Genomic DNA, 72,089 nt, shown 5'->3' on the forward strand with positions numbered 1-72,089 from the left:
GAAGTGCTGAACGGCAATATACGTGCTCTGTGCCTCTCGACACGGGATCCTGAAAATTTGGATTTAGAAAATGGAATTCAGAATTCAATCAGTAAGCTCACTGTCACTTGTCACTGGGCCACGTAAAAAGCTATAGCATGTACAAGGGCAGGTGGTGACCCCACAGAACGATAGCTCGTTGGTCCTGCCGGACGACTCGTGGCTCCGCTCTGGAGCTGTGACCAGACCTTCGGCTCCACCAGGATGCCCAAGCAGCAGTGTGGCCCGGAAGGTGGGGGGACACCCTCCAGGGCAACAAAGATGCCTCGTGCGCCGGTGGGCGGCACTGGCCAGGTCAGGGCAGAGCAGAATCCCAACACGACAACGGGCGCGCCTGGGGCCTGAGAATTCCCGGCATCTCTAGGGAACCAGAAGGGGAGGTCGTGCCCATCAGCCAAAGCCACGGGGAGCAAGTCCCGGATCTGCACACGCGTGAAGCTGGCCCGAGCTCGCGAGCAGCTGAGAGAGCCGGGCCTTCCGCCTCAGCTGCTGCAGCGCAGGGAGGCGGTCCCGGCAAGGCGGGAGGCTGCGCTTCCGTTTGTACACAGCAGGTATCGTACGTGAGCGGCCCACCCGGCAGATGTCTGAGTGCCTTCCACATTCCGGGCAGTCGCTCCCGGGCACGGAGGTGGGAGGCGGCCACAGGCCTGGCTTTGATCACCGCCCTTCCTGGCCTTGAGTTTAGACAGAACAGGGTGTCTCCCCAACAGCTGGCTCCCCCGGACCTGTGCGGCAGCCTGGCCCGGGCCTCTGTTCTTAAAAGCCAAAAAGCGAACCGTGACATCGGGTGGTGGCCGGTTCCTCCAGGTGGGCCCCACAAGACACTGCACTTCAGTCTTCGTCGTCTTGTACTTTCCCACACACCCCTCCAGATTTGGGGGCAAAAGTAATCCCTTCCTTCTTTAAGCCCCGTAGCTTTTATCACCTTCTCGACTAAACCCTAAAATCTTGGAGTAGGGACCAGGTTTACTTCTTGTGGCCACCACAGTGCCTGCCACAGAACATCCACTAGATGTGTGTCACAGGGTCCATACAGAAGTCACGCCCGTTGACCTCTCATGGGGTGGAGAGGGCAGCTGTCTCTCCCCTTCTGTAACACAGAAGGGAGCGGATGGTTATCTCATCACCACGGGGCTTCGGGCTCATCGAATCACCGAAGACATTTAGCAGTTAGGTGAGGCTCTCAACTCTAGAGTCTGGTAGCCACCAGCACCAGGGCTCATGAACGTGCGAGTGAAAGAGGTAAAACACACCAGACTTTGAAGACTTCTGGGGAAAAGGACATAAAACGTCTCACTAACAATGTTCTCGCCAGTGACACGTTGCCCTCAAGTGGCCAACTTCTGTGTGAATCGTTGGCGCTTTCCCAGCTGAGCTCCTACTATGTGCCGCACTTTGCATCTAGACATGGGAAGTTGTCCTCGGAGGCCTCTGCTGTCACACCGCACGGAGCGCCGCTGCAGAGCAAGTTCCCATCACGTCTGATCTTCCCCGTGCGGCACGGGCCGAGGAACGTCCTTGGGCCGCACCTGTCTGAGTATCAGACGAGGCACCTGTCTGAGTATCAGACGAGGCACCTGTCTGGAGGCCTGAGAGCACCTACAGTAGCACTCACACAAAAGGTATCAGTGTCCCCTGGCTAGTGGCCCACGGATGGGGCAGCTTACCCAGTAGAATTTATTCTCCCACAGTTCTGGAGGCCGGAAGTCCAATATCGGGGGGGGCTGGTTCTTCCTGGGGCTGCCTCTCCCCCAGCAACTGGTGGCCTCGGGCATTCCCACTCTCTCCTCTGTCATGTCTGTCCCTCTGCCCAAATTTCCTCATTTTATAAGGACACCAGTCTCACTGGACTAGGCCTATCCTGATGCCCTCATCCTGCCTCGATCAGCTACAGAGAGCCTATTTCCAAGTCAGGTCACCGTCTTCTGGGGGACGCCATTCGACAGGAAACATCACCTGAGCAGCAAGCTGGCTCTCTTCCACCTCGCTCAGCCGTGTCCACAGCGTCACGCTTTGAATCCCTTCTGCAGCACACCGAGCATGGAGGCCACGCTCCTGGCCACCAAGCACACACCTGCCACCCTCTGGGCCGAGCACCACAGCCCGGTGTGCAAGGAGCTGCATGCTCACACTCGTCTCCGCGAGGCCCACACGTCCTCCCCCTTCTTGGACTCCACAGAGGGTAGATGGGCACGGGTCACCCCACCACTGCACCGGCACCACGTGGGCGCGGATAAGTCCGCAGGTTGGATCACGGCAAAGCTGACGGATGTCCCCTAAATCATCATGCCAGAGCTCTTAACGCCGTTGAGAGAAAGGCCGACCACGGGAGCTTCGGCTTCCGTCCCACAGCCTGGCTGACACCGGGGCCACCGAGACCCATCCCACCTGCTGCCGAGACCAGGGAAGACACGCGACCACTTACACCACAATCGCCTGAAAGAGATCATGAAAACGCAAACGGTGTCCCTAAAGCACCTCAGGTCTTTGTCAGCAGGAGGGTGAACGAAACAAAGAGCCAGAGGGGAACCTGGCATCCCCAGGGACGGCAGGTGGAGCTCTCACAGGCTGGATGCTGGCCAGGAACAAGAGAAACAGCTGACTGCATGGTTTTCTTCTCCAAGCACAACTGGAAGGCAAGAAAACGAAAGGAAAAAATAAGATTTGCTTGAGTTCCTCATGGCGAGCAGGACAAACGGAGGCTTTCAACGCGGCCAAGGAGCAGAGATCACGCAGGGATCGCCCGGGGAGCGCAAGGACGGTGACAGTGACAACTCACCATCATCAGCCCCTGACGCCCTGCACATGCACCTTCTTTGGCACCTCTGTTAATCTCCTTGGCTCAGCAACAATGTTCACCCCGGCAGAGGGAGAGAGAGGCTGGTTCTTGGGAGACCCCTTGGCAAATCAGACATACTGGACCCCAATCTGTCTTGTGTTTTAGAACCCAAGACCAGCAACCGCTGGGACCAAGAAGGCTTCATCCCTGCCCCACGCCTGCACCATCAAAGCCCACGACTGCTGCTTACTTGACTCCTCAAACGGGAGCCTCCTGGTGGAGATCCTTAGCGGAGTACAGGGACTTGTAGTGACAGGGCCAGAGAACGCCCCACACAACTGGCCTGTGGTCTGGAAGGTAAGCGTGGGAAGACCACCACGGAGACATGTTTCATGGTAAGAACACACAGGCAGGGGCCCAGCAAGATGTGCACACGTTCCCTGAAACCTGGAAAAGTGTGACCTCTTAACCACAGCTGGTCTAAACCACCGTCCGTTCCTCTCAGGAAACCGGGTCTGGGCATGTTAGGAGACTTGCCCAAGGTCTCCCTGAGCAGTGGGGTGGCTCCCGTCCCTCCCGGCACCTGTGGGAACGGCGCCCGCACGGCCACTGCCATGAGTTAGGCTCCCATTGTGACCAGCGGGCTCCCGGCAAGCTCTCCCAGGCAACGCAAGCGATGTTAAAGATTTCTGACAATTAAGATATTTAGAGTGTCCTATGATAACATTTGCTTGACCCCAACAAAATGATGGAGGTGCACTGCAGGACGTTTCGGAAAGATATTCCAAATGTTTAGAAAGGAAGCCTGGGTTTATAATCTTTTATGGCACCTAAGTTCCCCCACATCTAAAAAAAAAAAAAAGCAAAAACATACAACAGCCCTGCACATGGCACTGAAGCCATGCCGATACGCACGTGGCAAGCAGAGGTGGACACACACGCTCCTACTCGACACCAGGAAGGGCCTCTGGTGTATGTGGGGGTGGGGGGCTCACTTGGAAAGTCTCCCTCATCCTCACTACTTGAGGCTCTAACAGCCACACCAACACCACCAACAAAGCGGAATTCATGGCTTCCCATTCCCACCACGGCCACGCTGACCCAGGTACACGTCTGCCCACAGGTCTACCCACACCAGCTGAAAGTGACCTGACGGTGTTTCCAGGTCCCAGCAGGCAGGCAGAAGAGTAATTCTACATGATTGTGTGGCCATATTTACCCCACTTCCTCCCGGGACGTTCAGTGCCAGCAACGTTCCTGGTGTGTGTTTGCTCAGCTGTGCCACAGGGGCCCCGCCTGGCCCTGACCTCCGACAGCAGCGTGTGCAGACCCCATCACCAGGTGCACATCAGAGCCCGAGTGCCCTGTCCCCGGAGCGGCCCCACTTCTGCAACGATCTCCGTTGGTGCCATCTGACCCAAAAGCGTGCAGAGAAGACCACACCCTCACGGTGGAGTCCCCACAGCGATGCTGTAAAAGGCGGGGCAGGGAGCGGGAGCCGGGGACACTGGTGTAAAATAGCAGGAAGTGACCGGGGAGCAGCACTGAGACTCGAGACGGGAGAAAGGTGCCACAGCAAGGAGCGGAGGTGGCCGGTGGATATGGAATGAAACGTGTCCCCAGCATTTTCTCCACGTTTGAGATTAAGCAGTGTCCTCTCACATTACTGCACTGTTTTGCTCAAACTCCATAAACGTGATGGGTCACTTTTCCAAACCCTACAGAGAGCCCTTCACTTGCTAACAGAGGAGCTCCCCCTCCGGTGGGTGGAGGGCATATCCGCCTCATTTCAGGAAGCCGTGATGAGAAGTAACCTGGGGCGTCCCTTGGAGGTTTCTCTGCAGCTTCTCGGTGCATCACTCAAGGAGTCCCTGAGGGGCCACAGCACAGATGTTTGAAGGTGCCGCTACGGGCTTGGGACCCACATCTCGAGCCCCAGGAACACGGAGCAGCACTGGAGGCCATGTCCAGCCTGGGACAAGCGCCTGTTGTACACTCACATCGCTTCCCCCCACTGGCCCAGTTTCCTTCCCATCTAGTACAGGGCCGGGGCAGGGGGTGCTTTCTAGAATACCGTTTTACCAAGAATGGAGCTCTTGGCAAGGGTCCTGGCTTCACATGTATGGGAAAAGTCACATTACATCCAACATTCCACGTCACCCAGGCCAGCCTCCTGTCTCATGGATGCGTTAAGATACAGAACTCAACGAGACCAGTGGTGACAGCCCGCCCGACCCCACTACATCCAGGGCTGCCACTAGTTCAGACCATTCTGATCTCCAGTTCCTTCCTTGTGTCTGTGCCCTCTGGGATTTCTCCCACTTTCTTTTTTGATTTTATGCACGTTATCATATCTCACACATCATTTCTTGTGTTTCGTCAAGGGGAGTGTGCAGGCTGCCAGATCTGCTGTCTGGTCAGAAACAGGGGTTCTCAATAAGAGGGTGTCAAAGACCCCCCAGGCTCTCCAGTCTGTTGTTCCATATTTTTGTAGCAGCTTTATTAAGATATAATTCGCATACTCCATAATGCGCTCAAATTGTACAATTCAAAGGTTTCTAACACGTTCACAGATATGTGCAAACATCACCAGGGCCTATTTTAGACTATTTTATCATCACGAGGAAAACTTCCTACACTTTATTTAGCTTACCACCTTCTATCCCCATCTGCCCCCCCCCACGCCCTAAGCAATCACCAATTTACATTTTATCGCTATACATCTCCCTCTTCTGGAAATTTTATATAAATAGAATTGTATATGTGGTCTTTTGTGACTTGATTCTTCCACTTAGTGTAATGTTCTCTGGGCTCATCCACATTGGAGCCTTGTCAGGGCCTCATTCATTCTCACGGCTGAGTAATATTCCATCGTGTGGAGATATCTATCCATTCATCAGACTGGTGGACCCTGGGATTGTTCTTGCCTTTTGACAACATGAATCATGCTGCTGTGAACACTCACAGGCAGGTATTAGTGTGAACACGTATTTCATCTCTTTTGGGGGTATCCCTAAGAGTGGAATTGCTGAGTCATATGGTAACTCTACGTTTAATCATTTTTTTTTTTAACATTTATTTATTTTTGGGACAGAGAGAGACAGAGCATGAACGGGCGAGGGGCAGAGAGAGAGGGAGACACAGAACCGGAAGCAGGCTCCAGGCTCCGAGCCATCAGCCCAGAGCCCGACGCGGGGCTCGAACTCACGGACCGCGAGATCGTGACCTGGCTGAAGTCGGACGCCCAACCGACTGCGCCACCCAGGCGCCCCACTTGCTTCATTTTTCTTACTGTAAATCTTTATCATTGCAATGTTAAAAGACTGGTAAGTATACCATTAGGAAAAAGCATACTATGAACAAAGAAAAAAGTCTTAAGAGATGGCCCAGGATCTGCTGCAGAAGCAAATTTTAATTTCTGCACTTTTCCTTATATAATAAATCTGAGTTTTCAATAATGAAGACAAATAGCGTTTGTCGTAAACTAAATTAAGAACTGGGAAGAGGGACACCTGGGGGGCTCAGTCAGTTGAGCGTCCAACTTCAGCTCAGGTCATGATCTTGTGGTTTGTGAGTTCGAGCCCTGTGTCGGGCTCTGTGCTGAGAGCTCGGAGCCTGAAGCCTGCTTCGGATTCTGCGTCTCCCCCTCTCTGTCTCTCCTTCCCATGCTCATGCTCTCTGTCTCTCAATGATAAACGTTAAAAAAGAATTTTTTTTTAATTTATATTTAAAAAAAGAATGGGAAAGAAGTTTTTCAGAAAATGACAAGGACTTTTTTTGGTTTTGTTTTTTAAATCAGAATCTAGAAAAAAACCTCTCTTTAAAACAACTGATTGCTGGCACATGGGCATCCCTTTCTGGAAAGTAAGTGGCAAACAGACTTGGCTTGTTACAGGAGCCGCATTTGAGGCTGAAGAGACACACTAGTCCCTGCGGGATCCCAAATGGATCATCCCTGCATTAGAAAGTAGGAGCTGTCAGAGAAAATTCTAGAAGCTACGGGTCATTGAGTCCTTCTTTACTTTTCCAAGGACAAAGAGGTGGCACGGATGGACCCAGAGCTAGCACACCAGAGGAATGTGCTCACCTTTGGTCTCAAATGCTAATGTTTGCCTGCACCCAGGACCGCCTTGACAGACTGACTGCCAGCTGCTTTCTGCTGTCCTTTCTAGGGCCACAGTCCCCCCTCTGCCACATGTGGTCTGGGCCAGCTGCACACTAGTCACCCAGGAGCACCTTCAAACACCAATGCCTGGGCTTTGCCTCCGGACAGAATGTCTGGATGGTGACCTCAGGGCACAGCTGGGGCTGGGAAACCAAAGAACCACCAGCAAGACTCAGAAGCGTCACAGAAAACTGCAAGAGAAGATCTATTCTGGTCTCTAGGAATGTGCCATCATCACCAAAGGAAAGAAACGTGAGTTATTCTCCCCAGGGGAATCCAGGCCTCGGAGTGGACCTCATGTAAGGACATGGGCAGAGGCCCCTAAAACGTGCACACACACCCCCGGCTCCTGCTGTGCCCTCCCCAGAGCCTCTGCTCTGGGATTACCCAAGCCTGATGAATCTGTTCTCTACAATATATGGCCCCCTCTGTCAACGGGTCTTCACCCAGAGAGACTCATCTGCTCACCAAGACCTGGGGCCACGGAGACGCCTGGCCGTCTGCAGGGCTGGTGGCCCGGGCAGGCTCTGGGCCCCTGGCCAGCCGCCTCCTTTCTCGGGCTCTCACTGCAGCTCGGCCCATCCTCCTCCTCCCTCACTGCCACTCTTTTCTGGAATAATTACATTACCCCACTTAGTGCTCAAACCGTATGACAGGGGTATGACTGCCGCCGTGGCAGAGGTGCGGAAGGGTGATTGAGGAAACCTCCCAGGTGGCCAATTAGGAGCACTAGACCATGGCTCTGACCAGCGTGCTGCTCCCACTCCAGGACCGACACAGGCAAGCTGACCTGTAGCCAATTTGGACACAAGCCTTGAATATGGTCGTATCAAAATGGCGATGAATCAACACCACTAACATGCTTCTGGTGGAGCAGAGGGAGCTAGGTGTGTGGAGGTGCCTGGTAAGCAGTAAAGAACCGTCCAGCGTTGGTCAGTGCCTTACTCCAAGGCCCAGCGACAGAACACCGCACTGTGTCTGTGGGTCCCATCTGCCTCCTCCGCCAACATCAATCCCCTCCCCCTTCCCGGCGCGTCTCCATCCGACGCAGGGCCACAGTGATGGGGTCCCTCCATGCGGTTTCCTCAGTTGTAATAACAAGTGCCGTGGCCCTCAGGCAGACCCACACCGCCTCTCAATGCGCCAGCACAAGCTCTAGACCTACGGGCTCCAGGCTTCCAGAAACAGATCGAGATGCCGGTGGCAGGTGTCACCAGGGTGGGGCCACACCTCACAGAACTCTCCCTTGCCCGACACTGTGGCTTCCTGAACAAGCAGGTGGGCCAGCCAAGGGGCGGGCCCTCACCCATTAGGCCCCCTAGGGCCGGGCGCAGACACACAGGCCGGGCCTTCTCTGTGCCTCATCCAAGGTGGATGACGATGGACGTCACCACTTCCTTCTCCCCAGTCAGCCTGTTGGCTGCACATTTATTTTCAGAGGGACGTTACTGACATCTGGTGGCAATCTGAGAAAACTCACGTTGGAGAAAAATGGGAGAGCAGATGGGATCCGCCCGCATCACAGGTCATGACTGTGACTCTAGCGGGAAGCCAGGGGTAAGAAGATGTAAGGCTGTCACACCTGCTGCTCTCACCCGGACACGGAGTTCAAGGCTCTGTCTTCCGACAGCCAGCTGAGGACGTGAAATGAAGCCGAACTTCCTCCCTGTTCTCCAGACACCACGTCCTGGGGGCCAGACCAGAACTGAGGAGTCTGGAGTACAGTTCTGAACACACACACACACACACACACGACATATGCACAATCCGGGAGAGAGGTCGTCTCCACCGCTAACAACGAGAGCCCCTGGGAGACTCGCTGCCTGGGCCTGGCTCCCCAGACTCTCCCTGCTTTCCCCATCCACCTCTGGTGAGGTCTCCCGGCTGCTCTGGGGTGGCTGGCGTGCCCACGTAGGGTCACGTCTTCACTGCCTCACCACGAAGTCACGGGGAATGAACAGGTGACCACACAGAGCAAGCCTGAGTGACAGGCACTGGGAAACGCCACAGATGCCATTCTCACGCGTTCCACAGCAAGGGGCTGTGAGATGTACATATTGGAGGAACCAGAGGAATGCTCAAGGCCAGCTGCTTCTCAATCCCTCACTTTAAAAAGACGATCAGGCTTGGGGCGCCTGGGTGGCTCAGTCGGTTAAGCGTCCGGCTTCGGCTCAGGTCGTGATCTCGCGGTTTGTGAGTTCGAGCCCCGTGTCGGGCTCTGTGCTGACAGCTCAGAGCCTGGAGCTTCTTTGGATTCTGTGTCTCCCTCTCTCTCTGCCCCTCCCCCGCTCATGCTCTCTCTGTCTCTCAAAAATAAATAAACATTAAAAAAAAAAAAAAGATGATCAGGCCTCGGGACCTGGTGTAGTTAACCTCCACTCACCAACCGGAATCTCCCCTAATAAATTCAGCCTAGTTCTTTGTCGGACAAAGGGTAAAAGTTTGGATTATCAGCCCCCAAGTGAAAGATCTACTTTCTAACTGACAAGCAAGACAATACAGTGGAGAGTACAGACACAGCCGTTCACAGACATGTCCACAGACAGACACGAACACTGTGAGACCCACTACACACACAGGCGTCAGCAGACATGCTCGTCTCGGGCCCACTGTCCTCCGTCTGCACGCACACCGTCTCCAAATTACCCGCGGCGACGAGCTGGGATTTCGATCAGAACGAAACCAGCAAACAACTGCTCTGTACGTGACAGGCTTCGGCATGCTCCTGTGCCGTGGGGACAGCCTTCCCCGGCCCCGCTCTTCCAACCAGGGCCCCATCCTCCTTGGAACTCACAAAGGGAAATGCACGTTTATCACCTCCCTTCGCTGCCTGACCACAGTGGGGCCAACACTTAGAACTGTGCTTTGGTTCCCCAAACTTACAAAGTGGCCTGGGGGCACCTTGGTGGCTCAGTTAGTTTAGCGTCTGACTCTTGATTTCGGCTCAGGTCATGATCTCACAATTTTTGAGGTCTGAGCTCCCTGTCGGGCTCCATGCTGAGCCTGCTTGTGATTCTCTCTACCTCTCTCTCTCTCAAAAAAAAAAAACAAAAAAAAAAAACAGTTTACTTTTGGGGCACCTGGGTGGCTCAGTCAGTTAAGTGTCCAACTCTTGATTACAGCTCAGGTCATGATCTCACAGTTCGTGAGTTCTAGCCCCATGTCAGGCTCTGCAGTGACATCACAAAGCCTGCTTGGGATTCTCTTGCTCTCTCTCGCTCGCTCTCTCTGCCCCTTCCCTGCTCAGGCTCTCACTCTCTATCAAAATAAACAAACGTTTAAAAAAAAAAGCGGCCTGAAAGCCCGTAGTCACCGTTGCCCCCAGCTCCTGGGCAAGGCACACAGACCCTCATCGGGTCCTGTAGACCCTGGGACAGCACAAGCCAGCTGGTTGGCTTGTACAGCCATGACTGCCAGTGCCTTGTCCACACCAGGGGCAGTACCACAGTCTCACCACCAGAAGGGATTCTGGGCAAGCATTCTGTGCATAGCGGCATAACGGACAGATGGACACATGATGGATGCCAAGCCTCAATGGGTACTGGTGTTCTCGGGGCTGTGAAAGGGGTCCCCAGGCCACACAGTCCCTTGGGGAATGTGTCTCCTCCCCTCCATCACCCTAAGCAGCCCCTGGGGCCTTCCCCATGCCGGTCCTCAGCTGCCAGGCATCCTGATCCTCGCCCTGGGCCTTCCCCAGCCACTGCTCTCTCCACCAGGGGCTCACTCTCTGCCCGCCAAAGTTCCCTGGAGAACAAATCCAAGGCTGGGGACTTCCTGGTATTCCTTCAGACCAAGGGTCTGCACCTGAGGCCCACTGGAAACCACATGTGAGTTTAACAGTAGGAATCCACACACCCAATTGCCCCATGGATAGCCCCTTCCATTTCCGACAGGAGTTAGGCATGGAGTGGGTGATAAAATCATGTGCCCAAACTCCTGGCAAAGGGCAGCAGGCAGAACAAGTATCACAGGCGTGGCTTCCCCGATGTGTGGAAGTGCACAGACTCTATTTCTCCACAACTGAAAATGACAGATCACACTGACCTGCATTGCCATAGACAGAAAAACCTTCATTTTGCCAATTAAAGACCACCTGATCCTTCCCAGACTTCTGTGGTCACTGGAGCTTATCTCCTCCAGGAGGTGACCTGGGCTCTGAGATCTTCACGTCCTTCCATGCCGTCCAAAGCCAGTCCTGTGCTGGCCTGGGTCTTCCGCTGGCCTCTGCTGCCCCCCTAGCCACAGACGTCCCATGCTGACAGCTCTCGCCTTCTGTGCCTGAGGTCAGTGGAAGTCTCACAGGTCCTCCTCAGCCTGACTCTAAATCCTTTGGGTCTGTGGCCTACATGGCACATGCACGACCCCTTACTCTTGGTTCCAGAATCAAGGTTGGCAGGCTGTCCTCTGTCCCTCCCTCTGCCATCCCTTCCCTGCGTCCCCAGAGCTGAGCCAGAGCCACCTCTCCAGGAGGCTGCATTCTACCACCTTCTCCCCAGGACAGCAGCCCACGCTGCTCTGATCACCTGAGCCCTCACCTTCTGGACCCCCTCACCTAAGCTCTGGCCAGACCCCTCCAGTCACCTCTCCCTGCGCCACCCGTTTATTCCAGAGCTCTATGGTTCCTGGCATCCTTCAGCCTCTCCAGCCTCTCCTCTTTAGTGGGCAAAGCCGAGTCAGCAGAATTTCCCCACATCTTTCTCTCTCAATACTCTGGCTCTTGAAAACCAAATGGCTCAGACTGCTTACTTTACAGACCGCCTCTGCAGTGGAATTTAACAATTACAGCTAAAAATTCAGCTGTACACAATCCTCTTTGTTCTGAGCTGGATTCACCATAGATTCACCTAGACAACAGTGAGAGGCTGGTCACCAGGGAGCCAAGTTCAGGGAGGGGCCGCTCTTGGGCTCGCACACTGTGCCTGCAGGACCCTGAGAGTACTCTTTTGACTCTGGACTCCGGGGCACCTCTCTCATCCACCTACAGGCCCAACCCTGCACCAGAGCTGTGATACCACTGGACAATGGGAATGACTGGGAATACCAGGAAGTGCTCGAGAAATACTCCCTGCTCTCAATGTCCTCAGCACCGCTCAGAAGTTGTACACATACAGACAAGAACCTGGTTCACGTTCCAGTACAGGTGCACACGTGGACAAGGATTTGGTCCACATATACATCTAGTGGTCTGTACACGAGTGGGGTCCTGATCCATGTATACACATGGCAATATGTGGGATCCTGTGGGATACACAGATGGGATCCTGGTCCACATTGACATGTTGTGGTAATATACGAATGGGGACCTGGTCCACATATACATGTAGTGAGTAGTACATACATGGACAGGGTCCTGGTCCACATCTAGATGTACAGGTACGTACACGGACAGGGTCCACATACACATGGACAGGTATGTACATAGACAGGGTCTTGAACCATGTATAGGCACAGTGGTAGGTACGCAGGGTCTTGGTCCAAGTATAGACGTGCAAGTACGTATATGGACAGGGTGCTGATCCAAGTATACATGCAGTGGTATGTACACAGAGTCAGGGTCTGTGCACAGATATAGAGGTACAAACATAGGTGAGGATCAAGGACATTTATACACACATTGGTACATGTACACACACACACACCCATCTGAATGCCCAGTTGGTGTTCAGGATAGGAGGAAGGGGGGGATTTACCTAGTGCCATCGACCAGACGCATAACCTCCCCACCACAGTCAGCCAGAACAGGGGGATCCTCACGCCCCCTTCTCAGCAAGCTCTGGGGTTTGTTATCAACCCACACGGCGCCAGGCTTTCTCCAGGGAGTGTGAAGTGTGCACAGTGTGGGAACTGTGGGGCAGGTGATGGCAGGCTTCTGGTTACCTTCTTCATGAGGTGCCTCATCTGAACCGCAGAACCCAGAAAATGATTGAAGTGACTCAATTCTCACTTCCCCGGGGGTGGTAGTCGCTAGTGCCATCCAGAAGGACAAAGAGGCTAACTCGGGGCTCACATGGGTGACCTGGGTGTTAGGGCCTGACTGTTCACAGGTCTCTGCTGGGAACGGTGGTGTGGGTGTTCCCTGGGGATCTAGGAGCAAGCAAGGAATATCACTGCTTCGTCCTATGCCAGCCGGGATTTTCACAGACCCCACAGGGATAAACAGATCTCAATTGCAGATCCAAGCCTTTCTATAAAATTCAGTGGATTTCCTTTGGTAGCAGCTTCATTTTTCCATTCAAACCGTAACAATTAAAAACTTATTTTGAGGTGGGGAGGCACCTGAGTGGCTCAGCCGGTTAAGCATCCAACTTTGGCTCAGGTTATGATCCCATGGTTCGTGGGTTTGAGCCCCACGTCAGGCTCCGTGCTGACAGGTCAGAGCCTGGAGCCTGCTTCGGATTCTGTGTCTCCCTCTCTCTCTCTGCCCCTCCCCCTCTCACGTTCTGTCTCTCTCTCAAAAATTAATAAACATTAAAAAATTTTAAAAAACTTGTTTTTTTTAATATTTCAGATGACATACTTCAAATTCATACATTCCCAAAAGCAGTGTATTTACTATTTTACACATGGCCTCGACGGGAAAATGTACTTTCAAGAGAGTAAAGTGACGGATGCGTGCATGAAGACTGTGTTTTTTCTCCAAAGAACTGAAGTTAAACTTCTCCTAAAATTTAAGAAGGGGCTTGGGGAAAAAATGCCAGAGAGTCAAACCTGATTGTACAGCTGGGGTCAACCAGGTGACCAAAGTCCTGGGCAAGTGAACACAAGGTCAGGGTAACACTGTGGATTCTGAACTCAGTGCACTGGGATGGATCCCATCTTTGATGTCAGGCAAATCACCTGCTCTTTCTGAGCTTATTTCCGTGACCGTGCAGACAAAATGAATCCTACTCCCTGACCTGGCTCCTGGGAGTGCTGCCCGGAGCCAGAGAGGCATGGGCCCTGTAGCACATGCAGCACAGGAGCCGAGTGGATAGGCAAAGCTCTCACGCCCAGTGTTTCTGCTGATGGACCGCAGTGCTCAGGACGGACACCACACCCCAGGCCCCCACCTCTCCCCAGGTGGCGCTGGCCCTGAACCACAGCGGCATGTGCCACAGGCCCAACGCAGCTTCCCTCCTGTGGCTGTCCCCACGCACTTCCAGCCCAAAGCCACTGCCAAGGTCTCTGCTATGACCTTCCCCACCTGATGGAGTGGGAAGCTGAGGCTCACTGGCAAAACTAGGACAAGAGCTAGCCGCCAGTCCCCATCAGGCACTTGAGTCCTGACCAGGCACTTGAGTCCTGTCTCAGGAGGCGCCCTACTTCCCTTCCCAGACTCTTCAGCAAACCCATTCTGCCTCTGATGAGCTGTAGGACTCCAGGAAAGTTGCTTTACCTCTCTGAGCTCATTTCCTCATCTGGGAAATAGTAGCATTGCACCATGTGATGTCGGGGCCCTTTGCAGACCACAACTCTGGGGTTCTCTCCCTGTCTCCTGTCTCTATGGAGATGGGGAAACGCTGTGTTTCCTTAGGATGTTCAAGCAGGAGGGTCATAAGTGGGAGGGACGGGATGTGAACCCAGGCATCTGCGTGGGAGGTCTTCGTGGAGGATGAGGTTTATAACAACATGATAGCAGCTCAAAAAGTTGGGAGTCCCTGGTGGACCATCCCGCCAGGCATTCTGGGCAGACAGAAGGGACGCCCACCCCTATAAACACCAGAAACGGTGATCTGCAAGCTGGCTGCCTGTTTCCTGGGGTCTCAGCCAGGGGGAAGAGGCTGAACAACGGACTAAATTATCGGGGGAGAACAGAGGCCTTCACTCTTCTCCTTTCCCCTCTAGAAGCTCCTCCTCAGAGACATGATCGGCAATTGCATGCAAATGCACTGTTTAATTTCCAAAAGAGGGAGAAAATGTAAAGCGTCTCAAAGTGGAAAACGCGCGCGCGCGCGCACACACACACACACACACACACACACACACACACACACACACAGGACAATAGAAGGCGTTCAGAGAGCCCATTAGGAAGCATTAATGCATTTCTTGGATGATTGAGGTTGCTCAGCCTTTAGCCTCACATCTTGGCAGCCTGCACAGGGCAGACACTGACGGCCAGAGTCCTATTGTTTAATTAAGTGATTAAGTGCTTTACACATGAATACATCCATCGAGCAGAGACACGACCGCTCCTACACAGAAAACACATTAAGCGTGGAGAAGATAAAGGACCCAGGACAGCATAATTGAGTACAATTGGTTTTATCTGAAATGGAACTTGAAAATGCAGAAGTTCTTCTGCAGCAGCAAGCCCAGAAAGTGATCCAGTGCGTCTGGGTTTGGAAGGGCTTCTCAGAACCGCATTGCTGAGCTCTGGGGTCCTGGCACACCCGGCCAAAAGGTGGCGCCAGAGGCTGCTCCTGCGGCCAGAAACCAGCTGGGGCCCAGGAGGGGACCCGGCGGCTCAGCCAGGGACCAGATGGGGATCAGCAAGGCAGAAAAGAGCCAGAGGGCCAGAACCCCAGCTCTCCGGCCCACTCTCCCCTCCTCATCCCCCTCTCAGGTCAGGGTCAGTGCCCACTGGGCACCACCAGAGACCACGCCTCCCCTCCCCCAACCAGGCCGCCTGATTAAACACTCCCATACTTTGTTAAGAGGTGTGCGGGAAAGCTTTCTTCTGTGTCCACGTGCATGTGTGCAGACACACACACGCATGTCCACATGCGTGTACACATTCACACTCACAGCACACATACACATGCCCCACACACACACACATGCACACACCTGTACTCATCAGCTACTCTGGGACCAGACCCTGACCCCTCACGTGGCTGCAGTGTGGCTCCAGCCACGCACCACGTGGCACACAGTGCTGCGCCTTCTCCACCCTTTCACCCCGCCCCCCTGGGGTTCCTCCCATGATGTGACCCTTCTTCCTGACCTAAAGCCTCCACTGAGCTGTGGTCAAACATTCTACCCGGGCCGGGGCCCGGGCCCATACCTGACAACATCTCCCCTCCCTGCACAGACTGCTGAGCACCCTGGAGGCCTCCCCGGACCCACGTGTCTGAGATGCTGCGATCCACGCCTCCCCCGCAGCAGACGGCTCCTGGGCCTGCAGGTCAGCAGCTCGCACGGCCCACAGCATGCCCAGCCATGTCTGGCCCGTGCTTGCTGGATGAGGGAAGGAGGAGGGATAGGGCTGCGGGCGGACGCCCTTCCAGCCGATCGCGCCTGCCCACTGCCCAGCGCAAACCATGCAGGGCAGTGTGGCCCCGGCCACCCAGGGGAAAAGGCGTGTGCGCACACGTGTCATGTACCTGCATCTACACCTGTCTCTGTGCTCATGTCTTCAATGGGAAGTTCTGGAAGTATTTAAAGAAGGCATCAGGCTTCACCGGCTCCGGGGAGACGACAATGTGTCAGGGCTCAAATCATGGGAAAACTTAGTTTGATCACAAGCCACTCTTCTGTGCTTTTAAAAAAAATTTTAGTGTTTTATTCATTTTCTGAGAGAGAGAGAGAGAGAGAGAGCAGGGGAGGGGCAGAGAGAGAGAGGGAGACACAGAATCTGAAGCAGGCTCCACGGCCTGGAGCCCAATGTGGAGCTCAAACTCACGAACCATGAGATCATGACCTGAGCTGCAGTCAGACGTTTAACCGACTGAGCCACCCAGGCGCCCCCACTCTTCAGTGTTTTTAAAACATGATTGCAGAGGAACAAAAGAGATCAGATAAAAATTCTCTAATAAAGCCTATGTATTCATAAAATACACATACATCATTACCAGGCCTTAAATAATAGGAAAAGTCTGGAGATGGCAGAGACAAACTAATTAGAAAGTTCACTAAACATAAAGCAAACCACAGTTTTTCCAAGTCCACTGAGCAGTTAATATTTTGCCTCTACACAAGCACTAATTTTAAATTGCTCCACTATCCCAACCAATCAGAAAAAGATACAGCCACATTCCAAGCCATGAGAACTCTGTGGAGAACTATTTTCCAGTTTCCTTCCTCCCAAACAATTCTATTTAAAAATCTAATCTCCTAGGGGCACCTGGGTGGCTCAGTCGGTTAAGCATCAGACTTTGGCTCAGGTCATGATCTCACAGTTCATGGGTTCGAGCCCCATGTCGGTCTCTGTGCTGACAGCTCAGAGCCTGGAGCCTGCTTCGGATTCTGTGTCTCCCCCTCTCTCTCTGCCCCTCCCCTGCTCAGACTCTGTCTCTGTCTCAAAAAATAAATGTTAAAAAAATAAATTAAAAATCTAATCTTCTATAATGCTCTTACTGGTAAAATCTCCACCAAGTTTTAAGTTGTAATAAGCCAAAAACCATAAGAATAAAAAATAGAGATTGTAACACCTGAAATGCCCATGGCCCTGATTTCAAAGATGGCATAAGCAAGAGAGCTTTATTAAACACTATGTCTGAACATGAACTTTCCTAGGGCCTGTTTCCACCTTTGCGTCTAAAGAGAACCCGTTCCTGATCAGGCTGGAGGAAACACCACAGCATCCTCACAAGCCAACACTGAGTTCCTGGAGGTCCAGCCACCCTTAGAAATGGGCAATTTTGAAATGAGCTGAATAACCTGATCAGCCTTATTCTGACTCTAGAAACATCTGTAGAATAATTTATAAACTTCAGTAAGTATAGTTATAAATACATACATAAATTTCTCATTATAAATAATCATTATAAGTTACTTAAAGTATACAGTACTTTAAGTTAGGAAACGAATAAACAAATGATTTGGGGGCACATCTGGACACATAATGGAAGCAGAGAGAGGAAGTCAAAGATAGGCAAACAGAAATAAAATTCCAGGGGAGAGTATTTCAGAAATCTTGAGTGCTTCAAGGAAGAGAAGCCTCTCCAATACGACAGTCAGAGGCTGGTGACCTTCAGGGAAAACAAAAGAGCAGCCAGCTAAGAAAGAGACCCCATTTGCAAAGCCTCCATGAAGCTCTTCTGCTTGGAAGATAGATGTGCAAAATGCAGTCATTCCAGAAGACTATATTGCCGATATCCATCCACGCTGAACTAGAATACCTATCCAGTTCCATCTAGCTTTGGGAAACCAAAGGCAGAAAGCGCTGTACATCAGGCTATCCACCGATACATCGAGATGCTGTGAAAAGGAAAAAAAATCAGCACTCTATGATGGTTAGCCTCGTTAGCACATTCTAAAAACAAAGACAAACGCAGAACTGCAATAATTCTATCCTGCATCCTTCACCATCACAGCGAGTAAACGGACTGTCTCTCAGAGTCGGGCATGTGGAGTCTGGGTGGCCTGAACTCCTTCCAGGCTCTGAGGCTGCAACAGAGTCGGGAGGGGAGCTCGGCCACAGCTTCCAGAAGTGTTTCTTTGCGATTAGTAACCCCAGGGATTTCCTAGCACTGGTGAGTGATGCATCATGATGTTCGAGGTAAAACCATTCATTCAAACTGCTGCTTAGTTTTTTCCAGAGTGCTGAAGCTCTCCTTGATTTGGGCTTGAACTGGCATCCCCTTTCTCTGGAGTCTGATGCACACATAGGCTCAACTGGAATTTTTTAAATCGGGTTTTGCTAGCCTCCAGCATCTGAAAAGATACCGTGCAATGTTAAACTGCCATCCCTAGTAAGAGAGGAGGTAACCTTGTTAAAAGCCCAGAAGTACACACACTTCCTCACACAGAAGGTCAGAGAGAGTACATGTAGTCACAAAGTCACACACCTGAAATCTGTACGTGGCTCCAAACAGAGAGAACATTCTCTCACATTATTATTCAGTCCACACCAGCGGCCCTGTGTGCGCAGCACAGAGCCTTTTACGCTCATTTTATAGACAAGAAAACTGAGACCAGGCATGTGAACTTCCACAGATATAAGAGGCAGCTTTAGTGTACAAGACAAGTAGGCCTCCAGATCCCAATGTGGGTTTTCTTTTTAATTGTGGGAGAAAAAACTAAAAATAAAAAATACACGTAACATAAAATTTACCATCTTAACCATTTCTAAGTACCCAGTGCCGCAGTGCTAATTATATTCCCATCATAAAACTTTTCCATCTTGCAAAACCACATTCTATGCCGAGTCAAACAACCCCCCAGCCCCTGCCCCACAGCACCCACCATTCTGCTTTCCATCTCTGTGACCACAGACTACTCTCAGGACCTCATGTAAGTGGAATCATTCAGGATCTGTCCTTCTGTGACTGGCTTGTTTCACCCAGCAGAACGCCCTCAAGGTCCGTCCCTGCTGGAACCTACGTCGGAACCGCCTTCCTCTGAAAGGAGGAGTAGCGTCCCCTTACATGCATGACCACGTTTTCTTAATCCCATCAATGGGCACTGCGCTGTTTTCACATCTTGGCGATTGTGAAGCGGCCCATGACATGGGAACACGGGGATCACATGGAGATAGATTCCAATTCTTCGGGATCTACACCCAGACGTGGAATTGCTGGATTATGTGGTAGTTTTACTTTTTCGAGGAAACCATATTGTTTTGGACAGTGGCTGCATCACTTTGTATTTCCACTAACAGTGCACAGGGTTCCAAGTTCTCCACACCCCTGCCAGTGCTTGGGATCCTCGGGATTTTTATGGTGGCCCCCTACTGGGTGTGAGGGGGTCTCTGGGGCAGATACACGTGGAGATAGAAAAACAGTCTCAAGTGAAGGTACTGAAAACTGCAACCCATGTTCTTAGACGGTATTAGAAATTATTAGTAATTTTCTTAAGAGTGATCATGGGACTGCGGTTATGTGGAGAATGACCTCATTAGGAGATGCTAAAGCAGGTACAGATGAATGGTCAGAAGGCCTGAAATTATTATCAGGTGGGTAAACAGACAGACAGATGTTAGGCAGATAGACAAATTAACAGGTAACAGACGGACAGACGAAAGATGACAGGTGATTGAGGAGAGAGATAGAGAGAGACACGCAGAACAGAGAGAAAACAAGGATGGCACAGTCGACCGCTGAACTGAGGCAGAGCGTGTTCAGGTATCACTGTGCTTTCCCAACAGCAGCCGGGAGAGAGCCAGCCTGTGCCGCACAGCCACACACACAGTCCCGGCCGCCCACCAACCTTGCTCAGCCTGAGCCTCCCGGCCCAGAAGCGCTGCCCGCTCACCTGCCCGCCTCCGCCCCCGCTTCCCCACAGCTGGCGGGCCTTGCAGGGCCCAGGGAGGTGACAGGGGCGAGAGGAATCGGGCCCAGAGACACCCGCCACCCCCCACCCCGAGAACTCACGCCCTGCGCTCAGGGACATGCGGGCTCTGTGCCACACACGTTTGTCCTGTTCCCCTGACCTTCTTCCCCTGGGCGCCCTAAACCCCCCAAGGATGACATGGGCTGTGCCTGCATCCCTCTTCCCGCCTCAGTGCCACCCTCCAGGCCCACAGGCAGGGTGAACAGGCAGGCACCAGCCTCTCCAGGAGTCTGCCAGAGTATCACCTTTCCCCGTGACCTTGACACTCACATGCCCACGCATCTTCCGATGTATTCCCAACTTTATTTGTGTTCAAAGGTGTGCGTATATTCCTGTCTAAAAAGGCAAGAAAAGTTATGTGTGGAGGAAACTCGCCAGTGTCCCACAGAAACACATATTCCTAACAGGGTGACAAGTGTCCTAACTCCTCACTTGTGCTGTGAAGCAAAGGGCACAAAATGGAATATGGCAGAGGGCTTTGCGCTTCAGTCTTGTCTGGGGAGGACACAAAAGTCTGAGAACGAACACAAGGGCACACTCACAGTCGGCCACCGGTGACGCCTTCCAGCATCTCGTCACTAGGTGGCAGTGACCCTCACAGATTCCCCATCAGCCAGCCAGCCGCCTCCAAACAGCTTTCAGGAGAAAACACATCCAGGGGTGCATTTTGTCCTGAGTGCTCCGACCCTCCTCGCCAGCTGCCTACGCGGCCACCTGCACACAGACCCTGAATGCCAGCCCTGGAAGTCAGACCCTGCCAGGCCCTGCTCGCAGACCTGGGTGTCACAGTCTCCCTCAGTACTGTGGTGCAGACAGTTGTTCTGTCTGCCTGACAAAGGGAAACGTATTATTTCAAATGATTTTCTCGCTAAGCACAGCTAAGAAAACCAAACTTACTGTGGCAGAAGCCTCCCTCCCTCTGTCCCACCCCAGCTCACGCAGCAGAAGGGCCCCAAGAGGCGGGAAGATCTGGGGGCTAAATTTAAAGCGATCGGCATGGCCAATGTGGTAGGCAGCTCATTTTCATCTGTACTACAGAGCTGCATTTCTTAAATTCACCTCTATCAATCATTAATATGTCTTCCTCTTTCCCTCCCCATCACACACACTCCCCGTTTCCTCTTTTCCCCCTAAAGCATTCCTGAGTTATCTTACCAAGGAATACACAGAGAAAAACAGTGAGCACCAGGTATTTTTTTTTCATTGTTCCCTGTAACTCTTGGTCTATCACCTCATACATAAATGTAAGCATTTTTTTCCAAAGAAATCACAACATTCGAAAATCCTAGTTGCCCATGCCAGGTCTGTGGAATAGTATGACATCACCTATACACGCAGCATCTGTCAGTACTGGGAGTAGTATTTACAGTGGGTAACTTAAACTATTACATAAGTAGCATCCATAGCGGTGACTGTCACTGTGCCCAGCCTGCAGCAGGGAGGCAGGCCGTCCACTCCTCCGAGTGGCAGGCGGGGTTTGCAGGGAGGGTGGTGGGAGAGGCCACTGTGAAGTGTGACCCAGGGGATTTCATTCTTTGCACTGCCCTGATCCTGGTAAGCAAGACTCCAGCGTCCTGGCAGAGTGCTACAGCGGTGGGCTAGGTATATTTAAAACCCTCTTTGTAGGGGCGCCTGGGTGGCGCAGTCGGTTAAGCGTCCGACTTCAGCCAGGTCACGATCTCGCGGTCCGGGAGTTCGAGCCCCACATCAGGCTCTGGGCTGATGGCTCAGAGCCTGGAGCCTGTTTCCGATTCTGTGTCTCCCTCTCTCTCTGCCCCTCGCCCATTCATGCTCTGTCTCTCTCTGTCCCAAAAATAAATAAACGTTGAAAAAAAAAATAAAAAAATAAAACCCTCTTTGTACCCAGATTTGTAGACAATGGGGCAAGAGCAGGCTACGTCCAGACAGAGCCCTCACTGTCTCCATGCTGCTCCCCCAGGAGAACACACAGTCAGGTGGGAGTTCCTGGTGCACCGCTCACCTAACACTCTCAGAACTCGCGAGGCCTCACCAGCACCACCCCACCTCACACACCAGGAACCTGACATGGGGACAGTCAGCATACTTACTCCAGGCTGTTCGGGGACCTGGGATTTGTCTCCATCGGGTGTGACATGCAGACGTGGCAGTGATGATCACAAAGGAAGAAGTTCATCGTGCTCATGCCTACAGGGCCACCCCAGGAGGCACAGGGCTGGTCAGGAAACAGAGGGAGAGGGGGAAACACCGCCAAGAGCCTTTACAGAGGTTTCCGCAGAAGGAATGTGTGAGGCAGGATGAGCAGGCTGAGGACCAGACAGTGTGAATAACCCTAGTGAGTTCTGGGGGAAAGGGGCTCCCAGGTGTTCTGGGGGATTAGGGCAGGAAAACAGGAGCATAAGAGCCCCACAGAAGAGGGGCTGGGGTGTGGGCTTTGGATTTGTCCGTCTGTATTTGAAAGGCATGCTCAGAGGGGAGTTGTTTGCTGTCTCTAGGAGTTCGCTAACCCCAGAAGGGGACATCCCTCCCCACTCAGTGGAGCCTCGGATGCCCAAGCCTTTGAAATACAGCACAGAAAATAAGAAGGCATGGATAACACATCCCAGGTCACATGCTGGTGAATGACACTGCTGGGACTGCCACATGCCTCTACATCAGCGGCCCAGGATGCATTCCCCGCGCTGGACAGAGCCTCTCCTGAACCACAGAGCATCGAGGAACCCCAGCGATTACCAGCGGACCGCAGACACTTTGAGATCCACCCACAGTATAAAATGGAAGAAAATCCAAGATCTTACTGTGCATATGTAGATCCAAGAAATTCCCTACAAAAGAACAGCACCCCACCTAACCGGCACTCACTGCATGGACGTTTTCTGCATCAGATGGTCAGAAAGAGTGGCGACCTAAAGCACTATTTAGGAGCCATTAACCCAACAGATGACAGTGTAATTAGCATGAGATTCCATTAATATTGGAAGGGTTCTTGACTGGACTCTGTTAAACTGCTGTGTTTACTGCATATAAATAGCCCCAAGGATACCAGGCCAGGGTTTCTTTGTAGGTGTTTCTTCAAAGAAAATAAGGACAGCAGATCTAACAAGTATTTTTCTGGAACTCTGTGTTGTCAATAGTCACTGAAGGGTCACGAACTCTCACGACAGAAGTAACCCCATACATCAGCCCCGAATCGACTCTCACGCACCATGCCCCTGGCTGGTAAGGGAAGTGCATCCAGGGGCATAGTTAGCAGTCACGAGCTTCCTGGAAGTTATTCACTGTGTTTTCTGGGAAGACAAATGAGAGTCCTTTCTGCCCCTATGAAACCGGGTCCATTGAGGGTAGACAATCTTGGGACATCAACCAAGCTTTAAACTGCTGACGTTTCATTCATGAGCTTCTCAGATACCCAGCCCCACCATCCGACAACCACACCTCAGCCCTACACTGATGGGATGAAATGATGGCACACACGAGCATAAAAATTCAGGTTAGCATACAACCAGCTAGATCACCTACTCGAACGGTCTCCTGCACAGATTACGGTAGGGCGGGTATCTGCAGAAAGACACTAACGTTTTGATCTGTAAAGATCACATAATACTACAACTTCCAAATGCATGTACCTTATTGGGAGCAAGGCATGGTTATCAGATAGAGGTATAAATGCTGAAATTTCTGGGGTTTTTGCAAATGTACCCAGGTTTTTAGTGACGTAATTACATTTGTGCGACTCCAACACCGCAAGAGGTGCCCTGTGCCTCGGCTTTCGTCACCGTCTCAGGTGAAACTGGCCCCCCAAGGGGGAGGGGGGAGGGCTGCCCCCCGTGAGGCCGAATTGCAGGCGTCGCTCAGCAGGAGCACCAACGGAAGGTACTGTGGAAATCAGAGGGGAAATGGGTGCGTCCTTCAAAGTCGCACTGCCTAGGGACAACCAACAAGGAGACAGCGACCAGAGCACTACATGCAGGTGAGCCCAGGGCCACTGGGAAGGCAGAGGGCAAGCTCCCCTGATAGCAGAAGCAGAGAGGCCGGTCAACAGGCAGGTGGCCATTCCTGCCCCTTTGCTGTGGAGTAGGCCCTGGTAAATACCCCACACATCAATATTACCTCCCTGTCTGCAAACCATTAGTGTTTTTCTGCAAAGATCTGCCTTCTATAATCCAGACAGAGGCAGCCTCCAGTGGGTGCTGTAGCTGGTGGTACAGTAATTCGCATTTCTGTGGCGTGCAGGGCAGGAAAGCGGAGGGAACATTCACTGAGGGCACATGACTGAATCAGGCACTGCTAAATGTGCAAAATGCGCAGCCTCACTGAGGTTCTGCATAAAGGTATTTCGCTCCACAGAGTTGGGTTTTGGAGGGCAAAAGATACGCTTATTGAAGTATAACTGACATACAATGAACTGTGTGTATTTAAAGTGGCAATTTGGGGCGTTTTGACATATACACCCGTAAAGCCATCACCACAATCAGAAGCCCCTTCATAACTCTTCCCCACCTACCCTGGCCCAAGGCAACCACGGCTCGGCTCTGTCATGGTGGAGGGGCTTCCATTTTCCAGAATTTCCCACGAACGATATCATAAAAGATGTCCTTTTCACCCGGTTTTTTCCACTCAGTGTGATGATTTTGTGATCCAGCCAGTTGTGTGTACTGGCATCTCCTCCGGTCACTGCCAATCAGTGCTCCATCACGTAGACAGACAGCAATTTGTTCAGCCAGCCACCTGCGGAGGGACATTTGTGTTGTTTCCAGTCCCGGTTAGCACAACTGCTCTGAACATTCATGCCTCAGTTTTCTGACATACGATTTTTTCTATAAATACCAGTAAGTGGAATGGCTAGTCCACATGGTGCGTGCATGTTTAGCCTTTTGGGAAACTACCAGCCGTTTTCCACATTCACATCTTCTTTAAGAGTTCTTTCCATATTGTCAGGGGTGCCTGCATGGCTCAGTTGGTTGGGTAACTGACTTCGGCTCGGGTCACGATCTCACGGTTCGTGGGTTTGAGCCCCACGTCAGGCTCTGTGCTGACAGCTCAGAGCCTGGAACCTGCTTCGGATTCTGTCTCTCCCTCTCTCTCTGTTCCTCCCCTGCTCATTCTCTGCCTCTGTCTCTCAAAAATAAATAAACATTTTTAAAAAATTTTTTTTAAAAAGAGTTCTTTTCACGTTTTGGATGGGAGCTCTTTACCAGATATGTGTTTTCCTCCCAAGCTGTGGTTTAACTTTTTATTTCCTAAAAGGCATCTTTTGAAAAACAGAAGTTCTTTTTTCTTTAATTTTTTTAACGTTTATTTATTTTTTTGAGACAGAGAGGGACAGAGCATGAACAGAGGAGGGGCAGAGAGAGAGGGAGACACAGAATCCGAAACAGGCTCCAGGCTCTGAGCTGTCGGCACAGAGCCCGATGCGGGACTCGAACTCACAGACCGTGAGATCACGACCTGAGCCAGAGTCAGACGCTCAACCGACTGAGCGACCCAGGTGCCCCGAAAAACTGAAGTTCTTAATATCAATAAAGCCCAGCTTATCAATTCTTTCCCTTATAACTGTGCTTTTGATGACATACCTAAGAAATCTTGGCCTAACTGAAGATCATGAGGCTTTTAATCTTATGTTTGCTTTTCGTAGTTTTATAATTTAGGGTTTTACATTTGGACATATAATCTACTCTGAGTTCATGTTTGGGGAATGAGGTTGGGATTAGAGTTCCTTTCTGCATATGGACATCCAATTTTTCCAGCATCAGTTCTTCAAATCTATCCTTCCTCTACTCCATTGCCTTTGCACCTCTGTCGAAAACCATTTATCCACATATGTGTGGGTCTATTTCCATGTGATGCTGTCGGGTCGTCTCCTGGACACCAAAATCACCGTCTTCATCAATGCAGCTTTAGAATTAGTCTTGAAATCACATAGTCTCAGTCCTCCAACTTTGTTCCTCTTTCTCAAAGTTGTTTTAGATATTCTAGGTCCCTCTCATTTCCATATAATTTTCAGGCTCTCCTTGTCAATTCCTAATAAAATTTACATCCAAAAAAGTATGCTCAAGTTTTGATTGGTATATTGAATCTTCAGATCAATTTGGGGAGAACTGGCATTTTAATCTTCTGAACATATTTTCATATTACTCAGATCTTTGTCTCAGCAATTATAGTTTTCGGTAAACAAGGCTTGCACATCTTTTCTCAGATTTATCCCTAAATAGTTCATATTATTTCAATGCTTTTGGAAATAGTTTTTTTTCAAATTCTGTGTGTTACTTTCTAGAATATGGAAATTCAATATATTTTTCCATATTGGTCCTGTATCCCACAACCTTGCTGAACTCATGGATTAGTTTAGTAGCTGTTTTTATTGACTGGAATCTAAGTGAAAGAAGCCAGGCCACAAAGAACATATACTATATTTTTCCTTCTTACATAAACCTCTAGAAAACATAAGCTACTCTATAGTGACTGAGTATTTGCAGGGCTGGGCAGTGGGAGGAGGTTACAAAGGGCAACAGGAAACTTTTGGGGGTGATGAATATGTTAATTCTTTTCTTCGTGGGTAATGGTCTCCCATTTTTACACATATGTTAATTATATGTTAATTACTAATTATACACTTTGTTTTTTTATGTTTATTTTTGAGAGAGAGAGCCAGAGTGCGAACATAGGAAAGGCAGAGTGAGAGTGAGAGTGAGAGTGAGAGAGAGAGAGAGAGAGAGAGAGAGAATCTGAACCAGATTCCAGCCTCTGAGACATCAGCACAGAGCCCAACACAGGGCTCGAACTCATGAACCACAAGATCATGACCTAAGCTGAAGTCAGATGCTTAACCGACTGAGTCACCCAGGCGCCCCAATTATACACTTTAAATATGTAGTTTATTTTGTCTCAAGCCTCAAAAAAAAGTTATAAAAAAAAAAAACTTTGCTAAGTAGGAACTAAATTTTCCCCTGATCCAAATACATGGAGTTATAGATGAAAATGCAAGAGACAACAGGAGGGAAGCAGAGGCCCACCGGGGCTGTCGCCTCGTTTAGGGCACGAGGAGGAGGGAACAGGAAGACAGTTCACCGCAGAAACCCACGCCCGAGAGAACGATGGGCGGAGTGACAGTGTTCGGTGTGTCCACAACTGTCTGAAAGACTTGATGACACACAGAATATACTGGCTGGGATCAGTCAGGAAGGACACTGTGGCCTGGATCCTCCCACATCCATGAGTGACTTGGCCATGACACAGGAGACCTGCTTCAACGCGTTTTGATTTCCTATCATTACGATGCAGATGAAATTCTGTATCAGGAGTCACGAAAATCCATGATTCAAAATCCTTTTTGTAACACAAGGGTGATGATCCAAAATAAAGAAAGTGAAATTCACCAGGAATAAACGTAAAATACTAACATGTTCAAAAATCTAGTCCGTAAGTTCAGCATAAGTAACACCTTACCTATGACCGTTATCTTCTTATCAAACAGACCTAACAAGTCTCGCTGACCACAAGCCAAACATCAGAGAGTAAAGCATGTGAAAATAATTATGTTGGGGTCTATGCCACATTGGGAATAGGGCTCCCAGCCACGCCCCACAGTTTGGGAGGGACATGAACAAGAGAGAGACGTCGGCAGGGAGGTTACTCTTGAAACAATCTGGATGAATTATACACACAGGAGTGGAAGGAGCCCCACGTGTTGAACATGGAATGAGGCTCAGGATACCCTGGTGGTGGTTTTAGATATGTGTGTCCATATAAATGAGATCAGACTGGTCTGTGATGATCAGAGACCAACATAAAAGCCCACAGGTGGAGATGGAGAAGGAAGAAGCTTCTGGAAACATGACGGGCCTCCTCACAGAACAGTGAGTGTCCTGTCCCCAGCAGTGTCCCAAGTCCTTCCTCGAGGGCGTCAGGGGGAGAGCTGCCTTATGGGATGAGGCACCTCACAGAGCTCCTTCCCAGCTCCAAGTCTGTGGTGTAAGGAGCTTGGAGGGGAAAAGAAAAACATGACTATCTTGCTTTTCTGATGGCCTTGGTCTGGAGTGCTTCCAGCAGGGCTGTGGTCATGGATCTGATCTCAACATAAACCGCACAGCCTCTGCTGCACAGACAGCTTGACCTAACCTATCGTTTTTCCAGAACTGCAAACACGGTTCGCCAAAGGGAGAACAGTTCCCAGGGAACCCTCACCATGCAGGCCCCAAGTGGTCAACACAGGACTTGCACACGATGCCAGCGTGTCATTTACACCCGGAAAAAAATGCCCATCCGCGTTAGTCGCCATGGCATGCCTGGATGGAAGAAACAAAACACAAAACACCTCCGTATCCGGGGTTTTCTTTTCCTTTTAAACCCAAAGTTAAAGACGTTATTTTCGTCACTGCGGGCTTCCTAAAGGAAGTCGGGCTGTGGGTTGATGCTGTGAGAATGACGTCTTGGGCTGGACTTCCCACAGGTGGAGTGCCGGCCACCTGCTGCCAGTGCGACACCTGCTATTGAAGCCAGGTGGGGCTTCGGCCCCATCAGACCTCCATGGTGGATTCATACAGCCATCAGGCAGCAGTGCCCGGATTCAAATCTGTCTGAAACCATCGCCCATGCCCTTGTCCCTGGGCACAGCCCATGCTTTTGCTAAGAAGCTTTCTAAGAGGCCTGGCACGGCACAGTGGAGAAATGAAGGCAGGCTTGACTATGTGCTCCTCGGGGGCAGAAATGTTCTGATTCACCTCCGGATTCCCAGGGCCCCATGCAGTGCGTGGTATGAGGTCGTCCCTTAAAAACCATTTGCCAGTTATGTGTTCAAGAGGCATTTGTTCAATACACACTTGAGAACCAACATTGCCCCGCACACCATGGGGGACGCAAGATAAGGGACAATCCCTTTCCTCTTGGAATTTATCATTCGGAAGCTGGAAATCAGAGAAAGGCCTCCACAACAATAGAAGGGAAGACAGAGGCTTACGTGTCCGTGATGAATGTCCGGGCTATCTCTCGTGAACGAAGTAGGGTAGGAACAGTCCTACCGTACTGGCACTGCCACGGTCTAGGTCCCGGGCCAGGTGCTCTGCCCACGTTGCATTTCTCTCTCCCGACTTCAGCTTGATGAAACAAGCACACGGCACCGGCATTGTGTAAGAAGCCAGCTTGTCCGACCTCCCATCAGAGGAAGACTCTGTCCTCCCCACAGCTCACCTGGCAATTGGCTGCCCAGCCTCTGTTCAAACAGCTCCAGGATTCAGCAATGGACCGGAGGGAGACAAAATGGGAGCACAATCCTCATGCTGAGAAGGAGGCCATGGCTACCGTACAAAGGCCTGATTAGATCACAGGACCCAGAGCAGCGCCCACAATGAGAGGAGAGGAGAGCGGGCAGCTATGAGGCTGGACACGCTGCCTTGAACCGCGGGGCTCCCTGGTGTTCTCCTGCAGACCTCTGTTCCCAAACCCAGCACCTGCCTTGCTCGTGGCAGCTGGAGGAAGATTTGCCCCGGAAAACCCAGGCGGCACCGTCTGGGAGAGGGGAGGGCCCATGGCTGGAGGTGAGAGAGGAGACCTTTCCGATTCTGTGCTAGAACACGTCCCCGGGAAGACCCAGTCCCAAATCCTTCACGGTCAGAATCTTACAGTTCTCGGCCACTGCGCAAGGCAACCAACGTCAAGTACCGGCCCTTGGAGAAGCCAGTGCACGTTTTAAAGATCAAAGAGGGAGGAACAGATTGGCAAACGGCTCCTCAGCTGTCAAATGCACAATTATTGCTGAGACACAAAACATTCTGGAACTGAAGCCCAGAGAGAACAAAGCCTGAGTGTGTGATGCTGGTTTTTATGCCAGAAAATACAGAATCCAAGCGACTTCTGGATCTATCCCTGGGTGGCTGCTGGCAGAAACCTTTGTTGTTTCGGATTCAACAATAGAAGAGTTCTTTCTGTTTGCACACGGGTTAGTTAACGTCTGGGATGGAGGCAGAATGCACAAAAACAGCCTTCTGTCATCTCTAGACAAATGACTGGGGTACTACCCATGCCTGCTAAGTAGACACAGAGAAATTAAACTTGTTCTTCTGGGCCGCAGAGAGCCATCACATCTCTTTCAGATCTTATTCCCAGATTAAAACAGAATAAAAGACCAAGCAGAGGTGTGCGAAGACAGTCTCAGCTTCTCTAACAAAGAGGCTCCTGCATAAAACCGTTAAGGGTGGCAGCTCCTGGGTCTACCTCCCACCAGCTCAGTGCAAACACTCAACCCCAGCTTCAGGGCGGCCACGGAAGCACGAGATGCCTCAGGCACACTAGGTGGTCTGGCTCCATCCCATGATGAATTCAAAGTCTGGTTCTGATTCTCCACAGTTTGGAATGTCCAGGAGTCAACATGCGCTTTGGTTTCTGGAATTCTCAAGACTGCAACATAGCAATCCTGCCTGGGTCTCCAGCCTGCTGGCCTGTCTTACAGACCTGGGCCTTGCCAGACCCACAATCACATGAGCCAATTCCTTAAAATAAACCTCTCTCCTTTGCCCTTCTCCTCTCTGTCTCTCTCCCTGTAGGTGAGTTAACTACAGCCTCAACATGGTGTGTGAAAGTATCAGTAAGAATCTGGGTTGTGTTTTAATGAATTTTCATTGGTGAGATGTCTTCCTTTGACCTCAAGCTTCTATGAAACTGGACCACTTGGCCCACATTTAATAGGGTTATCAATCGGCAACAATAATCTCAGCCTCAAACCACAGGTTGTATAACCAAAGGACATATGATGTGGTAAGTGGGGAAGGGGGCATCTGATACAGGCAGGGAACCAAGATATAATGTTTTATTCTTCTAATCAGAAAAATGTGGATTTATAGGAGGCAGCTTAGAAAAACTGAAAGACCAAAATAATCGCAGATATATACACACAAGATGACAACATAAAAGATTTTTTAAAGTGATAGTTACACTGCATAAAAGAACTGATAAAACAGGAATCAGAGAGCTTTCTACCTTATCCTACGGTCTGGAATATTTTATGCAGCATTGTAATCAAATGTTCCTTAAAATGGGCTATCTCCTCAGCAAACTCCCCAGATTATTCACCCCAGAAATCCACTCTTTTATCCAGTGCAGTGATACTCGGTGCTGAAATAAAATAAAACCATGCTAAAATATTATTTTATGATATTAATATGATTATAGGGTTAGAAATCCAAGAGAATCAACCACAGCAACAAAACTACCTTAACAGTAAGGAATTAACGAAGCATCCAAACTCAAACCTACCAAAATTATGAGATATCCTAAGGCTACTTTGCATCCTATATTTAATTGCTGGGTGTTCTTCTATTCTCTTATGTCACCTCTTTCCAATTTCCTAGTCAGCTGCACAGTACTGTGATCCTAAGAGTAGGAACAACCATTTATTGAGTGCCATGTACTCAGTTCCCAGGACTGAGCCACGTGAGGTATATTATTTATTGCATATAATCTTAGCAATGTCCCATAAAGCACTACTTTCAGTTTGTGGATTACAATCCTAAAGTTTAGCAGGGCTAAATGTTTTACACACTGTTGCATTTACAGTGAATGGAGAACCTGGATTTCAGCCCACATTTTCTGGATACAGAGTCTGCTCCCTTCAAGGAAGGCACCTGTGCTGGGCATATGCCCACGTGAACGTCAGCCAGATGACAAGCCAGGGCTTCAGCCAAGCACCCTCACCTTCACCCTCTATCAGGAATTACTGGCAGAAAGTTGGTTTGCGGGATGGGGGGCCTTACAGGAATGATGTCGCCTACACAGAAAGGCTAAATATACCAGCAACCTACTTCAGACCCTGTGAATCTGAGCGCACGGACCCACAAAGTTCGGCTAACAAAGTAGCGACGTCTTCTCTCCCACAGTAAACTTTGCCAGCACCTGCTCCACGCTTTCAAAGATTAAAATGCACGCTGCTGCTTCAGTTATCTCTAACTCAACGTCTTTCTGGTGATGATCAGCACTATTTACTCAGAATGTTTCCTCCGTCACTTTATTTTTGTCCTCGCCCAGCTGACATTCTATTTTTCACTCATTTTTATTTAGTTCCTTTCACATTTTGTATTGTTTTATCTGGGTTCTTATTTTTAACTTTCATACCCATTTTAGCAGGATAGAGATGTTCTACCCTTTGCTCCCTTAAGAGTCGGGTCTCCGGCCTCACTGGGATTGGGTTGCAGATCAGGCTTCGTATCTACTGGCACGTGACCACGGGGATGCTGGCAGAGGGCTGCCGGGTCCCGGGGCCACATCCTTCATGGGCTCGTGACCTGGCCTCAAGCAAAGAGATGAGGCGTGGGGCAGAGGAGTCTGGCGGGCGGTACTCGGGGACCTTCTTTTTCTCCAGATTTAAGGAAGGGGAGGGATGAGCAGGTGGAAGGGAGAAGTCTCCAGCAGGCCACCTCCACACACAGCTGTGCATTTGCAGTCACTTTTTGCAAGTTTATCTGCTTATTTTGAGACAGAGGGAGACATAAAGCACAGGCAGGAGAGGGGCAGGGGGCAGAGACAGAGGATCCAAAGCGGGTTCTGCGCTGACAGCTCAATCTCACACGGGCCTCAATCTCATGAACCGTGAGATCACGACCTGAGCAAAAGTCAGATGTCTAATCAGTACAGCCACCCAGGTGGCCCCCACAGTTACTTTTAAAACAACTGACTGTATTGGGGCGCCTGTGTGACTCAGTCAGTTAAGGGTCCAACTTCGGCTCAGATCATGATCTCATGGTTTGTGAGTTCAAGCCCTGCATCGGGCTCTGTGCTGACTGCTCGGAGCCTGGAGCCTGCTTCGGATTCTGGGTGTCCCTCTCTCTCTGCCCCTCCCCTGCTCATGCTCTCTTTCTTTCTCTCAGAAATAAATAAACATTAAAAAAAATTTAAACAGTGATTGTATATATGAGAAAGGTTCTACATACCCCCACCCGCCAAAAAAATGCAAATTTATATTCTTAAAAACGGGGTGTGCACATGAAAAGCTATCACTAATCATTAGGTAAACACAAATGAAAACCACATGAGACCCCACTCCACACCCATTAGGAAGGCTACTCTCCTATCAAGCTCACAGAAAATAGCTGACAAGGATGTGGAGACATTGGGATCACCCAATGATCTACTACCAAATGATCTACCCAATGATCCCGCCATTCCAATTCTGAGAATATCCCAAAATGAACCGAAAGCAGGAGCCTGAACGGATATCTGTGTGCCCGTGTTCACAGCACCCTGTGCACAGCGGCCAGAGCTGGAAAGGGAAGGTGTCGATTGACGAACGGATGGACACAACGTGTGTACAGTGCAGTACTACTGAGCGTTTACGAGGAAGGAAATCCTGACCTGTGTTACAACACGGATGAGCCTGGAAGACATTATGCTGAGTGAGAGAAGCCAGACACAGAACAAATACTGTGATTCCGCTTACGCGAGGGTCTTAGTGAAGTTCACAGAGACTGAACGTACTCAAGAGCCAGGGAGGGGGGAAAGGGGATTAGCAATGTTGGAGAAGGTGAAAAAAAATTTCTGGAGACGGATGGTGGTGATGCTTTCACAACACTGGGAATGTACTTAATGCCACCGAACCTGAAAATGGTTAAAATGGCAAACTTTCTGTTATGTGTATTTTACCACAATTAGAAAGTTAAAATTCAAAAGGCACTATTAACTTATCCCCGTGGCCTCCAAACACAAATCCAGGGCAGACTTACCAGGGACCGGAGGGACCAGCAAGTCAAGAGACTGTCAGAGGGAGCATGTACCCTGGATGAGGCCCAGCGAGGCCGGCTGGGGGAGGGACCAGGGCGATGAGGAAAAGGTACCAAAGACCCAGATGTGGAGACAGGTACGCAAAGGGCTGCGGGGGAAACAAACCACCGAGTTTCCCCGACTAGCCTGCTTCCACCTCCAACATCACTAACCTCTTGGACTTTGTGAAACCATCGCAGTGAAGGATCTGGGAAAGACAAGTGTGCACACACACTCATGCACGTGTGTGCACGTACACACTCACACACATATATACAGACTCGTACACACACGCACACATACAGATTCATGCACACGTGCACCTGCACACTCACACACACACATGCGCACGCACACACAGCCTAACATGTCTCTGTGACCGTACGTGTCACAGGCCGGATCAAAACTCAGGCTGAGTTGTGCCAGCGACGAACCCTAAAACGGCGCTTTGCAGACGGAGCTCCGAGAACGGCTTTGCCCTTTGCCCACCTCATTTTCAGCTGCACATCCCCTTGTCCCCGGGCCCCGAGTTTTCATTAATGAAGGGTGACACAGGTACGGGACATCAGGAGAGAGGGGCTCCCGGCATTAGTGCTGACATCACCTCTTCCCACCAGTGTCCAATGCAGACCTAAGTCACCTCACGGTCTAGTGCTCCATGGGGGGCAAAAGTTCACAGGGAGAAACCTGGCAGATCCCACCCTAACCAGTCCATCAAAGCCATCATCCCCAACACTGGAGCAAACGGACGTTCTGTGCCTCCTGAGAATGACGTACCGAGAAGGACCCAGCACTCTGTTGTCCCGCTGCCCAAAATGCAGAACTGGGGTCTAATCATTAGGAAACATCAGACAAACCCAAACTGAGGTAGTCTTCAAAAACATCAAGACAGACAAGAAAAGTTTAAAGCACTATTTCAGATCTATGGAGAGGATTCTGAGAAGGAAAAGAAAGATCCACAGAAGGCATGATGGGACAACTGACAACTTCTGAATATGCACTGTGTACCAGGTCGTATTGTCAAATCAAAGTAAGTGTGTTGATTTCGATGACGATACCGTTACCATAATGTGTGACACAGATACAGAGAAGAGAACCCCATGCGAAGGTGGAGGCAGAGATAGGCGCTGCGTCTACAAGCCAAGGAGTGCCAGAGATGGCCAGAAAACCCCATCTGGGGAGACGGAGAGATTCCCCTGCATGGCCTCAGAGGGAACCCAACTGCCCACACCCGGCCTCTGACCTCCGGCTTCAGAGGAAAAATGTGAAAGGTAAATATCAGGGGTTGTGGGCCTCCCCAGTCTCTGGGTGTTACAGCTGCCTGGGCTGGCTGAGTTTCCGTATCTGCTCTCAGTGAAGCAGGAGGGAGGACCCTGACCTGAGTGGCGTGGCAGGTGGATCCCTCCAGTTTGGGGATTAATAAAGACCCCAGGAGGAAGAGGCAAGGAAGAAGACAGAAGAGTGGCTGAGGGCAGGGTGGCGGCAATGGTGGAGGTGGAGGCAGACAGACTAAAGACTTCTTTAGCGCGAGCCAGCCAGGACTCAGGCGAGCGTGGGTCTGAGCCTGAGTAACCGGAAGGACAGAGACTCAGTCAGGTTTAACTGCAGGGGCAGGTCTGGGGAGGAAATCAGGCATTCTTTTTAGACAAGAGGAATCAGGATGTCCACAAACATCCAAGTGGCATCATCAGCCAGGCAGCGGATCGCACTAGCTGTGGGTCACGAAGGGGCTGGGCCTTCTGAGTCACTGGTAGGGAGGGGCACTATGGCAGACCATGCCCTGCGGCACCCCAGCTTCAAGAACACAAGCAGAAGGAGGGTGTCCAGGTCTAGGGGTGGCTGCCAGGTGTTGGTGTTTGAACACAATGGAAGGGTGTTTGACTTCTACGAGCTGTGAGATTTCCCAGCACCTCCGATCCGGGGCTCCTCGGCAACAAGAACTGATGATTCTCTGTTTCCGTGTCCCCGACGCTCCTCTGCCCACTTTCCTCCATGCTTATCCTGTGGGCCCCAGGGCAGTGGTCTCCTCCATGCTCATTCTGTGTGCCCCAGGGCAGTGGCGGGCTGCAGACGTCAACCTCAGGCACTGGGGATTTGAAGACCAGTCCCTCTTCCCACCTCCTGCTTCCTTAACCCCTTCCATCAACTGTCTGCCTGCCACACTCGAAGAGCCGCCGGACTGCAGAGGAGCCCAGCAGCCTGGAATCCGTGCTACTGCCCATCGGGGGCTCCTGAAGGAGGAGGGGAGGGAGAACCCACCCTGGCTCCACTCTGACCCCTGCTCGAAAAAAGGTGCCACCACCAGGTCTGTCAAGTCTTGGAGATTGAGCTTTGGGTACTCGACTGGTTCCTCCTACAGCAGCTGGAGGGAAAGAAAAGCAAGGCCACGCTGCCCAGCAGACTCAATGCCCACATCTCCGCTGTCCGCCGACACGCTCACTGTGCCCGATGAAGGGGGGCAGCGGACCTCTCGGGTGGAGGTAGGAGAGTAAGCGTCTCAGGAAATCCAGCTCTCACCCCGGTGGAGCCTTGTGCCACGTGCAGGGAGACCCAGAAAACACCCTTTGCTGACGGAACCTAAGCCCGAGCCAAGCATCTCTCCCAGCAACCTCTCGCTAAACGTCAGCGCTTCAGACAGAACTGCATGACTTCCAAGCACATGGAAAGAATCAGAAATCCAACCAACGGCCCTTCCCTAGGTAGGAAGGAGACTGAACACTGGAAGAAAGGGGAAAACAAAATGTGTAGAGGGAACACTTTTCTCAACAACTTGTCACCAACAGGGGATGTATAATTTAGAGAAATATGAATAAATGGGGAATTTGTTCATAATTGGCAATTAATATAGGCTCGTGATGCTAATCCAAAGTTAGGAGGTGACCAGAATTGCCTCTAATGACTTGTAATTGGGTTAAGTTGAGGCTGCTGGTTCACATCCCATAGAGCAGGACGCCATGGGTGGGGGTAGTGCGCGTCGCACACACCAGGTTAGGGCCCTGCCACCTTAGGGACAGAGGACAGGAGAGGGGGATGGGCGCACGCTATCGTGACTTCGGCCAACAGTTCGGCGGCCCTCTCAGAGCTAGGGCTCAGCCCAGGACAGAGCCTCCTCCACTCCGCTTGCAGCAACAGCCCACAGAGCCCACCACGTGTCAGGGGCAAACAGGCTTGGAATCACAAGACCGCGGACAGGTAATTACGTGAGAGGCACCGGGGATTGCAGGTAAGCGTTGTCATTTTCTGCAAACCACCTCTCATGGTGTCGAGTTCACTGAAGTCATTGGTTCAACTGACTAACATCTGCAGGTGTCCCAAACACACCTGCACAGGTGCCTGCACAGACCGTCCACACAGATGTCAACAGCATGTAGCCTTCACTCTGGGCTGACTGCGCCAAGCATTCAGTGACCCCTCACGTACCCACCTTACCATCTGCTCAGCAGCCCTACGGAGGCGGCCTGCAGTTCTCACCTTTGGAACATGAGGGAGACAAGGTCTGCCCAGTCTCGGAGCTGGTCAGTGTCTGAGCCAGGATGGTCCAGCCCTTGACCTTTGAGCCTCCCCTACCTAGAAAGCAACCACCTCCAGCAGGTGGCACCGTGGTCCCCCTCTATTCGTGTTGCAAGAGCAGGCTTCGGAGGAATCAGAGCATCAAAGAATGAAGTTAAGTCACACTCAGCTCAGACTGCAGGTTTCGGAACGTTCTGCTGAACAGCCAGCAGGCAGTAGGAATACAGATCTAAGCATAGCAAAGAAGGAAGTCCAGTAGTAAAGGTTTCAGGGTGAACTAAGGTACAAGTTGTAGTTGAAGACACAAGAATGTAAAGAAAAAATGAAGAAGACTGAAGACAGAACATGAATGCTTGTTTAAATGCTCGCCATAGGGGTGCCTGGGTGGCGCAGTCGGTTAAGCGTCCGACTTCAGCCAGGTCACGATCTCGCGATCTGTGAGTTCGAGCCCCGCGTCGGGCTCTGGGCTGATGGCTCAGAGCCTGGAGCCTGTTTCCGATTCTGTGTCTCCCTCTCTCTCTGCCCCTCGCCCGTTCATGCTCTGTCTCTCTCTGTCCCAAAAATAAATAAATGTTGAAAAAAAAAAAATTTATAAAAAAAAAAATAAATAAATAAATGCTCGCCATAGTCCCACCCCAAGGTCAACTGGTCCCTGAATAACCTAACCTGTGCACTCTTTCTTCTAGTAATACAGATCCTTGTGTTTCAGTCCTAGAGAAGTGGCATTTTTCCTGCTGAAATCCCAGATTTTGAAAAGAAAATTAATGGGAGGAAGGCAAATTGTCATCTTTTTTTCTTTTTTAAATTTATTTATTTAAATTCAAGTTAGCTAACATATTGGTTTCCAGAGTAGAACCCAGTGATTCATCACTTACATATAACACCCAGCGCTCATCCCAACAAGTGACCTCCTTAGTACCCATCACCCATTTAGCCCATCCCCCCATCCACCTCCCTTCCAGCAACCCTGTTTGTTCTCTGTATTCAAGAATCTCTCATGGTTCACCTCCCTCTCTGTTTTTATCTTTTTTTTCCTTCCCTTCCCCTCATTTTGTTTCTTCAATTCCACGAGTGAAATCATATGATATTTATCTTTCTCTGACACACTAGCTCCATCCATGTTGTTGCAAATAGCAAGATTTCATTCTTTTTAATCACCGAGTAATATTCCTGTGTGTGTGTGTGTGTGTGTGTGTGTGTGTGTGTGTGTACACACACCATATCTTCTTTATACATTAGTCAGTCAATGGACATTTGGGCTCGTTCCATAATTTGGCTATTGTGGATAGCGCTGCTCTAAACATTGGGGTGCATGTGCCCCTTCAAATCAGCATTTTTTAATCATTTGGATAAATACCTAGTAGTGTAATTGCTGGGTTGTAGGGTAGTTTTCTATTTTTAATTTTTTGAGGAACCTCCATACTGTTTTCCAGAGTGGCTGCAGCAGTTTGCATTCCCACCAACAGTACAAAAGTGTTCCCCTTTCTCTGCATCCTCGCCAACATCCATTGTTGCCTGAGTTGTTAATTTTCACCATTCTGACAGGTGTGAGGTGGTATCTCATTGTGGTTTTAATTTGTATTTCCCTGATGACGAGTGATGTTGAGCCTCTTTTCATGTGTCAGTTAGCTATCTGGATGTCTTCTTTGGAAAAGTTCTGTTCATGTCTTCTGCCCATTTCTTAACTGGACTTGTTTTTGGGGTGTTCAGTTTGAGACGTTCTTTATAGATTTTGGATACTAACCCCTCATGCAATATGTCATTTCCAAATATCTTCTCCCATTCCATCAGTTGCCTTGTAGTTTTGTTGATTGTTTCCTCTGCTGTGCAGAAACTTTTTATCTTGATGAGGTCCCAACAGTTCGTTTTTGCTTTTGTTTTTGTTTCCCTTGCCTCTGGAGATGAGTCTAGTAAGAAGTTGTTATGGCCAAAGTCAAAAAGGTTGCTGCCTGTTTTCTCCTGTAGGATTTTGATGATTTCCTGTCTCACATCTAGGTCTTTCACCATTTTTTTTTAATTTTTTTTTAACGTTTATTTATTTTTGAGACAGAGAGAGACAGAGCATGAACGGGGGAGGGGCAGAGAGAGAGGGAGACACAGAATCGGAAGCAGGCTCCAGGCTCTGAGCCATCAGCCCAGAGCCCGACGCGGGGCTCAAACCCACGGACCGCGAGATCGTGACCTGAGCTGAAGTCGGACGCCCAACCGACTGAGCCACCCAGGCACCCCAACCATTTTGAATTTATTTTTGTGTCTGGTGTAAGAAAGTGGTCCAGTTTTATTCTGCATGTCGCTGTCCAGTTTTCGCAGCACCATTTACTGAAAGAGACTATCTTTTTTCCATTGGATACTCTTTCCTGCTTTGTCAAAGATTAGTTGGCCATACGTTTGTGGGTCCATTTCTGGGTTGTCTATTCTCTTCCACTGATCTACATGTCTGCTTTTGTGCCAGTACCATACTGTCATCTTTAAAACAAGAACTTTTAGAATCTAGGATTATGTTTAAAAAAAAAAAAAAAAAGCAATGGTATACTTATAACATCTCCTCTGGGATCGCTGGAAAAGATAAAGACTTCCAGGCAAACAGAGAGAAGGCACAAAGGACACCACCACAGCTCACCTGCCACCGGACAGGAAGTGACACCAAGCTCACACCCCTGTCCACATGGTGATCAGCACACATCGTGTACTAGGAGTTAGGGGAGGAGCCCCAGCATGGAAAATGAGGTCACAATGCCTGAGCATTTAAGAAAAAGGGAGAACTCCAAGCTGTTAACTCCCTGCCACAAACATTAGATGTCTCACAAAAGTCATGGCTAGAGTCACCAACAGTCCCCTTGCCATTACAGCCAGCAGCCTCTCTGCAGACGCAGCCCAGCTCCCGACAGCGTTTCACACTTCATATGTCTCTTCAGTTCTGGCTGCTCTCCTGCCACCTCCCACCTCCACACTGGTGTCCACAGGGCTTGTTATACATTGTCTCATATTCTCACTCCTCATGCCCTCCCTGGCTGAGGAAGCTGCTCCTGACTCTGACTCCATCACTCGGTCTCCCCCGCACTCAGCCAATTACCACATCCTGTCAATTTTGGTTCCTAAACATTCCCAAATATCCCTTTTCCCCATCCCAACTGTTTGCCCACATCAGATCACCAACATACCTTATCTGATTCCGCAGAAGACTCCTAATCTTCTCCTCCATCCTGGAGGCACCATACCCCACCTCACTGTCCCTCTATCCAAGTATGCATCCACCCATCCACCCATCCACCCACTTGCCCTTCTACCCACCCACCCCTCCCTCCATCCATCCACCAGCCTATCCACCCACCCACCCATCCCTCCATCCATCTATTCTGTTGGAGAACAAGAAGCCGGAGGCACCAAAAGAATGTCCTGAAAGAAAGGGACAGAGCAGCGAGAAACTGAAAGCAGCTTCATTCCCAGGACAGAAGACCACCAGGACTGCTCGTTCTTTCCAGAAGGACATCATACGGGTGCCAGGCCTGGGGATAAGAATGTTTTGTCTGGGGCCAGATGTACTCATGACCCAGTCAGTATGGAATACGCTGCAGGTGCAAGACCTGTCAAGATGCCAAATACTATGTTGCATGTGCTTGCTGTCATCAATTTGCAAAAATAAAAGAGGCTTAAGCCAGGGGACTGATGCTTTAGCTCCTGGAGAGTCTCGGCCCCCTGCTTTCCAGTGTCTCATCACCACACCTTTAGGACCTGTCTCTCTACACTATTCCCCCATCCGTCTATCATCCGTCACCCACCCATCCATCCACCCACCTATCCACACACCCATCCATCTATCCACGATCCGTCCACCCATCCAACCACCCACCCATACATCCACCCGCCCATACACTTTTCCATCAATCTCCCTATCCCTCAGTCCATTCACCTATCCCCCCACCCACACATCCATCTCCCTATCTACACATCCCCCTACCCATCCACCAATCCTTCCATATGATGGTCATACCACAGTCACTGTGCACCACCTAAAGAGAAGTCTTATCTTTTCTTACAGTGGCTCCTCACTGCTCATGAAGTAAAAACTTCTCAAAGTGATAGACAAGGTCCTTCATTATCACTTCTTGCTTACTGTCCTGATAGCATTTCTTGCTATCTTCCACCCGTGCTCTCCAAGCGCTGCACAAGGAGTTCATCTCATTCTGAAGCAGGTGCTCCAAGTCTCTCATTTCTGTCCAGTGCTCAGCACAACCTGTCACAAGGTGCTGTCTTGACCACTCTAGGCCCTTCCAAGTCAGCTTTCAGGTCTTAGCCAAGCTGTGACTTTCTTGGAGAACACCCACCCCTCCTGACCCTACTCCAAGTCTAGAGCAGTAACAGTGTCAACCTCAGAGCATTTTTGTGGGCATCAAATGAGATTATGCCTGTCAAACACTCAGCACAGGTCAAAACCTGGGAATGTTCAAAACCTGCCAGCTACTGTGACTGTGCTTTGAGTTCCTCCATGAAACCAAATATCCCACCGATGCAACCTCTCCCAACCCCACAAGATGGGCTTCCTTAGAATCTATTCACACCCCTGCCACAGGTCCTCTCACACTACAGATGTTTTATCTCTTTTTAATCTGCATCTCCCTCTCACTAACTTGAGTCCCTCAAGAACAAGGGCTGGCACAACTCCTGCCTGGAACGTAGGCGTCAACGCACATGATGAGAACCCATCTGCATACTGTTACCACCGTCTCCTTCCAGAGGTGGCAGCGGGCTTGGAAAAGTTACGAAACTAACCCAAACTCACCTTGTAATTAAATAAAATTCACCCTCTGACAAACTGCAGTGCACAATGCACTTCCCACGAGTAAGAGTTTGCTAAAATAGAAAGAATAAAGGGGTATTCCAGCCCCCCAAAAAGGCACGTGAAAAGTGCAGAGCCTTGAAAGGGCAGGGTGGGGGGGGACACAGGGTGAAAGTGCACAGCTGGAGTGAAGAGAGCACCTGGGTGAGGCGAGGGAGGCAAGCCCAGGAGTGGCGTGGCGTCTGAGTGAAGGGTCTTCGTCCACTGGCTTCTTCCTGCACACAACTGGGGGCCAACAGAGCCATGAAGAAGAAACTGGAAAGAGGAGGGTCTTGCGGGGAGACCAGCGGCTGACAGGGTTGACTGTGATGAGGAGCTAGCGCGGGGCTGATGCGGCATCTGATTTAGAGACACAAAGATGTGGGCTGTGGGAGGGGAGGGCAAAGCTGGTGGAATCAAGGGCAACGTGACGCCACGGGGCGGGAGAGGCGACAAAAAGACACCATCAGATGGAAACGACCAGGGTGGGAGACAGAGGACGAGGACAGCTCTCCTACGTCAGGTCTGAGTGCCGGGAAAACTCCCAAGCAGAGGTGCCTAGCAGGACGTAGGTTCTGGGCCTCGAGAGGTGTCTGGCTCGGTGTCTGTCTCGGGAGTCACCAGTGCCTGGATGGATGAACATCCTCCAACAACACTGTGAACCAGAGGAGGGAAAGAGCAGAGGAGGTGGGGCTCACGCAGGGCACGTGTGTGCATAAGGAGCTGGTCGGCAAATAGCAAGAAAGGGAGAGAGGGAGAGAAACCTCAAGGTCAGACTGAAGATGTCCTTGAATGTTAAACTCAGGAAGTTGTATCATTTTTAAGTGAGCTACCTAAACCTTATTTTTGTCATTCCAGACATCTATGCTGCTTTTTCTGATAAGGAACAGTTTGTTAGAATGAGGGTACACACGACAACTTTCAACATATACACTGGTGTCAAGTGCGTTTGTGTGGAGCGATGGCACATATACAAGGAGGAAGTTCGGGAAGTTTATGGCCACTCGTTTCTGACCAGCTCTGGAAGCTTCCCGGATCATGACGCAAGGCACCATGGAAGATGCACCTGTTCAGAGGAGTGAGTGAACGAATAAAAGCACTTCCATCTGTGCCAGATGCTCTTTTGCACAAAATTTCACCCAGGAACACAATAAAGAGAACACCAGCTACACACTTTTTCTTTTTTGACATTCCCAAAGCAGAACTCACCTGCACATCCTGACTGTAGTGTGACGTCAAAATGTGTGGTGTTGCCACTGGCAAGAGTGATGACGAATGCGCTCTGTCTGGAGAGATGCGAGACCTAACAGAGGTCAGAATCAAAGTGTAATCAAAGGTTTGGGGAGAGGGCAGAAAGGGCAGAGAGCAGTGGCTCGTTCACAGAAAGGAAAAGCTTGGCCTAGAGGTGGCTGTTGGGCAATGGGAATGCCAGGCAGAAGGGGGCGGGGGAGCCCTGGACGGCAGCCCAAAAGGAAGAAGCAGTAAGCGGGCAGGGTATGCTACATGGGGGACGGTAAGTACTGGAAGGTGACAGATCATGGGGGCATTTGAAAGAGCAAAAGCGATGGGGCTGCCAGGACCAGTGGGGAGTCATGGATGTCAACCCAAACAAGCCAGCATGCACCAGGTGGAAAGACACTAAACAGTTCCCAAGAGAGGCACAGAGTAGGCAGGTTTACGTTGGCTGCAGTCACGCTGGGGTCGGTGAGGGCTACATACCAGGCTCAGCGACACAACCCAGGAGACCAGTGGAACCGCCTCAGCTAGAGGGCAGCTCTTCCCACAGGACGGGGACAGCTGTGAAACACAGTGACAACACAGGGAATCGATGGGGTGCAGCTAACCTTGACTTTGGTTTTTAACAGAACTAGTCTGCAAAAGCCACAAGGTTTGTTGCAAAGAGGTGCTTAAGGATAAGGGGCGACAAGATCATGATACACAAAAAAGAGAGAGAGAGGCTTGGGGGAACCAAAACTATTGCGTTAATTATCCTAATGTAGATCAGTAAAATCTAGCTCTGACAAAGGTAATCTTTAATTAAAATAACTCTATTTCTACAACAAAGATTTTAAGAAAAATAGACTTCTAGGGGCGCCTGGGTGGCGCAGTCGGTTAAGCGTCCGACTTCGGCCAGGTCACGATCTCGCGGTCCGGGAGTTCGAGCCCCGCGTCAGGCTCTGGGCTGATGGCTCAGAGCCTGGAGCCTGTTTCCGATTCTGTGTCTCCCTCTCTCTCTGCCCCTCCCCCGTTCATGCTCTGTCTCTCTCTGTCCCAAAAATAAATAAACGTTGAAAAAAAAAAAAAAAAAAAAAAGAAAAATAGACTTCTAAACGGAACATTTTTCTCCAGGTTACACCTCAGCATTTTATAACTAGTAAAACAGGACTTTCAACAACTGTAGGAAAATACTTGCTCTTCTTCCTTAACACAGTGATAAACTCAGCTTCATGATAAAAGATACACAACGCATACAGTTTTAACTTGGATTTTTAAAGTAGCGGTCATGTAAATATTCACTGGCTTATTCTTTACCTCCCTAACAAGACACAATGGCTATCCCAAGATTTGTTCTCTCAGAGGAATGGTTTTCTGTTGTTTCAAACTTCAATTTCGAATTATAACTTCTATTCGGCACTGCATGAAAGATTCTGGGACTTTTGGTTACTAGACTATAATTCTATGCCTACAATATTAGACAACAGTTGAAGGAAAGAAAAGCACCTGGGGTGACTCTGGCTTGGGTAACAGGCAAATGGCAGCAGCATTATCTGTGAGAGCAGGTCAAAGAGGAACATTAAGTTGGGCAGAGAACAATCAGGTTAGGTGCTCATGGACACTGCCGCAGAGGTAGGTAAGCCGCTCTGACATCCAGCCTGGAGTTTGGGAAATCGTGCTTGTAATTCTTTGGAAGATATGAACCTCGCAGCAGCAACCAAAGTCATGGAAGTTAGTGAGGGAGCCGGGGTGTAGGCACTATGGGAACAGAGAGGGCTCACTTATCCAGGACTTTAAACAGGGGCCAGCCGTTCAAGGGACGTCCCTAAAGAGAGCGGGAAAGCAGCAGTGAGAAGTAGAACCGAGGAAGTGGTACCACGGAGGCCAAGGGGGTAGGGGGAGTTTCAAGGAGGGTGTTGTCAACGGGGTTGAATGCTCTAGAGGGGCACAAGCAAGGGAAATAGAAAGTCTCCGTCGGATACAGCGGTTAGGGGAACGTTTGTGACCACAGCAACACACTTATAGTTTTAGTCACCAAAATATCCTTTCCTGATGTCAAGTTCCAGGATTCTGGGGAGGTGATCAGAACTTTCAGAACCTCAGCCTCTCATGACCACAAGGTCATACAACAATAATGTAAGTTTCATGCTCCCCCCCCCCCCACCCCAGTGACTGGCCAACTCTGGAACGTCATTTTGAACAAGATAAAAAATAATGGTGAGGGGCGCCTGGATGGCGCAGTCGGTTAAGCGTCCGACTTCAGCCAGGTCACGATCTCGCAGTCAGTGAGTTCGAGCCCCACGTCGGGCTCTGGGCTGATGGCTCAGAGCCTGCAGCCTGCTTCCGATTCTGTGTCTCCCTCTCTCTCTGCCCCTCCCCTGTTCATGCTCTGTCTCTCTCTGTCCCAAAAATAAATAAACGTTGAAAAAAAAATTTTTTTAATAAAAAAATAAAAAAAAAATGATGGTGATGGGTTATAACCCACTGAATACACAAGAGTTAAAGAATCTGTACAGATGTAAATAAATAATAAATGGGGTGGGGGAGAGAAAGCTCTTCCTTACAGTGGAATGCCCATGTTTGTCTCTGCAAGACATACGTTTTGTCATGTTGTGTTATATCACATTACATCAATAAAAAATACCTAGGTAATAGACCTACAAGAAATGAGGGGTTAGAAAATCACCAAAAGGTGCTAAAATTGTGGATAAAAGTTGAATGAGGTACAGAGTATGTCCAAATGTATGTGTCAACAAATTACTAATACAGTAAAATGTAACTGCACAGTAAAGAATCCCGAGAGGCACCACCTTAACCAAATGCTCAGAGCCAACATGCCCAGGGTTAGAGCAACCAACCTCAGGCCTCCCGGAGGGAGACAAGGTGCTGGAACAACAGCCATGCCCCATGGCAGAAGCACCTGACAAATCCAAAACATGGGCTATCTTCGAAAACATCAAGGTCAAGAAAGCCCAGGAAAAGCTACGGAACTGTTCTGGATTGAAGAACACGAAAGAAACAAGCCACCTATATGCACTTACTGACCGTGGGTCAGAGCTGGATAGGAGAAACAGCTGTATTCGATGTTCCTGGGCCAAGTGGTGACATCTGAACGTTGCCTGTGCGTTAGACTTATGGTACTAAATCCCTCACCATGTCTGAATCCCAGGAAAGCCTGGCAAAGCTTGCTGACCAGCTCCCTCCCCCCAGAGTTTCTGATTCAGCAGGTCTTGGGGGGGGGGTGCAAATACGCATTTCCAACATGTTCCTAGGAGATGGTGACGCTGCTGACCCGGGGACCTCACCTGGCGAACCACTGATAAACGTTAAGTTTCCCAGTGTTGCTAAGTACAGTCTGTGTGTGTGGAGGAATGTCTCGTTCACAGTAAGTGCACACTGGGGTAGCGGGGCTTGACTTAATCTCAAATGGTTCCAACCGCGCGTGTGTGTGGAGAGAAAATGATGAGTGGTACAAAACGTAATTGATGAACCTAGCTAAAGAGCATATGCAAGGCTACTGGACTGGTGCAGGTTTTAAGTCTGCAACTACGTCCGAATTGGCCAAAATTATTTAAAAGAAAAATTCACCCCTGCTACAGTTCTTCCCAATCGTGACAGCTGAATGCTCTCTCTGATTCCACTAACAGGAATTCCAATGCCTGCAAGGGAGGGATCAGAATGTGCTCTTGCGTTTCTCAGCACCGCAGCTCAAGTGTTCCATGGTACGGAAGAACCCCAGTGAGTCTAAGAACGCCTCAATTTGTAAGCTCTGGGATGTGTACGTACCTTTTTCTGGAAAGAGGATCATTAGTTTTCAATGAAGAATACTGAACTATAGTATATACCAAAAAAAAAAAAAAGGTTTAATGCAGAACATAAGATGCCGGGGACTCAAAGCAAAAAGAAAGCCCCTCTTGCACTCTCAACTCGATTCAGCGAACCCTGGCTGCAAAGCTGACAATGACCCAGGAAACCGCTGTACAGATGCTCACCGTGGCCATCCTTCCTGGCCGGTGGGTTCCCAGGCCCTACTGGTTGTGAAAAACTTAGATTAACAACCCGTCATATAACGTGTAACCATATGCCCGAGGAAAAGAGCAAAGGACTTCCTCTCTGTACAGGAAAGTCTAAGTAACTCAGCAAAGGCTGGTTCATTACAAGTGCACAGACACAAAGCGGGACTCTGCTGACCCAGTGGACTTAGGTGGCTGCAGAGTCTGAACACAAGGATGGTTTTCAAAGTCCTCTCTCTGAGGTTATCTTGGCCATAGCTTGGACAGGAAAGGACAAACCTGTCACTAGTGCCTCTGTGTTCACATGTCCTCAGGCAGATGCGTAGAGCAGACCGTCCTGTAATCGCTGAGACCTGCCCAAAAGACTCCGTTCTCCAACACCTCCCTCAACCCCCAGCGCAGCATGTTATAAAGGCGATCACAAAACACAAAGCCCTTCTGTGTAAAGAATTGCACATCACAGCGACTGCCTTCCTGACTGGGCACCTGCAGGCACAGGTAACACAAGGAGGCGTGGAGCAGTCCCATTTCCACAGTGAGGCCATGGTCAGCCGGGAGTGCCTGGTGGCTTGAAAGCAGGTGGAGTGGACCCTTGGGGAGCAGGGGGGGTAGTTCTCAGTCTAGCACCGATTTCCACATTAACTCCCTGTAATCACGTGACACCGTTAATTACCTGCCCCCTTATTCTGCTGGCAACACATGAGGAGAAATCTTGCTACTGTCCTGGGAACACACTGCCCGGTCCCCATTCCCCGCAGGGCAGTAAATTCTGCCACTTTCTGCTACGAATATCACAGAAGCCCGGAGCAGGCTGAGACAGACCTTTAATTCACCAAGGGGAGATTTATGGCAGGAACGGCGGCATGGCGAACTCTGTATGAACACCAGGTGGAATGAAAGCTGGGGGTGAGCGGCAGCCAAGGGCTGCAGGGTCCGGGCTGGAAGCTTCCAGGTATTGCCATCCTTAGAAAACCTGAGGGGTGTTCTAAGGCCTTCTCCATCTGGAGCTGGGTCACCCTCCAACAATGCAGCCATCCTTGGTCAGGTTCTCTTGAGCCCCGCCTCCAGCACCCACAGGTTACGTGTCACAGGGTCTTCTCGGGGACACTTTTCCACAGCTTGTTAGATTGACGACGGAAGAGAAAATCTGGAGTTGAGAAAACTTTTTTTCCAAAATGTCTCCTTCCTACGATGGTGGGGGGAATACAAGCTTTAAGAAAGTATGACTTTGGAGCCCGAAGGGGAGCCACTGGCTGGAGCACATCACACTCACTTTAATCGGAAGACCCCATGGGACCCGGTGTCACACCTGATGGTGGAACCACAGCCAACTTTGGGGTCTCCCTCGGCCACCATCTCCTCACCCACGAAACAAGGACCACAGCACCTTCTTCCCCAGTCACTGGTACAGATCGAAGGAAACAGTATTTAGCAAAGCACCAGGTGCACACGAAACACTCAGTAAACACCAGCCATCTTCTCTCGTATGCCAGGCAAGACCGCTCACACGGCTCTCCATCCCTTACCGACCGCGGCCACATCTCCTTCCACGGCACGGCCAGGTGACGTGCCCCACAGCAACCAGAAGGCTGTCTACCTGCAACGCCCACCTCTGATGGAGTCTCTACTTCCCTTGGTCAAAAAGTCTACAATCTTGGGGCACTTGGGGGGGCTCAGTCGGTTGAGCGTCTGACTTCAGCTCAGGTCATGATCTCACACTCCGTGAGTTCGAGCCCCACATCAGGCTCTGTGCCAACAGCTCAGAGCCTGGAGCCTGCTTCAGATTCTGTGATTCCCCCTCTGTCTGCCCCTCCCCTGCTCATGCTCTGTCTCTCTCTGTCTCAAAAATAAATTAAAAAAAAAATTTTTTTTTAAAGTCTCTAATCTTAACAACAGAGGCTCCATTTGGAGTACAAGAGTTCATTTTCAAACGCCATTGTAGGGAGCGAGGTGCCTGTGGGTTCTGAGTGGTCTTGGGGCAGGGAGGACGTGGACCCCGGGGGCTGCAGGACTTGAGAGGGGGGCCCAGAAGAAAATGCCCATCAGCGGGTACCACAGACATTCAGACGCCTGAGCCTCCTTGGGAACTATGGGAGTCGTTGGGTGTCAGAGAAAATTGTTGAACAATTGGGGACACTCCTCACAGACTGAACCTCCACCGTACTCTCCCATCCGTGAGGAGTCCCGCCTGGCTCCCACTTGTTCTGAGTCCATAACCCACCATTTGTGTTAGCTCACACAGTCTCGGGAGGTTTGGGATGAGTGACTGGGGCCCACAATGCAAGGTAACCAGAGAACCTTTGCCGAGGACTAGACCTTCCCAATATGGCAGCCACCAGCCAGGTGTGGCAAGTTAAACTTGAATTGAAATTAAAAATTCAGCTCCTTGGTCACACTAGCCACGTTGCAAGTGCCTGACAGCCAGCACCAGACAGCAGTCGGCACATATAAGACCATCTTCATCAGCACAGAAAGTTCTATCAGATAGCACTCCTCCAAATCCATAAAATTACACAAAACCGTGTGTGAAATGGTGCCCAGCTAGAGCGACTGGGGGTAACTGCCAAAATTAGGAGATATGGAAGCAGAGTAATGGTTGTTTCAACTTTTCTTTTCCTTTTTCTTCTTTTCACAGCTCTTCTCCCCTCAGAATATAATTTGATTCTACACGTTTATTTCTGTAAGATCAGAAAAATAGTGGAACATAAAGGAATCTTTGAAGGGTCTACCACAGGTCAGGGGCTGGTGCTGATTGTCATTTGCAGTAGCTCTGTGGGTGTGTGTTTAACGTTTATTCATTTTTTTTTTTTTAATTTTTTTTTTCAATGTTTATTTATTTTTGGAACAGAGGGAGACAGAGCATGAACGGGGGAGGGGCAGAGAGAGAGGGAGACACAGAATCGGAAACAGGCTCCAGGCTCTGAGCCATCAGCCCAGAGCCCGACGCGGGGCTCGAACTCACGGACCGCGAGATCGTGACCTGGCTGAAGTCGGACGCTTAACCGACTGCGCCACCCAGGCGCCCCTAACGTTTATTCATTTTTGAGAAAGAGAGAGAGACAGAGTGTGAGCCGGGAAGGGGCAGAGAGAGAGGGAGACATAGGATCCGAAGCAGGCGTGAGGCTCCAAGCTGTCAGCACAGAGCTGGACGGGAGGCCTGAACCCACGAACCGTGAGATCATGACCTGAGCTGAAGTCAGACGCTCAACCGACGGAGCCACCCGGATGCCCCATGGTAGCTGTGTTCTATGAAGCTGCCCTGAAAACTAAATTAGTGAATGCTATACCACTACTCCTGGGGCAGCACAGGGTTGGGTTCCTGAGAACCTTGGGTCACAACATTTTGGTCAGGATATCAATAGGTGACCATCCTTTATGTGTGTTTCTGTTTAAAGACACTGTGATGATTAACTTCATGTGCCAACTTGACTGGGCCACCAATAAGGCAGATATGTGGCCCGACATTACTCCGGTTGCGTCTGCCAGAGCGTTTCTGAGTGAGGTTAACATGTGGGCTGGTGGGCTGAGTAAAGCAGCTCATGCTCCCTGGGGTGGGTGGGCCACGCCTCATCAGATGAAGGCCTGCATAGCACGAAAAGGCTGGGAGAGAGGGAAGCCCTCCCCGGCAGCCTGATGAGCAGGGAGGCTGGTGTTTTGCAGGCTTCAAACGCGAACCGGAATACCGGCTCATCCTGGGTGCCCGTGCTCTCACAGTGGAACTGACGCCACGGGTGCGCCTGTGCCTCAACCCGCTGCCCAGAGATCCTGGGGCTTCTCAGCCTCCACCCGGCGGCGACCGGATGTCTCTGCCAACACGTGCAGGCTGCGCACGCTCCTTCTCGGCCACCCGGCCGCTCCCGACACGCCGCGCCTGTGCAAGGCTCGCCGACGCTTTTCTCGTGGACACTCGGCTGGCTCCACGGGCTTGGAGACCCCTCGGGGACGCTAGGCCTGGAGCCAAGTGAGTGTCCAAGTCCCAGAGAAAATCACACTCTCGTGCATGTGAACCCCGCGTCCTTACCTCCGCCGATGCCGACACTCTCGTCTGCCCTTTTTAATGTTGATTTATTTTGGGAGAGACACAGAGCATTGGGGGGGGGGGAAGGGGAGGAGGAGGCGCAGAGAGGCGGGGAGAGGATCCCAAGCAGGCTCCACTCCCAGCGCAGAGCCCGATGCCGGGGCTCGACCCCCCCCCGAACCCCAAAATCGGGGCCTGAGCCGAGATCAAGAGTCCACGCTCACGGACCGTGCCCCCCGGCAGCCCGTCCGCTCTTTCCCTGCCCGGCCGGGAGCTTCACTCTGGGTCACCCATCTGCCGAGCGGCCCCGCTTCCGGAAAAGTCCCGCCAACGGGCGCACCCCGCGCACACCCCGCGCCTCACCGGCCGCGCCTCTCCCGCCACGCGCGCCTGCGCCACCCTGCCCACCTGTGCCCGCCGTCCTCCCCGCGCCCCGGGACTGGCGTCCGTCTGCCCACGCGTGCCCCCCGCCGCGCGCGCGGCCCCTCCTCACGGCCTGTCCTACTCACCCCTCTCCGCACACCGCGCGGGTCCCACGCAGGGCAGCGTGCTCCGGCCTGGCAAGCCTGCTCAGCCCGCCTCCCCCACGCCAGCCCTCGGGACGCCTGCCTCCTCTGGTCTCAAGTTCGCCCCCGCAGCCCCGCCCCCTCACGCCTCACGCACAGCCTCCCACGCCCGCCTTCTCACGCCGATATCTCCATACCCATCACGCCCTCCGCCTCGCGCCCCCTGCAAAGGCCCGCCGTGGTGGGGGACCTGAGGGACTCTGCGAGGCTGTCCTCGAACAGGGCCCCCAGGTGGGAGAGGGAAGGCGCGTGAGTGGCTTCTGGTCGAGGCAGCTCCTGGGTCAGCCGGGGTCACGACCTCTCGGTGACCTCCACCACCACCCACCCCCCGCCCCCACCAGCCGCAGGTCCCCTTCACTCACCCCTTACCCCAGAGCTGCTCCTGCCACGAGCAGGTGAGCGTCACAAGGCCAACGCAAGCTCTAGCAACCTGGACGCGGAGTGGCAGTGTTGTGCCAAAGGAATAAAGCTCTAAATGTGGAATTTCAGCTCGGCAGAAAAGGCGAGAGGCACGCGTTTCCCGATGCACCGGGAAGGGAAGGGTCCCTGCGTCAGAAGCCCCCGCCGGGGACAGTCCGCCCGCCGAGGACGGTCCCCTGTGTATCGCACACCAGCGCCTCTAGAAATCCGGGCGGGAGGACATCCAAACCCGCTACCTGCCGAACCTTTTTGTTTTTCTCCTGCGAACGCAGAGACTTTGGGCCAAAACCTTCCCGTAGATGGGAGCAGCTTACACGCGGCGAGAAGAGTACAAAGACGGCAAGGATTAAAAGCAGACCTGGAGAGCATGACACCGAGTGAAATAAGTCAGAAACGGGAACGCCTTAGGACTGCATTACATGTGGCATCTAAGAGAACGGTGGCCGGGGGTGAGGGCGGATGGGTGACACAGGTGAAGGGAGTTAGGGTACAGATTTGCAGGGATAAAACAGGTAAGTCAGGGGGGTAGAGAGTAAGCATGGGACACAGTCAATACTGTCACAGTAACTGTGCGGTGACAGATGGGAACCACGCTTGTGAATATTTCATAATGTGTATAATTATGAAATCGCCATGCTGCACGCCTGAAACTAACATATTATGTTACTGTACTTCATCTAAAAATGTTTTAAAAAGTAATTTCAAAAGCAAAATAAGGTTGGGGCGCCTGGGTGACTCAGTGGGTTAAGCATCTGACTTTGGCCCAGGTCATGATCTCACAGTTTGTGGGTCCGAGCCCCACGTCGGGTTCTGTGCTGACAGCTCGGAGCCTGGAGCTGCTTCGGATTCTGTGTCTCCCTCTCTCTCTCTCTCTCTCTCTCTCTGCCCCTCCCCTGCTTATGCTCTGTCTCAAAAATAAACATTAAAAAATGAATTTTAAAAAAATAAGTTTGATTCAAATGGCTGTGAATCTACCTATGAAGTGAAAAAAAAAAAACAGTTGCCTTTGGGTGATTTTTACTTTCTTTTTAGCATTTTTACATTTATTCTAATCAGCTTAGAGAAAACTAAACTTTTGAAATTTAATGATTACAAGGTGGATTTTATATGAGCAACGAAAGTTTTAATGGCAGTTTCAAAGCATATAGAAACAGTAAAGTAATCGCTAACTTAAAAAAGGCCATCACAATGAAACTGCTGATTTTACTTTTTTTTTTTTTGCTTGGGTCCCAACCTGCATTGTTTTCTTGTTACGTTGGTAATTTGATTTGAATAAATACCCATTTCTGTAGAGGTGAGTCAATTATGTGTCTGAGAAGATCTAACAGGAACTTTCAGAATGCCATCAGCTCCAGATGACAGACCCTGTCTACATTTGATCTTGGATAGAATTGCCAGGTGGGGGTGGGGGTTCTCAGAATTTCCCCAGCCCCCGCCATCCGTTTGTACCTCCCCCCCATCCCCCAGAATGGCTTGCAGTGCATAGAGGGAACAGGGCCCGGCCCTTTCTGTGTTTGTTCAGCTGACATCAGACACAGTTGTTGCTTTTCTTAATTTTTTTTTAATCTTTATTTTTGAAAGAGAGAGACACAGAGCATAAGCAGGGAAGGAACAGAGAGAGAGGGAGACAGAATCCGAAGCAGGCTCCAGGCTCTGAGCTGTCAGCACAGAGCCCAACGCGGGGCTCGAACCCACAAACCGTGAGATCATGACCTGAGCCAAAGTCGGAGGCTCAACCGACTGAGCCACCCAGGTGCCCCACAGACACAGTTTATTAAGCCCTAAATCTATTCTATTTGAATTCACTTTACTTCGTCTTTTGTTACCTGTTTTGGAGGGTTGTTTTTAATGAGCCCCATGCTGGGTGTCCTCTCCCCTCTGGGCCCCTGGAGAAGCCACTGGCCATACTCTCCACCACCTGGTTCTCCTGTTGCTGTTGGTTCTTGCCCATGAGAGACATTCACAGAAAATTAGAACATTCCAGAATTTATTAAGACCACAGTTTCTGGCAGTCCACAACTGCTCCCCCCACGCCGTGGCCCACAGGTCCTCAGTGCCACCAGCCCTGGGGGTGCCTTCCCATCACTCCTCAGGCCCCTGGGCACTGCCCACCTCTGTCTAGAAAATTATTTTCCTAAAATCTCTCACCTGTCCCTTTTGAACGTGCTGTTTCCTGCCAGGACTCTGTCGTCTAAATGTGCACCGTCCATTAGAACAGCAATACCTGGGGCACCTGGGTGGCTCAGTTGGTTAAGCGCCTGACTTAGGCCCAGGTCATGATCTCGCGGTCTGTGAGTTCGAGACCCATGTCGGGCTCTGTGCTGACAGCTCAGAGCCTGGAGCCTGCTTCGGATTCTATGTCTCCCTCTTTCTCTCTTCTCCCCCACTCATGCTCTCTCTCTCTCTCTCCTCAAAAATAAATAAATGTTAAAAAAAAAATTTTGTTTTTAATTTAGAACAGCAATACCTGAGTTATTTATAAGATAAATGTGCGTATGTCGGGACAGCATGCAAATCCTTCCCCTGCTGAGACCACTGCTCCTTCTCGATCAGTATTAACCTAAGTGCCCCTCTGAGGGTTTCCTGTCCAAGTGACCCCGAAAGCTTTCTACGTATGTGAAAATAAGAAAGAACAGGAGAGCACACAGACAACCTGGGGTGCAGGGAAGAGGTGGAGAAGTAAACAGTCTGCCCACGTCCTCCAGGCGACCTTCCCAACATCCGAGAGCCTTGGGTGTCCCCAGCCTCTGCCTTTCACATCGGATACGGCCCCAGCAAGGAGCAGCCACGTGGCCTGGCCAGCATCCCAGGCCATGTCATCTCCCCCAGTATTAATAAGGTGGCCCCGTTCTCTTTTCTCAGGTACTGGTCACAGAGCACCCATTCATCATCTTCTGCAAAACCCATCTTTTGGAGCCCCATCAGTACAGAACCTGGATCTTTGGAGGGAAGGAACCAGGTTCCCGGACGGTGCCAGGGGGGCGGAAGCAGAAACCAGATGGGCCGTGTGAGGTGTGAACGCGGCACTTCTGGTCACGCCGAGGAAGAGCCTGCGGGCCGTGGGAGTGCTGATTTGAAGGATTTAGCACTCGGGGAGCCCTCACACAAGATGAGGTGCACGTGAAAGGCTGCCCCGCAGGTGTGGCCTGGGCTGTCAGTGTGTTTGGAAGTGACTCAGGACACAAGGCCTCTTACAAAGCACTAATGGGAAAGGAGATGCTTCTGAGCCAGATCAGAATACAGCTGACCTCCTTCTGAGAGAAGAGTGGAAGATTTCAAGTCAATTATCTTCTTTTCTGTAAAGTCTGTTTGTGCCTGGGATGTAAGACAAAACGATTTGTCCCTTTCAAAATAGAGCAATTTGTGTCTTTCTGAACATCCAATGTTCTGGTGACGATTGTGTGGCTTAATGCTTCAAGATGCTGTTTGTCCTACGTCTCAGTTCTAAAGACTGACCATTGTGAATCTCGGCATTAACTCTGGTTCCTCTTTACCTGAGAATTTGAGGGAAATGGATTCCAGAAGACAGGCTTTCAACAATAACTAATTCATATATCCTTCCCTTCTCAGATTAAGGAAGTCGTTCATCGTGGAAGTCTCTGTCCGACTGATTACCGCACTTCACCAAACCTAAGCTAATACAGTAGAGATATCCCAATTTCAAAGACATTAAAATGTAAGAAAGGTCATGCTACAATCGATGAGCTACAACCATGACAATGGTCAACATTTATTGAGAGCTTATTGCATGCTGTGATGCCAAGTACTTTGCAGGTCTCCTCTGATTTCCCCCCTAGCACGGCCCTGTAAGTTAGATCTTATTACCCTCCCGATTGCACACATGTGGGAAGCCGAGCTCAGAGGTGAAGGTGGTAGAGCCAGGAGGGACCCAGGCAGCTGGCCTCCAGGTGCACCTGTCCGTTAGCCCCGCTGCCAACTGAAGGGATGTCACTCTCTAGGGGCAGCGTTCATGCTCAAATTCCAGCATCCAGGTAAGCTTGAACAAAGTCCAATTGTCTGCTAAATGAAACAAATACCATTTTAAAGACAAATAGCCTTTAATGATAACAGTACTTGCCAAGAGTTGAGTAAATACACTATAATATTAAGACCACATTGCCCAGGAGAGATGCCGCCCGTGGGTTCTATAATCTGAACCATTTTCTGGAAAATTGCACAACCAGAGACCACAGATTACTCTGTCCATAGACCAGGGGCAGACAGCGGTTCCCGCTCTGCCCCCCACCACACCCCACCCCAACGGACAGGAGACCAACCAACCAAGGAGGAGACATGCTCACTGATTGCGTCCCCATACCACACGAGAGGTGCCAGGACCTCTGCATTCTCTGTGCACATGGACAAAAGCCCCCTTCCTGGACCTGCACAGACCATCTCCCAAACTCATCTTCCCAGTGAGGGATTCGGAGGCAGCTGCCTATGGGCACAGACATAGCCTGTGCCAAGTCCCGGAAGGTGGAATTCGACATTTAGGCCCTTGGGTTATCAGGGAGGCTTGAGTCCAGGTAAGAGGGGGAGCCCACATGTTTTGCTTGGTTTGTGTCTGATATTGAGACAAGACATCAACTCTAAAGGATATTCAGAACCAGGATGTAGGAAACAGATATTTTCCGTGTTGGAAATACACACTATTTCTAGAATGATAGCAATCCTACAACGAAATCCTTTCTCCTAGGGATCAGGAATTTCAATGTCACAATTACATCCTAAAACATCATTTTAACCTTTCAAAAAGAAAAGACATGACACACACACAAAGAAATGATATTTTGAGAATATCAAAATACCTCCATTACCTCCCTAAGAATGCTAGCATAATTTTTTTTTCACTTTTTAAGATAAAACATCCCAGATACAAAAGTAAAACTGAGGTATAATTTATAATTGTGTGTTTTCCGGCTTGTGTTCCAGTAACCTGTAATTTTTCAGAAACAGTTGAAGGAAGATTCACAGCCATTAGATTTATGAAATGTGTGCCTGGGGTGAAATACAAAATAAGGTGAGATTCGCAAACCTTACGGGCTGGCGGGTGCAGGAAGCAACCTTCTGTAAATAAACTCTTAATTTCAGCGGCTCAGGGCCCAAGGAAGTGGTCAAAGTCATGGCAGGCTTTGAACTGGATCTCTGCACTTTGGAGATTCGATTTGCACACAGCAGTAGAAAAGCATTTAACCTGACCCCTAGTTTCAGGCGAGTCCGTCAAGTGGTGCAGGTTAAAACAGAAATAAACACAGAAACACAGTGAGCCAATTTTTGACAGATAATTATCTGCATAACATCCTTTGCAGTTGTTGACATGTGCTTTTATTTTAAAAACTGCCTATTTTGTACCCAATTTTTATATCGAAACTTTTTCTAATAATCAAAAAGTCTGTAGTTTTAATCTATGTTCTGATTCCCTAAAAAGTAAAAAATATGCATTCAAACATCCCTGTTACATTCTTAATGTACTTCCCTGTCTTGAAGAAAACCTAGCCAAGCCAAGGTAACCACAGATCACTTGGTAATCAGGGTGAAAAGATTGAAATGACTTTAATGGGAGGATAGAGGTTCTGGAAAACGAAATAATGAAGAGTCTTTGACCTCACTGACATTCGTCTTGGCATAAATTCCTGCTCTTTGCCTTCTAACCCAAAGGGTCTGGTTCACCTTGTGTCTGCCATATGAGTAAAGCCAGAAGAGTCACAATGGAATATTTCAGTGTTTTCCTGTGTGGATTTTTACCCCTTTTTCTTTATTTCCCCCTCCTTCACCTTGATAGTCCATGTTACAGTTAAACCATTAGAGGACACTAAGCCAGTCATGACCCATCTGCCGGAAGCCTCAGGAGCAGGGCCCTGGCCAGCCCTTACCGCCTGGGGCACCTGCCACAGTGCACCTGCCGGGCTCCCAGGTGGGTCTGTCTCCCTGACTCCACAGGACCCAGACAGTGCGGGCTCCCTGCGGGACCAGCAGAAGAGGCCCCCGGCTGGAGCTCACGCCTGCCCATCCTGTGGCCACCATGATGCACAGCGGTAGGTTCTGGAGGAGTGCTTCACCTGGATCACCCTGCACCTGCTCCCCAGACCCCGCCTGGTCCTGGTGTCCACCCCACCACCCACCAGAGGCCCCGAGCCCCTGGCATCCCACCCCTGCCTGCCCATCCTCCCTCCCCAAGTCTTCAGAAAGAAAAGAGCAACTCCTCTTGCAAGGAGGTGGCCGCCCATTGCGGGTAGGGAGGACACGAGGGCGCACAGAGTCTGCCTGTGGGGGGTTGGTGGAGAGGGGAGGGTGCCGTTCCGTCCTCCTGTCTGCCTTGGGACACTCGGTAGACGATCTGGGCGGCAGGAGACTTGCCTCCCATACAACACCCAGTCTTGGGTTCCAGCCTGAAGGCTGCTTGGGTGGCAGCCCCCCCCCCTCCCCGCTCCTAAATGCCTGCCATGCTCTGCGCCGGACAGAGGGCCGCTTGTGACCAGCAGTGCACGTGCATGCCTCGCCTGTAACCCCCAGGCCGTGACACGGCCCCACTGCTGAGTGGCGTGCAGGAGAAAAGGCAGTTGGCCGTCTAAAGTAGGGGACGGTAAGTGCAGCTTGCTTTTATCTTTTTCTCAGTAACTAGAGAGGAAAACCAGGCACAAGACCAGAGTCCCAAGCACCCACCTTCTTTCCAATCACCTGTCCCCCCCTGGGCTGGCACTCCCGGGATCGCCCAGTGCCACCCACCCAACAGAACCCTGTGCTCCTCCCTCTCTTTGCCCTACGCATCGCAGGTGCCAAGAGGCAAAGCCACTGCACCTTAAAACAGGAAGTATTAAAAGGAGAACTTTTCATCGAGACCACCAAATAGCTACAGAAAATTACAATTTTCTGGTTGGAAGTGTGCTGTGATACCTGCCCATGGTTTCCACAGCGAACGAAGTCTATTTCCCCATCGTTTCCTCCACAGTGAAAACTCTCCAGAACTTTGTTTACCATTTCCTTTACAGGAAGTTGAAAAGCTAATTCTCTGACAATTAGCAATCTTTTCTTTCACGTTGATTCAACCTTAGCATAAGAATAAAGCCTCCAGCAATGCAGCTCTGTCAGCAGGAAAAGGAAGAACTTGTCGGGGGCTTTTCTGACAAAGTACATAATGAAAGCCAACAGAATCCTGGCTTTTATTTTTCACCTGAAAATGAATATGAAATAGATTTTAAAATCAGAATTTGAGGTGCTCGCGATATTGAAAGCACAGACTAACTGCAGCAGAGTAAAATATATACAATTAGAATCCTGGTTCTGAAAGACTTCAGTGGAAGTAACATTGGTTGGCATTGAAAACACACAGAGGTGTGTTAAGTAAAGCATAAAAACATACACTGGTGTCAACTAATTGGATAATGACATATAATACCACAACTGTCAGCTTCCACTGTGCCTTAAAAGTTCTTTTGTGAAGGACGCAATTTCATTGTTAAAATTCCAAAACAACACACAGAAATACCTGCTGGCCAGCATCGGCCCCGCACACACCCCTGCCACATCTGGGTGCAGGTAAACACTGCTGCTACCCCCTCACCCCTGCTTTCTCAGGTCCACGGGGGGGGGGGGGGGGAAGGGGGCGAGCCATCAACGGATTCAGCGTCTCTGAAACTGTCCAAGTTCGCTGGTTTAAAATTGCACACTCTGGTCTTCATCTCAAGTTCATTCTCCAATTCTGAACCGAGGACAGGTTTTGCAAAGCCCTGAGCGTAAGCCAGGAGAGCACATTATTCCCTGGGACCTTTACAAAAAAGGTACCCCTGAGTGAGACTACCAGTGACGATGAAAGGACCGAGTCCGCCAAACAATCAAAATCCAGCAGGAATGACATTCTTCCAACCGGTGCTAACACTGCCCACGCCATCCTCTACATTTCTCAGCAGGCAAAAGGGTTTTCCTTTCTCCACCGCCCCCCCCTTCTTGCTTCCTTTCTTTCTTTCCTTCCTTCCTTTCTTTTCCATTGAATGATGTTCAGAGCCAAGAAAATGGAACTTCAAAGGCAACCAAAACTGATTCCCAAACAGCTAGAGCATTCTATCAGAACCTTCTATGTTTGCAATCTCAATAATCTAGACAGATTAGAGCTTCATTCTTTCAACTCTGTGTCCGATGCAACGCAAAGTGACCTTTATCTCAGTGGCCCTGGCCCCTCCATCTAGGTCCAGGAACACCACGGCTATTTTCACAATCCAACCTGAAGGTAGAGCTGCCACACATTTTTGCGATTGCCAAAACATAACTTTTTACCAACTTGAGAGAGAGAACAAAAGTCACTGTTGCCCAAGTAGCAACAGTCGGCGAAACATCCGTAGTGGCAGTTCCAGCCCCATCTGACTCCCAACGGCATCACTCTTGCACAGGCAGCTTCCAAGCCCAGGTCAGCGCACACACGTCTCAGCAGGACAGACAGTCTTTCCACCTATGGGTCGGTCACACAGTACCCTGCACCCAGGCGCCACCAGGTCCTAGAGGACGGCCCGGTGGCCCCACACACACGCCCCCTCAAAAGGGTCCTGCACCGGCTCGAGGGCAGAGCCGCCTGTGGGCTCCACCTGTGATCCGGTTGGAAGTCACCACAATTCAGACGACCAGACGCTCTCCCCCTGCGGACCCCCGACCACTTAGCAGAAAAAGCACAGCAGGCTGTGCCCCCACCACCTCACCCCTCTCCCCATCGACCAAGGACGCCCCCTCCTCCTGCAGGGGACACCCAGCAGCCTACCTCCTGTGCCCCGCGTGCAGCTGCCTGTCGGGTCCAGGGCTCCGGGACGCTCCTGTCCTCGTGGGCGCCGAGAGCCTGCTCCTGTGAATGACAACGTCCTGTGGCAGCCGGCTGGGGCTCCGGCAGCCGCGGCGGCCGTGGCAGTGACGAGCACAGCTTGAGACCATCCGCAATTAACCAAATATCGTAGGGCAGCGACAAATCAACAACGAAAACCAGAGCACAGATCCAGGCAAAGTCCCATTTCAGAGGGATGCTGAAAGCCAAAGTCACCGAACGCCACGTTTCTTCTTCAAGATCATTCCAGCCAGCCCCTTCAGCTATTTTTACTGTACCATAATGCACTAGGTCTGGCTTTTACCCTATTGAAAGAACATGAATATATTATTACCCACACAAAAGAGCGGGTTATTGTTTATGAATTACCAGCCTTCCCAGCAACAAAGGCTATTTTCATAAGAAAACTCAATTTCATTTTAGCTCCAATTTGATTACCAGCTGAAGAAAAGAAGCCCTGCCCTAACCCTCAAAGGATTTTTATTCATACCATTGAATGGGCTTTATTGCTTCCTTTTCAAAACTGACGTAGAAAGCTTTTAGAGTAAAACATTGACAAAAAATTATTGCGCTGCTATTTTGTGCAATAACAGAGCTGAAGAGGGCAATGATTTCTCCGCCATCCTTCACTGTACTTCAGAATAGCGAGGGCTGGAATTAATGACAGACCGGAGGGAGGGCGCAAGCTAGGGTCTCACAATGCACGTCAAATCTAAATGATCACTATACATTGAAAAGCCCCCAAAAAAGCCCACAGCTGATTGATTCGCGGCTTTCACAAGAAAGACAGGCTTGAAGAGCTTACTGCTCTACAATTTACTCGGAATTATCATAAAAATGAATGTAGAGGCTGAATGTCACCCAGGCAAGCTCCAAAACACGCACCCAGGGACAAAGTTCACGCAGGAGCCGACGCCTCTCGCGGCCACATCTGAGGGCTATCGGGTGCCCGTGGTCGGGCTTGGCTCGCCGTTGTCACGCGGGCCAGGCTTGACACGGGCTCCACGGAGGAGAATCTTCCCCCACGCTGGAATATCCTTCCATTGGAAGTGGGAAAATCCACAGCTGCAAACAATGGCCCGGTGTCCCGGATGCTGGCCCAGCTAGCCTTGCACCTGCACTGGCTGTCCCGGACCCGCCCTGAGGCTGCGTGCCTGTGGCTTGTTCGTTGTCATTTGCCCAAGGGAGCCGTAAGTTTGCAACAACTGGATTGCTCACAAAACCAGCTTGGGGGTAAATGTTTAAATGATACAGGTGGCCGTCGCTAAAATGGCTTTCCCCGCATGCATGGCACTTCTCTTGTCATTAATATTTGAGCAAGAATGGGTAAGCTAGCAGGGTTGCCAAAGAAACCCGCACTTGATATTATGCAAAATAGGGTCTACGGTGTAATAACTTGGCTTTCCAGGTGCCCCCGCCAATGGCCTGCTCACGTAGATGCCTCGGGCAAGATGGGACCAACCAAGACTTCCGGGAGGATGCCCTTAAAAATCTCCTTATTAGTGGGGCAATGCCTCTCCTAGCTTACCAAATGGCACCACTGGGATTTATAAGTGAAGAATGTGTCATCTTCAAGGTTTCAGTAGGAAAGCAGTATTTATACTTGAAAACAAACAGACCAAAGATCGGTGAAGCTACTTTGGTTGGCCACTACACTTCGTAAAGGCTGTCAAATTCAAATGTCAAATGCTGGTGTTTTCTGGCATTTCTGTCAGTCAGGCAATCGGAGTGTCACTGTTTAGTAGGAAACAAGAAGATGTCCGGTCGTAATAGGTCATTTCCAACGATGTGACCCCTCTTTGCTCTTGAGCAGACCCACTGTCTTGTAACCACCAACACCACATGTTGACAATGTCAAAGCTGATATTTAAAAAGCCAAACTCCCCCCAAGCATTCACATGCTTACAGTTAAGCATTCGGCATTGGGTAGATAACAATAAGCCAACTAAAGCACGTCTCTTACTTCTGAGGGCTTCTCAGCATTCTGGAAACTGCCTGTTCAATTCATAAAATACAGACCATTCCACATTTGAATATCCTTCAAATACTTATGGCAGTGATGTTTTATAAAGTCACCGTGAACACTGAAGTAGCAAACACCGAGCCATTGTTCTCAGGGGAAACGCAGGGGTAGGTGCCTACAAGCCTCTGGTTATGACATTTTCAACCAACCGATCAATCGGTAATTTTGTTTTATGTGTGTTTCCGTCTAAAGATGCTTTAATGTATATTGTTTTGTTAACATTGAACTCATGGCCAACAGCACATAACTTAGGGCTGAACGAGGCTTCTCTGACCCGCACATTTTCTCCATGAGGCTCATCACCACTTTGTACTTAGGAGCACCGGGCAGCACTTCAGCACTATGCGTGGGGCCCGCTTAAAACCGCAAAACCACACCAAAAAAGCGCAAAAAGCTGAAAACGTAGCACTAAGCCCATAAAAAGGATGTGTTTTTAAAGCACAAGGACCGGGGCGCCTGGGTGGTTCAGTCGTTTGAGCGTCTGACGTCAGCTCAGGTCATGATCTCACGATTTGTGAGTTCCAGCCCTGCGTCGGGCTCTGCGCTGACAGCTCAGAGCCTGGAGCCTGCTTCGGATTCTGTGTCTCCTTCTCTCTCTGACCCTCCCCAGCTCGTGCACTTTGTCTCTCGAACATAAATAAAAATTAAAAAAAAAAAAGCAGAAGGACAAAAACAAGGAGTAGGGGTACCGTATTGTTCTACCTTAGCCAGGAATGGGCACAGCGCTCGACTCAAATTTTTTGACGCACTGTGAAAAACTTGGGGTTACAAATAAATTTTAGTAAGCAGGAGAATTCACAGATACGGGAGCTGAGAACAATGAGAATCAACCTCTTTTTCGGACTTATGGCACCCGCAGTTGTGCCCAGAACGCCCTTGTGGACAGAACTGTGGCCTCCCATAAAGCACACATTGAAGCCCTAACCAGCAGCATGACTCTTCATGGAGACACGGACTTCCAGGGGCAACGGAGGTCAAAAGAAGTCCTAAGGGTGGGGTCCTCATCTCACAGGATTAGCAGCCTTCCACAAAGAAGAGCACCTCTCTCCGCACCAAGAAGACGCAGCAATGCACAAAATAGGTGAGAAGCACACCTCTCATCATGACTTTACGTTCACAATAAGTACACAGGGAAAGCCAAAAAGGAAAGGGAGCCTTCCTGCAAGCCGTTGTGGTGCCCACAGAGCCAGAAAGTTCTGCCCCGCGGGACTTGCAACTTGCCTGTAGGTAGATCGGAGCCTCCTGGTTAAATATGAGCTCCTGGAGGACCGGGAGCCCCACTCACTTGTCTCTGGATTTACAGAGCCTGGCACATAATAGCTGCTCAATAAAACTATTAGCATGAAATGTCTTCAGACAGTACAGACAGACTAGCCATCTAAGAAAGCTAAAACTCTGAATGTGGCACAATTAACAAAATTAGGGAACACGAGCATGAATGCAAATGTTACGAATTTGTTTATGTTAAAAAAAAGAAAACAAAGCGATCTTTAAAACCACGAGGTTTGGGGGCACCTGGGTGGCTCAGTCGGTTGAGCCTTCGGCTCAGGTCATGAGCTCACGGTTCGTGGGTTCAAGCCCCACGTCGGGCTCTGTGCTGACAGCTTGGAGACTGGAGCCTGTTTCAGATCCTGTGTCTCCCTCTCTCTCTGCCCCTCCCCCACTCATGCTCTGTCTCCCTCTGTCTCAAAAATAAACAAACATTAAAAATAAAAATAAAACCAGGAGGTTTCACTTACATTTTCAGACAATTCAGAACTTCTTTCGGTCCCCCTGAGGTGGTCTCCCCGTCCCGGCCCAGATCCCAGGCGGCTGAGAACGGTCACCTGCCTTTCAGCATCCGGAAGCGAAGGAGCAGAAGCATTGATCAACAAAGAAAACCTTTTATTCCATCAGTAGTTCCTCAATCGTCTGAAATCAGGAACCATATAACCTGGGCTCCTAAAAGTCCGATCAGGTCATCAGGAGGCTCAGAATGTCTTACACTTTTGTCCTGATGTTTCAGCCCTCCGTGCAAATCGAGCCCCCATGACACATCTCACCGTGTCCTCCGAGCAGCCGGGCTGCCTTGGAGGACGTGATACGAGGCACTCAACAGTCACGAGACATTTGTGAGGCACGTGACTCTGTCCTTAAACTTGTTACTCATCTGCTGTCTGAGCGGCACATCTCAAAATTACACCAGGATAAAATCACTTCCAATTTTTTATTCATTGTCCAGTTTTATCTCTATCTTTCAAAACTCTGCCTTGACGCTTTGACTCTGTGATTTGATTGAGTACCTGCTTCTTCTCCATCCTCCTCTCTTACCCCCGAGAGAGAGAAGCTGGCCCCTTGCAGCTGACTCACAGGCTCCTGAAATAAGTGCACATCTGGAAGCTGGGGTCCAGACAGGACCGCATATGCAGCAGGAAGAAATGAGCCACACTCAACCCAAAGTATAAAGAACCTCCCTTAGAAGGTTTCTATTTCAAATCCTTCTTCTGGATTTCGACAAGCACATCCCGAACGGGCCCAGTGATGTGGTTCCGGTGACGGGAGCTCTGTCTCCCGAGCCTTCAGGTGGTACTTGGGACAATGCACGGCCATCGGACCCAGCACCTATGTATGTCCTCAAGGGAGACCCACACCACAAACGTGCCCCGGACCTGCCCTTGTGCTCCTTCCCCCTGGAAAATGCATCCAAACCACCTAGAGGATGGCACTACGTGACCCCCCCCCGCCACCACTCACACCACCAGCAGCCTCCCCGCTGTGAGCTAACACCTGGCTGGACCTGCCTAGGGGTTCAGGGCAGACCTGTTCCCATATGATGAACACACATGGCTTTGGGGACATTTCCCCATATGCTGTCCCCTAGTTTTCTGCTGCCGACTCCCTGTCTTCTCATTCGATCCATTTCTGACACTAACTTCCCAGTTGGCTCAGTCCCACAAGACAGCTAGCCCTTTCCGAGGCTAGTCCCAAGGTCCGGGTCCCTAGACCTCCAGCACTGTGCTCCACTAGGGACAAATTTGGGGGTCCATTCAGGTTCGGTGACCCACTAGAACAGCTCCTGTAACTCAGGAAAACACTGTTTAGGATTACTGCGTTGTTATAAAGGATACGAATAAATAGCCAGATGAAAACGCACCCTCAGTGGCAAGGTCAGGGGACAGTGGGCACGCGTGCTGTTGCCGGGCAGGCCGCCCTCCTGAACCATCAACGCATCCACCGCCAGGCAGCTCTCAGAACTTCAGGTCCAGGGTTTCTATCTGGAGTTTGACCGACTGGCCTCAATCTCCAACCCCGTCCCCTCCCAGGAGTTCAGGGGGGAAGCTGAAGTCCCAACCCTTCCACAGGCCAGTTGCTTCCAGGGGACAGGAATCAGCTCATAAACTCAAGTGTGGTGAGGGCTCGTAATGAATAACAAATGACCTCCCGGGGAAATTCTAGCGTGTTAGGATTTCTATGCCAGGCCCTGGGGGCAAAGACCAAACGCGTACCCACTATACCCCACTAGGGCTGCATGCCCAGCACCGTCCACCAGTCGCAGGGTTGCTTTGCAGCCTCTCTGGGATGTTGGCAAGGCTGGCCTCGCCTGGAACTTTCAGGACGTGAGGCTGAGGGCGGGAGGAGCAGAGGTAGCTCAAGCAGACGAGTCAGGGGAGGAGCCGCTTTGCGTTGGGGTTATTTCTCACAGCTTGTCCTCTCCTGTGTGGGGGCCTGCCTCGTCAGCACCTCCAGACCCAGCATGGCTGACCCAGGGCCACCTGCCTACGTCCCTCTTCCAGGTCACACCGTGGTCGTCACAATGAGGCCTGGCCTGTATGATAAGTATGGGGTCTGAGACTAGATCCCCTCTAAATGCAAACACCGGCTGGCACGTCCCCCACTTGGTGGTCATTCCCGTCACATATTGGCTGGAAAGGACTGAGGCGCCCCGGCTGGGCAGGTGCGTGGGAGCTAAGGCCACGGTGGTAGTGCCCATCACGTGCAGAGGTGAGCCCTAGCGAGTACCGGTCGAGTTTCTTCAGAACCAACAGGACAGAGACAGAGACCTGTCCCAAGGTCTCAGCTCACACCACTATGGAGGCTGAGGTCTGCCTCCAACCCGCCTTCTGCAGGCTGGAGCCCCGGGAGAGCCCGCGGTGCAGGTCTGAGGCCTGGAAGGAAGCCGGGCTGAGGCAGGGGGGGATGCATGTCCCGGCTCCACCGTCAGCAGAGGGAAAGTGCGAGCTGCCGTCCTATTGGCCCCAGGCAGACCCCGTATAGCTGCCTCGCTCGCGCAGTCCCAACGCTCCCATCCTGTCAGGATGTCCAGAAACACCCTCCCGGGTGCACTCAGAGCACCGTCACTGGGGATCTTGGCACCCTGTGCTGTGGGAGCTGTTCGTGTCTCAGCCCTTGGCTCCCACAACGACTCTGCGGAGTGGGGGCCACCGTTCCCCCATTTCGGAGAAGGGGGTCTGAGCGCGGAGGGCTTGCGTGGCTACTGAGACATGGCAGCCGGGAGATTCCCGAGTCACCCCAAAACCTGCCCGGGTGCAGGCTCTGCCTTAGAAATCCCCAGCCATGACAGCCAGGTCCCTCCCTCCCCTCCCCCCACCACACTAACCTCTGATGCCTGGGCAGGCGCTCCCCACACTCACACCTGAGGAAGCTGAGAGGGAGACCCGGCTCCCCACTGCCCAGACCTCCCGGTGCGTGATGCTATCACTCCACGCAGATGGGACAGCAGTCTAGCTCGGGATAAGCGAACTGGTAAGCGTGGGAGCCCAGAGTCGTGGACCAGGACTGTCACCAAGCCACACGCTCCCTCCGGACGTGGAGGTACCTAAGTCGCCTTTATACATTTATACCTGTTTGAACCACGCAGACCAGACCCCTAAGTGGAACGCGTTATTTCAGGAAAGGGCCTGGAGACCTCACACTCCTTCCAGTAAAGTCCTCCCAGGATTTGTATCCTGCACGGTCTCGAGCCTTCCAGCACGTGCCCGGATCATCGGTGGAGCTTCACTGGGCCTCCGGAGGGGGGAACGGGGCAGGCGTGGCAATGTGACCTCACCTTGGGTCCACCTGGCCCTGTGGGTCACACCTGAGCGCAGATTCTGCCTGAATGCGAGTCCACTGTGCCTGCTGGGCCAGTACACCAGGAGCGGCACAGGCATTCGGAAGGAGAAGGGCGAAGGGAAATAAAGGTCCGATATAAGAAAGCGAGAGAATGAGAGCTTCCCTGAAGGCCAGAGAAAGACCGAGGGGCTCCCGGCGGCTGAGGGCCAAGGAGAGCGGCCGAAGTCAGCTGAGCACATAGCATGCTGGTCCTTTAATGGACGTGTGGTACAAAGAGTCCAGCCAGCAGAGAAGACAGGGCTCCAAAATGAAAACATCTTTCCTCTTATAGAAATCAAAGTATTACCCCCCAAAGTCAAAGCCACCCTCATAAGCCAGACTTGGCACAAGAAACGCCGTGAGTTAACTGTTAGCTGGTGCAGAATCGCTAGAACGACGTGTGGACACCAAGTTCATTTTCATCACGCACGCACACGCACGCACCCACCTGCCCTCACACGCAGTTAGGAAGGAAGTCTCAGAGCTGTTCTGTGTTCTGTGTTCTTGCCCAAATCAAGGCAAGCGAATCAATAGTGCTGAAGGGTTTTCGATGGGAAGGCAGAGCTCTCAGCTAGAGTGCAAGGTCGGGAAGCCCCTTCACAACGCGGACAAAAGAGATGCCGTCAGAGGGAGGAATATTCTAGAGGGAAAACAGGGAAGAAAACAGCAAAGGGCAGTTGGCTCACAGGAAGGCTACGGTCGGGGACTGTCTGAAGGGGGTGGGCGCCATGGACAGCGTCTCCAGGAGTAAGGACAGAAGATGTCTGGCTTCCCCAGAGTCTGGCCTCAAAGCAGTGGTAATGAGGATGCCACAGAGCCCACCCACAGGTGCGGTTCTGGACAGCTGGGAGAGAACCAAACGGGTCGGCCAACGCACCTGTCTCCTCCGTCCACAGAGACATCAGTGCTGAGCCCAGGTCCCAGCCCAGGCCTCCCTCTGTGCCATTCAGCAGGAGCAGAGCATCTACCGGCTGAGCCCAGCACCCCAGTCACGAGTCACTGAACCATCATCCCCATTTCACGGGCGAGGAAACCGAGGACTCCCACACGCAAGCCAGCAGCGTGACTCCAACTGGGACGTCCAAACCCCACGCCCAACCCAAGAGACCTCCCGTGAAGCCCTGTCCTGCACCCTCCTGGCCCCACTAGATTTGAGAGGCTTTCTCTAGGGCATGGTGACCATGTCCTTGTCTCCCGAGTAGGAGACTACTAATAATCACACCAGGCTACAGGTATGAGCCAGGATTGGCCCGGGGACAGGACCTGTGTTGACCCCACCCGGCCCAGCTGCCTCAGCCCCAATAGAAACAGGCATTTCCCTCACTGGCCTCTGCGAAGTGCTGAGCTCGTGTTCCACCGGGCTTGAGAAGTGGGGTGATGGGGCTTGGGAGGCGCCAGAGGCTGAGGGCACAGCCCAGCGGTCCACAATGGCGGGGGCGACGCTCAGAATACTTAACAAGGGCACAGACCGATCGAACCAGGGAGACGTTGGGCCCAATGTGGGGCCTGGGAGCCTGCTCTCTGGTTCTTACTCCTCCAGCTGCCCCAGGAGGTCCTAGGTGGTATGATGGCAGACCAGTGGGGACCCATTACCCACCTCCATGGGAGCATGTCAGCGAACCCCACTCACTGTCCCCGGTAAACCAGGCACACAGAGGGCGGCCTGTCACCCTCAGGTTCTGCTGAATAACAAAGCCCGCCCGACACAACAGCTGCCTTCTAGGCTCTGCTTCTGTGGGTCCGCGGCCCGAGCGAGGCAGGGCCCCACGACACCTGCAGTCCGAGGCCACCAGCGAGCTCTGGCGTGCAGGTTGGCTGCTCGAGTCAGGGCCCCGCGTCTCAGGCTCCAGCGGGCGAGCCTGGGCCTGTTCCCAGGGCCAGCGGTGTCCTGGGAGGGGAGGACGGCCATGACTCCCTGAGGCAGGGGCTCAGGGCGGGGACAGGGACGGCCCCGCCTGGTTCTGGCAGCCGCAGCAAGCCGTGGGCACAGCCCTGGTGCACACCACAGACAGAGCCGCGCGCCGGCTCTGGTTAAAAGGGTGTTGCAGCGGGAGGAGAAGACCCCTTTTCAATCTGCCGCGAATGCTGTAAACGGAGGACCCCCACAGTCTCTAGGCTGCGTGGGGCCGCAGGGAGGGCGGAGGGCAGGGCCCGGTGTGGAGAGCTGCTCGACGGGCAGTGTGCGGTGGTGGAGGCAGCAGAGAGGAGGTGGGGGTCTCTTCTGGATGTTCTTGCCTGTAAACCGGGAATAAAAGCTCAGGCCAGTGGGGTCGATTTTTGTTTTATGCATTTAAGTTATTCTTTTTTCTTTTACTTATTTATGAAATCAACAGAGTCCGGGAGTAATTTTCCTCCGGGTTTTCAAAGAAGGCTTTAAAAGGTTGGCTTTGCATTTTCCTGGCAGAGCCGCTGAGCACAGCTTTGTAGACAATTGAGGGAGGATGTATTTATATTTAATGCAGTCGCATTTGATGGGTATTTGGGTGAAGGTTTTTTAAATAGAAAAAAGGACTGGGTATACAAAAGATCAGAAGGGACATGCCAGCAAAGGCTGAGTGAGGCACAAAGGAGGCTCGGGACCCCACGTTTATTCTTCAAGTGCATTAAGCCCATTATGGCAGAAGGAAGGGATTTTACAGCTTTCTGTCCAAACTAATGAAACCAGAAGCTCTCAATGGTAGACAAAGCTTTTTTTTTTTCCGCAGATAAAACAAAAGTTCTTCCACTAAATCTCTTTTGCATTAAAACTGAATACATCAGATATTTTAGAATGCATCTGGTATGACGAAAGGTTCACCGTTTTGCAGAGAGAAAAGTCGAGGGCAGCCAGGATCCTGTTCGCACTCCAGAGATGAGGAGTTTTAGTTGCATCTGAGTGATACTCACGAAAGACTACGGCACCTCCAAATCGCAAAGCGGAGTGAGAATACCAGAGAAGTCCCCGAAGCCCAGAAAACACCCTGGCTGGTGCAGCCCGCAGGCAGGACCCACGCACGCCGTACCTGCTCCCGTCAGCTCTCCGCCCGCTTCCCGGGTGACTTCAGATGCGGCATCTGCGACCAGCACGGTAAATGCAACCACGGTTCACTTGGGCAAAGTGCCCCAAGCACAGTTTGGTTCCATGAGATGATGTCACGAGTTCCATCTGGGCTGGTTATGTGTGGACAGACGGCGTTCTGCCCAGAAAGGGGGAGTGTGCACCGGCCGCTGGGCCCGGGAGCCTGCACTTGAGGGAGGGACCCTGCCGCAGGCCAGCACCCAGCAGACGTGGCTCCCGGTGTTCTCCAGCCTTGCCAAGGACACGCTGCAGATCCAGTTCAGAGGAAGTCATGGTCTTGATCGGATGGGCCCACCGTATTGATCGGATGAGAAACCAGCAGAAAACTCGCTCTCAATCCCATTGCCCCACCATCCTCCTCCCAGGACACCAGTGCCCATCTTGACCCCCTTCTTGCAAAATCATTAGACATAGTCAAACACAGTCACAGCTCTCTAAGGGCTTGTCTTAGACTCCAGAGCTGACAGGGAAATGGCTGGGTCCAGCACCCACTCCCATCTGGGCGGGGGCTCTGCTCAGACCTCCTTCTCGGTTTCTCGAGCACGTGTCCCCCACGGAACACTGCGTCCACTTGCCTCGGCCACCAGCCCCACCCCCAACTGGGGGGATTCAGAGACACACACCCAGTGGTGTCTTTCCGACCAGTCTGGCCTCAGG

This window comes from Herpailurus yagouaroundi, unplaced genomic scaffold (genome assembly GCF_014898765.1).
Source record: "Herpailurus yagouaroundi ecotype Mexico unplaced genomic scaffold, PumYag 164, whole genome shotgun sequence".
Classification (NCBI taxonomy): Eukaryota; Metazoa; Chordata; class Mammalia; order Carnivora; family Felidae; genus Herpailurus; species Herpailurus yagouaroundi.